Genomic DNA, 64,529 nt, shown 5'->3' with positions numbered 1-64,529 from the left:
TTTAAGTTTTTTTTTCAATAAAATGCATCAAAATAAGAAATAGTATGAATTTGAATATTTTTTCCTGATCCTGGAACTGGAACTATTAATGTAGTTCCATGTCCGTGAGCATGATTCATAAGAAAGTAGTTGTGGTTTTGGTTTGTGAATTTTTGGCGCTCAACTCGTTCGCATCCATGTAAGTTGGCTTTGGATGAGAATTCTATGACATGTGTGTGTGTATTAGAGTGACCGCAAGAAATCGATTTGCGAAATTTGGTCGGGGGAACCACATAAAATGTTCCGCCTTTGCAGATTTTTAGATAGCCAAAATTTCAGCTCGATTGGATAACTCTAAATGGTGCCGACACTCGCTCAAAGTATCAAAAATCTCTGTTTTTTCACTGTTTTTCGAAGAAAATTAGCTCTAGCTCCCAAACAGATCGGGTTATTTTCACTTTTTATATATTTAATTAAAGGTAGTGTTGCTACACATTATTCAGATGCTGAATTTGTTTAGTTTTACTAAAAAAGAAAAATTTTGTCATGAATTTAAATTTTCAGTACTTACCTCAAAAAGAGCTGAAGTGCAAACTCGATTTAAAATGAAACTTTTTTTTTAAACTGTTTTATTTAAAAAAACGAAACATTTAACAGAATTCTAATGCTGTGTTTGAATTGCGTTAAATAGTTAACACCGTGTAAAATTATTGACACTATTGAGGTGAAGAAAAAAATTTCAGCTGTATGGCTTATTGTTTAATATATTTCTCTGCCTCTTTTCTGCTATGAAACTCCTTTTTAATAAAAAAAAAAAAACAAAACCATCTGCAAAAAAAGTTTAACTCAAATTTAACCAGGTCCCAGAGCCCAATAAATGTTTAACAGCTGAAAATTTTTTATTCACCTCAATAGTGTCAAAAATTTTACACTATGTGAACTATTTTACGCAATTCACACACGGCCTAAAAAACAAAAAAAAAATAACATCGTGTTACATTTCTTATACATAATTAATGAGTAATTACTAAAAAAATTTAATCAAGAGATTTACAAAGTAGTTTTGGAAGCATCAGGATACAATTTTCGGCACTCACTGACTACTTGAAGTACATATTGTTTTTGTTCCTCATCTTTAGTTAAAAGGTTATTAAAATCGGTTATTAATTTGACTCCTCTTTCTGTCATGTCATTTACGACTTTTAGTGATTGCACTTTTTTAAAGCCTTCTTTAAAATGCGGGTTTTCGGGCCAAAGATTTGGAGGTTCTTTGAGAAAACTTGTGTCTATTTTCAATCGGCTGAAAAAGTTCAATGTTTCTTTGTTCACAATATTTTTTAACCCTGCTGTGACAAATTGTTTATCTTCATGTGTCTGTAGCTTTGGATTTACTATTCTGTTGGTTTCCGTTTCACTAGTTTTCAAAATTATGTTGGCCGTTTCTAATTTTTGGCCATCTGGTAAAGTTAGGTCAAAGAGCGCCAGACCTGCCAGCTCTGAACTCAAGTACCATAAATGGTTTGAGAATTTAGCAAGAGCCAGATAAGCTCTTGGATCATTAAACCAAGCAAAAGTTTTTTTTTGTTGAATGTAAGTTTGATGTTGAAACTACAAAGTCAATTGGATTTTGCCCTAGTGCTTCTATTGTAGCTATAATTATGCGAGAAGCATTTCTATCAGATGCCTTACATCGATCCAATAACATAGAAAGTTTCATTGTTAATAGCTCTTTCACCCCACGACTATACCTCATACTTTTGCTACCCGAGGGCCCAGAGATAGAGAAACATCCATTCTATCCCAATCCGCAGAATAAAACAGTTAAAAAAAAGTTTAATTTTAAATCGAGTTTGCACTTCAGCTCTTTTTGAGGTAAGTACTGAAAATTTAAATTGATGACAATATTTTTCGTTTTTAGTAAAACTAAACAAATTTAGCATCTGAATTATGTGTAACAACACTACCTTTAATTTAATATATAAAAAGTGAAAATAACCCGATTTGTTTGGGAGCTAGAGCTAATTTTCTTCGAAAACAGTGAAAAAACAGAGATTTTTGATACTTTGAGCGAGTGTCGGCACCATTTAGAGTTATCCAATCGAGCTAAAATTTTGGCTATCTAAAAATCTGCAAAGGCGGAACATTTTATGGGGTTCCCCCGAAAAAAATTCGACAAAAAATTTTTTCTATGGGAGTTGCGGTCACTCTAGTGTGTATTGTGTATTTCAAACAGAGACAGAGATATATTCGCATTCGTTTTGTTTCTTGTTCCTCTTCTTCTTTCTTTCTTTTGTGTGTGGCTGTGTCTGAACGATGGAACTGTTTAAATTAATTTTGGGGAACTAGTGGAACTAGTTCCGAGTGAGGAACTAGTTTCAGGAACTATTTGGCTCCGGAACTATCCATCACTAGTCTGAAACGCGTCTGAAACGCGTCCAAAACGCGTCTGAAACGCGTCCGAAACGCGTCCAAAACGCATCTGAAACGCGCCTAAAACAAGCCTTAAACGAGCCAAAAACGCGTCTGAAACGCGTCCAAAACGCGTTTGAAACGCGTCCAAAACGCATCTGAAACGCTTCCAAAACGCACCTGAAACGCGTCCAAAACGCATCTGAAACGCATCCAAAACGCGTCCGAAACTCGTCTGAAACGCGTCCACAACGCGTCCACAACGCGTCCACAACGCGTCTGAAACGCGTCCGAAAATCGTCCAAAACGCGTCTGAAATGAGCCCAAAATGCGTCCAAAACGCGTCTGAAACGCGTCTGAAACGCGTCCGAAACGCGTCTAAAACGCGTCCAAAACGCGTCCAAAACGCGTCCAAAACGCGTCCAAAACGCGCCTGAAACGCGTCCAAAACGCGTCTGAAACGTGTCCGAAACGCGTCCAAAATGCGTCTGAAACGCGTCCGAAACGCGTCTGAAACGCGTTCGAAACGCATCTGAAACGCGTCCGAAACGCGTCTGAAACGCGTCATAAAGGCGTCCAAAACGCGTCCGAAACGCGTCCAAAACGCGCTTGAAACGCGTCTAAAACGCGTCCAAAACGCGTCTAAAACGCGTCCAAAACGCGTCTGAAACGCGTCCAAAACGCGTCTGAAACGCGTCCAAAACGCGTCTGAAACGCGTCCGAAACGTGTCCGAAACGCGTCTGAAACGCGTCATAAACGCGTCCAAAACGCGTCTGAAACGCATTCAAAACGCGTCCAAAACGCGTCTGAAACGCGTCCGAAACGCATCTGAAACGCGTCTGAAACGCGTCCAAAACGCGTGTGAATCGCGTCCGAAACGCGTGTGAATCGCGTCCGAAACGCGTCTAAAACGCGTCTGAAACGCGCCTGAAACGCGTCTAAAACGCGTCCAAAACGCGTCTGAAACGCGTCCGAAACGCGTCCGAAACGCGTCCGAAACGCGTCAAAAACGCGTCCAAAACGCGTCTAAAACGCGTCCAAAACGCGTCTGAAACGCGTCCGAAACGCGTCCGAAACGCGTCCGAAACGCGTCTGAAACGCGTCTGAAACGCGTCCGAAACGCGTCCGAAACGCGTCTAAAACGCGTCCAAAACGCGTCTGAAACGCGTCCAAAACGCGTCTGAAACGCGTCCGAAACGCGTCCGAAACGCGTCTGAAACGCGTCATAAACGCGTCCAAAACGCGTCTGAAACGCATTCAAAACGCGTCCAAAACGCGTCTGAAACGCGTCCGAAACGCATCTGAAACGCGTCTGAAACGCGTCCAAAACGCGTGTGAATCGCGTCCGAAACGCGTGTGAATCGCGTCCGAAACGCGTCTAAAACGCGTCTGAAACGCGTCCAAAACGCGTCTGCAACGCGTCCAAAACGCATCTGAAACGCATTCAAAACGCGTCCGAAACGCATCTGAAACGCGTCTGAAACGCGTCCAAAACGCGTGTGAATCGCGTCCGAAACGCGTGTGAATCGCGTCCGAAACGCGTCTAAAACGCGTCTGAAACGCGTCCAAAACGCGTCTGCAACGCGTCCAAAACGCATCTGAAACGCATTCAAAACGCGTCCGAAACGCGTCCGAAACGCGTCCGAAACGCGTCTGAAACGCGTCTGAAATGCGTCCGAAACGCGTCAAAAACGCGTCCAAAACGCGTCTGAAACGCGTCCGAAACGCGTCCGAAACGCGTCTGAAACGCGTCCGAAACGCGTCTGAAACGCGTCCGAAACGCGTCCGAAACGCGTCCAAAACGCGTCCAAAACGCGTCTGAAACGCGTCCGAAACGCGTCTGAAACGCGTCCGAAACGCGTCCGAAACGCGTCTAAAACGCGTCCAAAACGCGTCTGAAACGCGTCTGAAACGCGTCCAAAACGCGTCCGAAACGCGTCTAAAACGCGTCCAAAACGCGTCTGAAACCCGTCCAAAACGCGTCTGAAACGCGTCTGAAACGCGTCCGAAACGCGTCCAAAACGCGTCCAAAACGCGTCTGAAACGCGTCCGAAACGCGTCTGAAACGCGTCCGAAACGCGTCTGAAACGCGTCTGAAACGCGTCCAAAACGCGTCTGAAACGCGTCCGAAACGCGTCTAAAACGCGTCCAAAACGCGTCTGAAACCCGTCCAAAACGCGTCTGAAACGCGTCTGAAACGCGTCCGAAACGCGTCTGAAACGCGTCTGAAACGCGTCCGAAACGCGTCCAAAACGCGTCCAAAACGCGTCCGAAACGCGTCTGAAACGCGTCCAAAACGCGTCTGAAACGCGTCCAAAACGCGTCCAAAACGCGTGTGAATCACGTCCGCGTCCAACACGCGTCTGAAACTTGTCCATAACGCGTCCAAAACTCGTCTGAAACGCGTCCACAACGCGTCTGAAACGCGTCCGAAAATCGTCCAAAACGCGTCTGAAATGAGCCCAAAACGCGTCCAAAACGCGTCTGAAACGCGCCCAAAACGTGTCTGAAACGCGTCCAAAACGCATCTGAAACGCTTCCAAAAGCTTCTGAAACACGTCCAAAACACGTCCGAAACGCGTCCAAAACGCGTCCAAAACGCGTCTGAAACGCATTCAAAACGCGTCCAAAACGCGCCTGAAACGCGTCCGAAACGCATCTGAAACGCGTCCAAAACACGCCTGAAACGCGTCTTAAACGCGTCCAAAACGCGTCTGAAACGCGTCCGAAACGCGTCCAAAACGCGTCTGAAACGCGTCCAAAACGCATCTGAAACGCGCCCAAAAACGCATTCAAAACGCGTCCAAAACGCGTCTGAAACGCGTGCGAAACGCATCTGAAACGCGTCCGAAACGCGTCCGAAACGCGTCCGAAACGCGTCTGAAACGCGTCTGAAACGCGTCCGAAACGCGTCCAAAACGCGTCCAAAACGCGTCTGAAACGCATTCAAAACGCGTCTGAAACGCATTCAAAACGCGGCCGAAACGCGCCCGAAACGCGTCCGAAACGCGTCCGAAACGCGTCTGAAACGCGTCATAAACGCGTCTAAAACGCGTCCAAAACGCGTCTGAAACGCGTCCGAAACGCGTCCAAAACGCGTCTGAAACACATCCGAAACGCGTCTGAAACGCGTCCGAAACGCGTCTGAAACGCATTCAAAACGCGTCTGAAACGCGTCTAAAACGCGTCTGAAACGCGTCCGAAACGCGTCCGAAATGCATCTGAAACGCGTCATAAACGCGTCCGAAACGCGTACGAAACGCGTCGAAAACGCGTCCGAAACGCGTCCAAAACGCGTCTGAAACTTGTCCAAAACGCGTCCAAAACTTGTCTGAAACGCGTCCACAACGCGTCTGAAACGCGTCCGAAAATCGTCCAAAACGCGTCTGAAACGCGCCCAAAACGTGTCTGAAACGCGTCCAAAACGCATCTGAAACGCTTCCAAAAGCTTCTGAAACACGTCCAAAACGCGTCTGAAACGCATTCAAAACGCGTCCAAAACGCGTCTGAAACGCGTCCGAAACGCGTCCGAAACGCATCTGAAACGCGTCCGAAACGCATCTGAAACGCGTCCAAAACACGTCCGAAACGCGTCCAAAACGCGTCCAAAACGCGTCTGAAACGCATTCAAAACGCGTCCAAAACGCGTCTGAAACGCGTCCGAAACGCGTCCAAAACGCGTCTGAAACGCATCCGAAACGCGTCTGAAACGCGTCCGAAACGCGTCTGAAACGCATTCAAAACGCGTCCAAAACGCGTCTGAAACGCGTCATAAACGCGTCCAAAACGCGTCTGAAACGCGTCTAAAACGCGTCCGAAACGCGTCCGAAACGCGTCCAAAACGCGTCCAAAACGCGTCCAAAACGCATCCGAAACGCGTCCAAAACGCGCCTGAAACGCGTCTGAAAAGCATCTTAAACGCGCCCAAAACGCGTCCAAAACGCGTGTGAATCGCGTCCGAAACGCGTCTAAAACGCGTCTGAAACGCGTCCGAAACGCATCTGAAACGCGTCCAAAACGCGCCTGAAACGCGTCATAAACGCGTCTAAAACGCGTCCAAAACGCGTCTGAAACGCATCTTAAACGCGCCCAAAACGCGTCCAAAACGCGTGTGAATCGCGTCCGAAACGCGTCTAAAACGCGTCTGAAACGCGTCCGAAACGCATCTGAAACGCGTCCAAAACGCGCCTGAAACGCGTCTAAAACGCGTCTGAAACGCGTCCGAAACGCGTCCAAAACGCGTCTGAAACTTGTCCAAAACGCGTCTGAAACGCATCCGAAACGCATCCGAAACGCGTCCAAAACGCGTCTAAAACGCGTCTGAAACGCGTCTGAAACGCGTCCAAAACGCATCTGAAACGCATCTGAAACGCGTCCAAAACGCAACTGAAACGCGTCCAAAACGCGTCCAAAACGCGTCTGAAACGCGTCTGAAACGCGTCCGAAACGCGTCCGAAACGCGTCCAAAACGCGTCTGAAACGCGTCTGAAACACGTCTGAAACGCGTCCAAAACGCGTCTGAAACGCGTTCAAAACGCATCTGAAACGCGCCCAAAATGCATCTGAAACGCGTCCAAAACGCAACTGAAACGCGTCCAAAACGCGTCTAAAACGCGTCCAAAACGCATCTGAAACGCGTCCGAAACGCGTCCGAAACGCGTCCAAAACGCGTCTGAAACGCGTCCGAAACGCTTGCAAAACACATCTGAAACGCGTCCGAAACGCTATTTGTTATTTGTGAAAACTATTTTCTCTAAACAATATCTACCACACAAATTCTTCGGCACGCCACAAAAATTTATTTCCACCATCAAAATGCACAGCCTCAGCCTTGTGCATTTAGAAAAAAAAGTAATACAAAAATGATACAAAAACAACCACCAATTGATTTGGAAAATAAAGGTATGCTGAATTGCTGATTATAAAATTGATAAATAATTAAGTTGTTGATTTTTCTGTCTTTTAGTGGCGATCAATTCCAGACATCATTGACTGAGTTTACAGCAGCTTCAGCCTTGAGTATTTAGAAAAAAAAAATCAAAACAAGATACAAAAACTACCACCAAAGTGCAGACTGTAGACGCAGAGTATTTTTTTCTTTTTCATTTTTTTCAACTGGCCAGGTCTTTTTTTGATTTTTTGATCTTTTTTTATGTATGTATTTTGTTTTCAAAAAAAAAAAAAAACTATTTTGGGTTTTTCCAATAAAATATTAAATAATAGTTTAAAAGAATTGTTTGTTTGTTTTGAAGATTTTTTTATTTTCAGATGAAATTAAAATATGGATTTTAGCAGTACGGATATAAACCCATGAAAGTGCTAAAAATAAGTACTTTAAAAGTACAAGTTTCAGTGCTTTTTCTGTAGGTAAAAAAGTACTGGAAAATGTACATCAGGACCACTTCCAGAAGTGCTTCGCTGATGCACTTTTGAAGTACATTTGTCTGTACTATTAATGGAGGGAAAATTTATTTCATCTTGCATGCAAGAAAGAGATAGCTGATTCACGTATTCTTATATACAGAAAGTATATAACTGAGTTTTTTTCCCGAGCTCCTATTTTTTTTCAGTGGAAAAGAAGTACTTCTTTTACGTACATATTTCACCGGTTTTTTCTGTAGTTCTGCGTTTGCTGGGAAAATACATCTGAAACGCGTCCGAAACGCGTCCAAAACGCATCCAAAACGCGTTCAAAACGCGTGTGCGTGGTTTAGTTTTTTTTTTAATTGATAACACTGGTCAACAAGGTTTTTGCCACAAGAACCAAAATATACTTTCCTAGTAGTGTTGGATGTGTTGAACTCGAATCTCGAACTCGAATTTTTTTTTTGGCATCCGTTTTTGAAATATTACCGTTAGAAAATGCCAAAAAACGTCATTTTGGCTGTTTTCGAAGTTATGTTTTTATTTGGGGTAATTCATTATGAATAAATTTGTAACGGTGCCTATATTAACTTCTAACTTCTCTGCATGCACAATCTCAGATTTTTCTGACATATTATCTGATTGCAACATGAAGAGCTTTAATGGCACCATCTCGTTACTAAACTCTGGTTCGATGTCGTTGGAACAATATTCGAATAGACCAGTATTTGTCTTGGTATTAAAACGTGATATATTTTGAGCTGACTGTTCTGGGTTGATTTTCCATTTTTCCCTAATCAAAAATACCGGAAAAAAACAGGAAAAAATTCCTCAATCTGGCATCGCTGGGTTGGGCCCTTCAGGATGGGATGGGAGTCATAATTCATTATAAACACATGTATATTAGGGGTACCCAAAACCCCTTTAGTGCGTGCTCATTATAAAAAAAAAAAAAAAATAGAAGATCAGTGATAGAAGTAGAAGATCATGTGGTAATTATAGTACTAGATCAACTCATGAGTAAACTACCACCTCCAATGGAACGGGGCTAATGTTTAATGATTTGCAAACGTTTTTTTATTCTTCTTTTTTCTTATTTTTACAAATACAAATGTAATGCTGTTTTTTATTGAAGGTACAACTCCAAGAAATTTTGTTTGTTCGTAGTCGGGGCGAGGGGCCCCCAGCTGAAGTGGGGCCCCTAGGCAGCTGCCTAGTTTGCCTTGAGGCTAATCCGGCACTGTATAATGTAATGTAGGTACATACATACAATTACAATACATACTTGTATATTAAGAAATGAAACCGTTTTCATAAAAAAAAAGTTTTTATAGTTTTTGCACTTTTTCCAAAGTTGTTGAAATGACAAAGCTTTTATGTTTTCTGATAAGAATATTTTTCCAATGAAATGTGTTTCTTAGAAAGAGCAAATTGCTGTGTTTGTGTAAATTTTTATTTAGCAAAATTTAACAACAAACAATCAATTCAAGAAACTTTAAACCTTATCAGTTGAGAACCGTGAAACGTAAATCGTTGTAGTTAGTTTTCCATTCAGTATTTTGATGAATGGCTTTGCAGGGGGGATCGGGACATTGGGTGTCATTTTATATAAATTCGAGCGACGCACGACGACAAGCCAAATTAAAAGATAAAAGCTAGTCCAAGGGGTCAAGTAAGCAAGCAAAATTTATTCAGTACTGATTGAAATGCGGTTACAATTGGTTCTTGTTTTGGGCCTGGAAGTTTGTTTTTGCATTGCAGAAAGTTCTTGGTCATTTTTTGGATCGACCTTCTCACTAGAGTTAAATGATGAAAATGAACTTGTCACAAATTTTATTAAAAATGATGATGATGATGATATTGATCCAAGTGTGAAAGAAGACGAACGTTTGACAACAGTAAGTACATACACATATAAAATGTAAACATATCGTTACATTAATTGGCCTTGAATTATTTGATAGACACAATTAATCACGAAATATGGATATCCAGCTGAAATACATCATGTAATCACAGATGATGGTTATATATTGGAAATGCATAGAATTCCGAAACCCGGTAAAACACCAGTGTTAATGGTACATGGACTTTTAGATTCTTCCAGTACTTGGGTTATGATGGGACCAGATAAGGGTTTTGGTGAGTTCGAATTTTTGTTTAAATAAAAAAAAAATTTTAATTATTTCCTGAGCGTGATTCATTCTAGTTGAATTTTATTTAAATTGTGTGTTTTTTTTTTAAATATACAAAAGTCTTTGTTATGGCGTTTTCGATTGGCAGTCCGGAAGAGTCCGGAATCATTCTGAAAAAATTTTATTCACACAAAACTGTCAGTTTTGTACGAATAAAACGCTTTCAGAATGATTCCGGACGCTCCCGGACTGCCAATCGAAAACGCCATTAGAAAACAAATTGACCTTTGAACTTGGTACACATTTCATAATGATTCATGTTTATTTTCGTGATAAATACGAGAACAGAAATTTGAGCAAAAATTATGAGTATTTGATTTTAAATTCTGTTGTTATATGTATCCCTTATACAAAAATTTTTTTTGTTACTTCACGCCTTTATTTATTATTTTTTCATCAATTTTTAACATTCAAAATTCACCAGTTCAATGCCAATTATTAAACTGATTCCGAAAATTATTTTTAGCATAATTATTGGGCACGTTCAGAAAATAGTAGGGAACACATTTAGTCAACGTCATTTTTCTGAACGACACGTGGTACTTCCTCAGAATATTCGCATCTGTACATTGTAGTGGTCCGAGTGGGCTATGTGAAGTTGGCACCCCCAAATGCTAATTTTTTTTCAAACCTGCATGATTCGATTGCCCAAGGTTACCGCACGATAGCACAAATTTTTTTTTGCTAACCCACCCTTAGTTCTAAAATTGTAACGCAAATATTTTTTTTCACCTCAAAAGTCACAAAAAATGATTTTTTTTATTCAGTGTAAAAATTGTTGCTTTTGCACTGTAGCTCGTTTGTCCAAGGTTAGCCTAGGATAGCCCAACTTTTTTTCGCTATCCTACGCTTAGTTTAAAAATGATAGATGCATAAGTTTCACCTCACAAAAAAATATTTCTCTTTTCTGGTTTTTAAAGTGAAATAAATGAAACAAATCAACTTAAGCTTCTTTACAGTAATGTTAAGAAGCTTAACACGAGTGGATTTACTTTATAAATTTAAAAAAGGTCACTGTGGTGTACTACTATTTTTTTGTGTGAGGGGAATAAAAACTAAAGCTTCTATAATTTTTAAAGTAATCGCAGTATAGCGAAAATAAAACTTGGACTATCCTGCGCTAACCTTGGGAAAATAAATCACGGTTTTAAACTAACACTTTTTTCATACGAAAAAAATTAAATTTTTTCGGTTTCTGATTCAAGAAAAAGTTTTTTTCTTGTATCTTTCGAAAAAGTAATGAAATGAAGAAAAAATAAGTAGATCTATTCTGGGCTAACGTTGGGCAAATGAACTATAGTGCAAAAGCAACAATTTTTACACCGAATAAAAAAAAATATTTCCTGTGATTTTTGAGGTGAAAAAAACAAATAATTCCTTCACAATTTTAGAACTAAGGGCGGGCTAGCGACAAAAATCTTGGGCTATCCTGTGCTAGTCTTGGGCAATCTAACCAGGCAGGTTTGAAAAAAAATTACCATTTAGGGTCCCCACTTCATAAAGCCGCTAGCCAGCTCAGTTCCTAGCTGTCTTCAATTCTGCAACTCATGTTGGTAGAGGTTGTTCTCCAACTGAGCGGGCCACCTAAGATGAAGACTTCTTCTTTCAAGTAAATAAGTCCCTCTGTTTTACTCGATTTTAATAAAATTTTAAAAAGTTTTAACCTTTTTTATATTTTATATTTAACTACCCTTTCACACAAAAACGTGATACATACAATAGCGCATTCGAGAGCAGATGAAATTACGTTAAATTGTTAGTTGGGTAAGAAGCTTTTTATGACTATTTGCCCGGATTCCTTTTATATTTTTTTTACTGAATTTTTTTTTCAATTTTTGTACACCCAATGATTATAACAGTTAATAATAGCTGCGTTCCTTTAAGAATTTTTATATACTGCTTAGTACTTAAAACTACTTTGAACTACTTTTGCTATACTGAAAAAGTAGTTCAAAGCAACTTTAAGTACTAAGCAGTATTTAAAACTACTTTGAACTACTTTTGCTATACTGAAAAAGTAGTTCAAAGCAACTTTAAGTACTAAGCAGTAGATAAATGTTCCCAAAGGAACGCAGCTAATATAGTTTAATATTACCTGTTTATTATTTCAGCTTACATGCTTTCTGATCTTCACTATGATGTTTGGATGGCAAATGTTCGAGGTAACACATACAGCAAAAATCATACCACTCTCAATCCGAGAAAGGCCAAATTTTGGGATTTCAGTTTTCACGAAATGGGAATTCACGATATACCAAAATCAATTGATTATGTCTTGGAAGTAACTGGCTTTACCAAATTGCAGTATATTGGACACTCACAAGTATTTATAAAATAAATAATTTTTGACTTCCTAACTTATGGACATTTACATATATACATTTTAGGGTACAACATGCTTCTGGATAATGTGCAGTTTACTTCCACAATACAATGACAAAATAATCTCGATGCAAGCTCTAGCTCCAGCCGCATTCATAGAAGATTCAAAAAGTCCAGTAATCACATTTTTATCATTTTTTCGCTCTCAAATTTCGGTAATTTCATAATTTAGTTATGCTCTGCTAACTTTGAAATTAATCATCTAAATTTTTAGTATCTCTTGAAGATAATCGGTGCTCACGAGTTTCTACCAAATGGTTCCTTTGTCAAGTATTTTAGCCAATTTGTATGTGATGATGATTCCATAGTTCAAAGCATATGTTCTCAAGTCATGTTTATAATTGTTGGATTTGACAAAGCTCAAATGAATCATGTAAGAAGAAGTGTTCTCTAATTAACATCGATTTATAAATTAATTTTTTCCAATAATAGACAATGCTACCAGTAATTCTGGGACACAGTCCAGCAGGATCGTCTACGAAACAACTTATTCATTTTGCACAACTCAAATCATCTGGGCATTTTCGACAGTTCGATCATGGTTATATAGGAAACTGGAGGAGATATGGAAGATTTTCACCACCCGATTATCCCCTTGAAAATGTGATGGCAAAAGTGGCATTACATTATGGTGCAAATGATTGGCTAACAGTTCCTAAAGATGTTGACAGACTGGATCAGGCATTGCCAAATGTTATTGGGAAATTTTTAGTCAAATTTTCTGAATTCAATCATTTGGATTTTGTTTGGGGTATAGATGCTCGTGAATTGCTATACAATAAAGTTTCTAAGCTAATGAAAGCTGTTGAAGATGATTATCTCTAAGGAATGGGATTGAACAGGACAAAATTATGTCTTAGTTGAAATTATAATGTGATATGTATGTGTAAATATTTTAAAACAAAAATGTGTTTATGTCGATTAAAAAAGAAACTTTTTTTGAAGTTATACTTCTTATGGGAGGGTGGGTATGAAAATTTACTTTTTGACAAGAATGTCAAAAGGATTATGACGCGATCACCCTGGGTAGCAGGGCTGTCGTTTCACCTTTAGAGTAGGCAGTACTTTAGTATTTAAAAATGCAGTACGCCGCAGTACGGCAAACATAAAACACACAACACGTTGCAAGTTACATGTTTCATATGGCAAGTTGTATGTGGCAAGTTGTATGTGGCAAGTTGCGTGTGGCAAGTTGCATGTGGCAAGTTGCTTGTGGCAAGTTGCATGTGGCAAGTTACATGTGGCAAGTTACATGTGGCAAGTTACATGTGGCAAGTTGCATGTGGCAAGTTGCATGTGGCAAGTTGCTTGTGGCAAGTTGCATGTGGCAAGTTACATGTGGCAAGTTACATGTGGCAAGTTACATGTGGCAAGTTGCATGTGGCAAGTTGCATGTGATAATTTCCACGTGGCAAGTTGCCAGAGTTGCAAAAAGCTCACATTTCAGCTCAACTCACAGCTCAGCTCAAATTTGAGCGGGGACTCTAACCTACATTTGGGTACAACTCTCATCCCTGTAGGTCCACGCGTTCTCAAACCGGGAGAACTTAAATGTAAAAAAAAAAATAGGCACGATTCTGAAAAAATAGGCATGATGTGGCGGTTTAACATGGAAGGCGATTTTTTAAAAATTTGACAATGTGCAAAGCGTAGTCCCATGACACAAGCTATCATTTGGCATCACTCCCGAAAATTGCTCTCAAGCGGTTTAGCTTCCAGGAGCGTTCAAAGATTCGGGGATTTTTCGAAAAAAAAATTTACCCCAACTTTCAAACGCGATTTTCTCGGAATTTTGAAAAAAATCGAAAAACCGGATTATACCACTATCGGGTAGCTGAGAATATAAGCTTTCATATGGCACCACTCCCCTGTCTCTATATCAAAGCGTTCCAACGCCTATATCGCGGAATTTTGAAGAAAATGAAAATAAAATTTTTGATGCCAAAAGGTAGCGGGGACTGTAACCTACATTTGGGTACAACTCCCATTCCTGTAGGTCCACGCGTTCTCAAACCGGGAGAACTTAAAAGTAAAAAAAAAATAGGCACGATTCTGAAAAAATAGACATGATGTGGGGGTTTAACATGGAAGGCGATTTTTTAAAAATCTGACAATGTGCAAAGCGTAGGCCCATGAGACAAGCTATCATTTGGCATCACTCCCAAAAATTTTTCTCAAGCGGTTTAGCTTCCAGGAGCGTTCAAAGATTCCGGGATTTTTCGAACAAAAATTTTACCCAAACTTTCAAACGCGATTTTCTCGGAATTTTGAAAAAAAAAATCGAAAAACCGGATTATACCACTATCGGGTAGCTGAGAATATAAGCTTTCATATGGCACCACTCCCCTGCCTCTAGATCAAAGCGTTCAGCTCCCAGAAGTTTTTTCGCGCCCCCAACTTCCAACGCCTATATTGCGGAATTTTGAAGAAAATGAAAATAAAATTTTTGATGCCAAAAGGTAGCGGGGACTCTAACCTACACTTGGGTACAACTCCCATTCCTGTAGGTCCACGCGTTCTCAAACCGGGAGAACTTAAAAGTAAAAAAAATAGGCACGATTCTGAAAAAAAAGGCATGATGTGGCGGTTTAACATTTAAGGCGATTTTTTTTAAATCTGATAATGTGCAAAGCGTAGGCCCATAACACAAGCTATCATTTGGCATCACTCCCAAAAATTGCTCTCAAGCGGTTTAGCTAGTAGGAGCGTTCAAAAATTCGGGAATTTTTCGAAATTAAAAATTTACCCCAACTTTCAAACGCGATTTTCTCGGAATTTTGAAAAAAGTCGAAAAACCGGATTGTACCGGAATTTTTTTGTATGATAAAAAAAGAAATATTTTACTAAAAAAATAGAAATATATTTACTATTGAAAAAACCAAGAGAAAAGATCACGAAAAATTATTTGTTTTATTTATAAAAATATCCATGTGTTAAAATAATTCCATTAATAACTAGAACCAAACATCTTAAGCTATGGTGTTTTATAAAAGTTTAAAATATCTTCAAATTTCATTATACTTTCCAAATAAAAATCAATGTATCGTCTCACCCATCACAGCTCAGCTCACTTTACCTTAGCTCACCCAACAGCTCAGCTCAGCTCACCGATAGCTCAGCTCACCCAACAGCTCAGCTCAACCATCAGCTCAGCTCAAATGAGCTGGAGCTATGGTACATAGCTCAAAAGTGAGCTAGCTCAAAATTTGAGCTGAGCTGTGAGTTGAGCTCAGCTCACTTTTGAGCTTTGTAGCAACCCTGCAAGTTCCATATTGCTACTACTAGTGCTGAAGCACACACAATTCTCATAAAATTACCATATCGCACATTTTATGCGCAATTCATTTACTTTCGTTAACCATATACCGTACGTTCTGAGCCGCACAACATGAGTAAATTTCACAGAATAAATTGAAAACTACATGGACGCAAGGAGGATGAAAGAATTAATTTATTGTTCACTTGATAAAAATGTAAAAAAACTAAGTGTGGATTAATTACTTCATAATAGAAATTAAAAATATCAAATGAAATTCATTTACATATACTGAATGAGAAGTATAACTTCAGTCGCGTGTACATGTGTACACACACTCTTTTTTTTTTTCAAAACAGGACAGTATTTGTTTTATAAAGTTTTTGCATTTTGCATATGATGTGACAAGAACAAGAAGATTTAGAGCCGAATTCAGAGTCGTCACTCAAGCAAAAATTTTACTCAAATAAACATTTGCTCTTGCGTTTGGCCAACTTAAGCTACTCGTTACGTTAAGAAAACCTAAGGGTTTCTTTGATTTAGCTTATGAATACCAACTGAGGAAATTTTGAAGTAAATGCGTGAGCAAACACTCAGAAAACTCATCTCATACTTGTGTTTGAAAAAAATTTTAACTTGAGTGACGACTCTGAATTTCGTTCAAAAACTAATGTCGTTTTCGATTGGTTTCACTCGAGGATTAACTCGTTCTGAAATCCAATAAAACGGTTTGAATCACTTCCACTCAATTCTGTTTTTTTTGCGTTTTTGAAAATTCTAAATGTCAAAAATTTTAATTAATTTTTTTTTCTGGCTAACGAATGACATGGTATTAAAGTTGAAAAATTGTAATAATGAGGACGACGACAAAGAAGATAATCATAATAAATAGTTCCATCGCTTTTATGCACATATTTCTATTTTTTTATTAATTTCAATTTCAGAAAACAATTAATTCTTGAATTATAGGTCGTTTCAAATCAAAAGTCCTGACTCAGAGTTTATTTTCTCCCTTCCAATAAAATTCAGAACAAATAAACAAAAAACTCAATTTTATTTGCTCATTGCGACAAATCAACTCAAAAATAACAACAAATCATGCTTGTTTGAATGAAAGAAATGCTAGAGAAAAAAATAAGCAAATGAAAAATCTGAATTTGTTTATTTATGATTTCTATGGTGACGACTCCAAAATAATTGAAAAATAAAAATAAGATATTTACTGCCCAATTATACAAATTAAAAGTTGTGAATAGAATTTTAAGTTATGAATTGCTATCATATAAACTGGACATTTCTGGTCCATATTCACCTAGTCCTATAATAATATCTTCGGCAAAGTTATCCCAACTGGCTTCAAATGATAAATATTTAAATAATTGTATGTTTTTTTGTATTGGAGTGATGCAAGCCCGGGAGACTTGCCTCTGCTTTCTTAGGCTAACCCAGTGAACCTCACAGACGGATAAATTAATTAAAATAGGGATATCAAGAACTGTTCTTCATTATTTTATCGTAATTTTAGAAAAAGTTCAGCTGCCTCATAAATGCTTCCTTCCAGTAAGGGAATGAGTTTTTTTTTATTTTTGCTCAATTTTCCATGGGACTTTTGATTTGAAACGACCTATAAAAAAAAACACACTGATTGAGTTTTTTTTTTGGCATTTGAAAATTCATGTATTAGTACTTCTTGAGTGGATTCTGATTTGAAATCGAGAAGAGAATTTCTCTTCTCAGAATCGTTCTAGCTGTACCAGTACCTACACGCAATTTTTCAATTTATTTTAGTTTTATAAAAAGAAACACCCTTTCAACAATGATATGCTTCGGTCTTTTTTTGTTCTTGATGCCAATGAAATTTAGTAATATTTTACCTAACCATTTTTCTTAATCTAAAATTTTTTTAACAGGTCCTTTGAAATTTCTAGTCGATTCCCTTAAAATTCGTATTCGAGACATATCGCTCAATTAATGAAGACTGTCATTATTCAAAAATAGTTGCCAACATTTTCGGGGCCGATTATAGTATTTTGAGAAAAAAACATAAAAAAATGTACATATGTACTACATGTTTTTCACTCCTCGCTATTTTGAGTTCACGATTTTAAAAATTTTTTGTGTGAACGCCGAAGTAGCAGGAATGATATTATCTTAAAAGTAGTTGATAGATTAGGCGCAGGCGAGTTCAGATACATATAAAAAATAGAACATTGAGGTGGAATTTGTTTTTTTTTTAAATTCATTTGGACCATAAAATAAAGTATTTTCGCGTACTTTATATTTCTTAAATAGTAATAATAGTAGATAGAGCCGAAATATAGTACAATACTTTATATTATAGTATGGGTGAGGCTCTCTAAGTGTTATGGGCTGTAGGTTATAACAGCAATCTCTATTTATAAAAAGAGACATAGAGGACAGACTTTTTGTTATTTCCATCCTTTTTGTTATTTTTGACTTTTTGAAAGAAACTAAAAGTGCTGGGCGAACAACTGCAGTATAGAGCTTTCCTTTCAGTTTAGGGGGCATTTTTCGGTCACAGAAGATGGCAGAGTTTTCGCACCACTTCATCCACCCTACACTTATTCGGTGGTTGATGTCGTCATCACAAGAAGCTTGGTTGTTGATCATAGATCCAAGATATTTGAACTTTTCGCACTTGGGAAGTGTTGTTCCATTCAGGTAAATGTCCGGAATAGGGACGTCTGGGTCAGAAAATGGACAGCAGAGATATTCTGTCTTTTTCGCGCTTATCTGGTACCCACTTCCCTCCAGAACATCTACATCAAGTGCTCGTTGCAAGGATGTTGGATCTTCACTTATGATGGCTCCATCATCAGCAAAGAATAACTGATTCACTTTCGGATCCGTGACTTTTCCTTCAAGCAGAAAGTCAAGGACTGTAATAAAGAGCAAAGGACTCAGGACGCTTCCCTGGTGCACACCGACTTTGATTGGGAACTCTTCGGTGACTCCTGCGGGGCATTTTACCTTCGTTTTTACTTCCTCGTACATGTCCTTGATCATCCGCACGTAGATTTCCGGAATCCCTCGCTGTCTCAGGGACACCCATACCAGATCTCGTGGTTGTCTATCGAATGCCTTTTCGAAATCAACTAGCACAATATGCAAATCCCTTGAGGAATCACGGTGTTTTTCCATTCGGATTCTTAAGCTCTGTATTGCATCTGTGGTTGATTTACCCGCACTGGTCATCAGAAAGCCGTATTATTTTTCGTAGTCGGCCATCCAAAATCCGTTCAACGATCTTCATGGTGTGTTACATCAGCTTAATTGATCGGTATTTATCACAGTTTCGTGTGTCCCCCTTTTCTTTGTAGATTGGGAGAAGGTAACTTTCTCTCCACTGATTTGGCATTTGGTCACCGCTAATGAGTTTGGAGATGAGAATCGTGAGCGATTCACACCTAATGTCTCCCATCTTCTTCCAGAACTCAGATGGTATTTCGTCTGGACCAATCGCTTTTCCTTTCTTGGAGTTTTTCACCGCCACGCTAACCTCTTTGACTGTAAGGTCGGGTACTTCTTCTAAATTAGGTTCGGCTGTTGGAAAGTATATCCTGGGAAATTGCTCACCAGTGAAGAATTTTGTCGTCATTCACAAGTAGTAGGCCTTGAGCATCGTTAATGAACCTTGGTGATCGAATTTCCTGGGCATTCCTTCTCCTTTGTGCGGCAATTTTGAAGATGGCTGCACCTTTGTTGAGCTTAGCATGTCGCAGTTCCTGGAGAGCCTGGTTTGCATCAGAAGCTGGATCAGATATTTCCCCAAGCTCGCGATACATGCTTTCCGTACTCTCTGCTTTATGCTGGGCGCATTTCTTCTTCGCTTCCTTCTTGTAGCGCTTGTAGTCACTGCTAGTCATTGCTACTCACTTACCCTTTTTAAATCAAAACTGAAAAAAAAAGCTGGCTGCCATTCAGCGATTTCCGTAAATGATCGTTGAAAAGATAAGTAAACAATGTAAACATACTTTATTTTTTTCTACCTAGTTAATTATAAATATAATATTTAAATTATATAACCAGATAGAATTTATATAAAACTAATTACGATAATCAAATGCATTTGAAGAAAATAAAAACAACAATGTTGCGTCATCTGTGAACTAAGATCGTATTACTAAAGTAAACACCTTAAGATTCTTAAGAGTTGAAATAGAATCAGTACAGGTTGAGATGCAGTTACAGGTGATACTAGTTCTAATAATCTCAGTGGAATTTTGCATCTCCACCTGGAATATCAATAATAATGGTAGAAGAATTAGTACAAATTTTAATCAAAAACCAAAAACCAGACAAATTTCAACGGAAGAATCAAATATTGATCGTAATGTGAGAGAAGATTCTAATTTAAAAATAGTGAGTCCTATGTTACCATAACAAAAAAAAAAAAAAAAACAAAAAAATGTGTGCAAAAATAAAAGAAATACTTAAACTAGATTTTTCGTCTCGTTAATTTGTTCGTTAGCCTCAACTAATAGCCAAGTATGGATATCCTGTTGAAATACATCATGTAACAACAAAAGATGGATTTATTTTGGAATTACATCGAATTCCATTGCCAAGGGCTGTGCCGGTGTTATTAATTCATGGACTTTTTGATTCATCTAGTACATTTGTTATAATGGGACCTGACAAAGGACTTGGTAAGTTGATCAAAGTTATAAACAAGTTTTAAAGTTAAAGTCACAACATAAACATAAGGTAACCATTATAGTGTGCTCCTTAAAATCGAAGAAAAAAAAAAAGAAGAAATTTCGGTTGAGCATTGCTACAAACTTTAGGGATTCCTTTAAATGCGATAATTGAAAAATTCTTCAACTAAGATTAAGTTTTCTACATTATTTCATTAAGTTAAATTATTTTTGAAAGCCACTACCAAAATACCTATATTTGACACAAAAATATGCAAAAAGCGCAAATCAAGTGCAACTGCACAAAAACTTAATCTACATAATTCATTTCATAAAAACATAATTAAATAGTTTCCAGTTACGTTTTTAACTGATTTAATAATAACTTTTTTCCTTAAGTTACTGTTACCGTTCTGTTTTTATCTTCTGTGACAATTAAATCGGTTTTATTTATCATTTTTTTTTTACGTTTGTTTTCTTCTATATTTTTTTATTTTCTTTATACAGGGTGTCCCAAAAGTAATGGATCAAACGAAATATGCTGATAGGCCAACCTTAGGGCTCTCAGAATTTGGTAACTTGTTAATCCCAAATCCTTACGGTTTTCGATTTAATGCAGTTTTTGTGAAATTTCGAAGAATCCCGACTTTGCAACAGTATTTTGCTTCCTCCGCTCATAATTGATTTTTGTTTTTTAAAATTTTTTAACTTAAACATTGCCAAATAATAAGAAATAATTTTTTAATCAAAATATTTTTTATTTCATACACCATTTTGCTGCAAATTAATTAACAGTTCCATGTTTTATAAAAACTCAATTTCTTGATTTTTTTCAGAGTAATACCCTGAAAAAAATTTGTATGGTGTGACACAGGTTAATTATTTTAAAAACTAGCCGTGTTATTGCACTTTTTAAAAATGTATAAAAGTTTAAAAACTTGAAGTTAGAACGAAAGATATTACAATTTAAATGCAACAAAACAGGCCTTTTCAGAGAAAAATAACAAAGAAAAATAAAAACATTTACTCGACTGTTGTTTGTTTATTTCTTTTTGAATAAAAGTCTTGATTTTTGTTTGTTATTTTGCTCTGAAAACATCTGTTTTTTTGCATTAAAATTGTAATATCTTTTGTTCTAATTTTAACTTTGGAAATTTTTATACATTTTTGAAAACTGCAATAACACGGAAAGTTTTTAAAATAATAAACCAGTATCACACCATACAATTTTTTTTCGGGATGTTCCTCTCAAATGAAAGTAAGAAATCGAGTTTTTATAAAACATGGAACTGTTACATAATTTGCAGCAAAATGCCATATGAAATAAAAAATATTTTGATTAAATAATTATTTCTTATTATTTGGCAATGCTTTAGTGAAAAAATTGTAAAAAACAAAAATCAATTATGAGCGGAGGAAGTAAAATACTGTTGCAAAGTCGGGATTCTTCGAAATTTCACAAAAACTGCATTAAATCGAAAACCGTAAGGATTTGTGATGAACAAGTTACCAAATTCTGAGAGCCCTAAGGTTGGCCTATCAGCATATTTCGTTTGATCCATTAATTTTGGGACACCCTGTATACCTACTCGTAAATATGGTAAGCGAACTTTTTTTTTAGTTTTTTCTTGTGCCTTTTTTATGACGATTGTCATGATCTGGAATGAGATCACAATTCTTTAGACCGGGCGGCCACTGCAGAAACGCTCAACTCATCGAGCTAAAGAAAATTTTAAATGGGAAGTGAAAGAGGGCTATTAGTAGTTACGAAAACCACAGGTCTTCCCGTTCGCATCCTGGCACGATTGGCGTGGTAAAGTGCATCGTGCATCTCATAGAGTTAAAAGACAATATTGATGTCAAATTAAAGGTGCTATTGTCAGCTATCAAAATTCAGAGGTCTTCCGGGCGAAAGTCTGGCAGTTTTGTCATGCAGCCCGTTTTAAGGTTAGAAGCGATAAGAGTGAGTTTTTTCATAAAGTCTTGTTTTTTGGTATTTTGGTGGATGAGTTAAGGAGTTTTTTCACTATAAAATAAAAATAAGAGTTATTAGCATTTAAATATAAAACGATGTTTTGGAAAAAGCTTGATAGTTTATTAACAATAACCCAAATTATATGCAAAACTACGAATAATTCATGAAAAAGTCTCAAATAATACGCTGCGCCCCTTACAACTTACCGAATTAAAAGTCGACTTTAATTTCAAATTAAAGCTAATAATGTCTTTTTTTGAAAACCAGAGGTCTTCCAAGCCAAAAATTGGAAGTTAAGTCACGCAGCTTGTTTTAAGGTTAGGAGCGTTTTTCACTTAAAACGTTCAAGCAGGCTGGGGAGTGAAATGTCAAGATGTCGCTTGGAAGACCTCTGGTTTTCAAAAAAAGACATTATTAGCTTTAATTTGAAATTAAATTCTCCTTTTTTTTTCGGTTAGTTGTAAGGGGCGCAGCGTATTATTTGAGACTTTTTCGCGAATTATTCGTAGTTTTGCATATACTTTGGGTCATTTTTAAGAATCTATGAAGCTTTTTCCAAAAAACCGTTTTGTATTTAAATGCTGATGACTCTTATTTTTATTTTATAGTGAAAAAGTTCCTTAAGTCATCCACCAACATACCAAAAAACCAGACTTTATTAAAAAACTCACTTTCATCGCTTCTAACCTTAAAACGGGCTGCAGGACAAAACTGTCAGACTTTCGCCCAGAAGACCTCTGAATTTTGATACCTGACAATCTCACCTTTAATTTGACACCAATATCGTCTTTTAGCTCTATGAGATGCACAATGCACTTTACCACGCCAATCGTGCCAGGATGCGAACGGGAAGACCTGTGGTTTTCGTAACTACTAATAGCCCTCTTTCACTTCCCATTTAAAATTTTCTTTAGCTCGATGAGTTGAGCGTTTCTGCAGTGGCCGCCCGCTCTATTCCTCATAACTCTCTATTGTGCCGGCAAAACTTTGTACTCAAATAAATAAAAATTGTAATTTTACCCCATCTTGCAAAACAAACCCGAACTTTGTTTGTATATCATTTTTTAGATAATTTTATTGTTAAAAAGTCTGTTCTTACTCATTTTCGGTTAAAACGCTAACGACCTCTTTTCCAAGATGGTGGCTGCTTCCGACATCCTATCATCCTAACATAATGATTTTTATGTTTAGGACAAACACCCAGAACACATTCCATGAAAAAAAATTTTGTAATTAATTAATTTTTCTGGGCTTATAATCTTTAAATATAATATAAATATAATATAAAAGCACTGTCTACAAAAAAAGAATACATTTAAAAAAAATTTTTTTTTTTCACATTATTTTAAAAAGATTCCCTTTTTTAAGATAATCTTTTAATATCAATTATAGTCTGCTTTTAGAATTCATAGGATATCTTTTCATTTTCATTTAGGTATGTAATTTTTTATTCATTTATTTTTATTATACAGTTAAGTGAAAGTCATTTTGAATTTAACAGAATTTTATGGATACCATTTATTTTATTTATTTTAATAAGAAATCTTATTGTTTTAATCAGATGCGATTTAAAGTCGGCATCGTCTTATTTTCTCTGTGTAGTTTGGAATAGTACGCGGTACAGCGTAGAGGTACGGGTAAGGGTACAAAATATATTGCAATACCGCTTGCGGTATACTTTCACGAGTATGTGTAACTATATTTACCGCTACAATATTACCTTTACCGCTACCGTATAACTTTCTGATATGCGAGTACCTTAAATTTTATATAATAATTAATATTGCGATGAAACAGATTATATAGAAACTTAGTGCGAGAATTTATCAGGAAATATAATGTCAACAAGAATTACAAAAATTATTGCAATTATGAATTCAACACTTTGTATTAATTAATTTAACACAGTACACAGAGCAAGTTCGTACCAAGGATTTTGTTTCGGAAGGGGTTTATATTTAAAAATTTTACTTGAAATTCTGTTTACTAAAAAAGAAACCAAATAAAAATCTGTTTTTTTTTTTTTAATTTAAAAACTATGATTATTTCCAAAACCATTTCGTGCCCGCAAACTAGAGTTATTGACTTCAAACAGATTCATCTTAGAAAATATAGCTAGATTCAAAAAACTATGTTAGGGTTTTGTAAATCTCAGATACAGTGTTGTTGCTCAGTAAAAATTTCATTCTCTTCTCATTAAGAAAATCCAAGAAAAATGATGATTTAAAAGTGAACTATGGTTGAGGCGATGCGAGTATTACGGACTGTATGTATAAGTTCTCTGAATTTTTGGCATTTTGTTGAACACGCTATCTAAGATCACACAGAAAATTTTGGAAGTCGAGGTATAAAAAAAAAAAACAATTGAAGTTTCCCAAATTATGTGAGGAGGCTAAATTTACACTAAATTTACACTAAATTTACACTAAATTCACACTTAATTTACACTAAATTTACATTAAATTTACACTAAACTTACACTATTTCACATCATAAATATAACTTCTTTATTCGATATTAGGACACATATAGCTGTAAGACTGTGTACTTCAGAAGTGTACATTGAGCTACCTGGGGCCCCGGGGCATGATAAAACTTCGGGGCCCCTTATTCTCATTTTTTTTTTGTATTTAATAAAATGTATGGAGATATTTTTACCTTTTGGTTTGATTTTTTTTGTATGTTATAAATTTATATTTTAAAGTTTTGAAGCCAAAGTGCTTTGTAATTGCATGAATTTTTCTCTTGAAGTTTTTGGGCACCTACGTATACGCGTAGGTATGGTAAGTATGATCCTGGCGTTCTTTATTTTGGTTACACCTCCACTTCCAAAATTTGCTCACAGTCAACAAGGAACTTACTATTATGGTGCATATGAAATTTTTTTGACTACGTGCCTGCTGCGTAGCCAAGTCTAGAAAGTGTGTAAAAAAAAGAGTGTCTTATAACCCTGCAGTTTTGCTTATCGATGAAATTATTTATTATTACTAGTGATATCATTAATTAGTTTGGCATTTTATACAATTCAGTTTAAAATCATGTGTTAGAACTTTAATCACATGTAATTAATGTAATAAAACAAACAACCTGAAGTGTGTAAAGGTTGTCGCCGTAGTAGATTCTCATTAAGAAAACAGAATTTCGAGCTTTTTAAAGATAAATGATTGCTAATGAATTAATCGCGATACACAAAGTATACTGAAGGACAAGTTTAAGATTCGTAAAAACTCTAACTCGAGATAGCGATCAAAAGTAACAGCAGGGTCTCATTGTCGCCGCCGCTAGGTGTTTTGGCTCCCGTGTGCCAAAATCGATTCCGTCGATAGCTAAAAATTTTGTTTCATTAAATCATCACCATTGTATTGTAATGTTGAACAAATGTAATGTTTAAGCACCATCTTTGTAAATTTAACCCTTAAGGTAGTATTTTTTCTAATCTGCTTGGTGTTATTTGGCTAGCTAAAAGTGGCATAGGGTAGTTAAAAGCAAGAATGTAACTACTGGATGGATACAAAATGTAAATCAGATTGATATAAAATTAAAGAAAGAATGAGTAAAAACAATTAATTTTTAAGTTTTGTGTTAGGAGTAAAGCACTTTCAGATCATAACGAACATATGAAATATTATATACATACATATGTATTTTTTAACAAAAACTTGATTATAAAGTAGCAATCTAACTTAAGTTTAATTTAAAAAAAAAATATTAAATTTCAATTTATAAAGTCCAGTATCCTGCTGAAGCGAAACGAAAATTTTTATATGTACAAAAACAGCAGAAAGAAAAATTTTGTTATGCTTTTCGTTTCAGAGCACAACAGCTTGGCAAATGCCATTTTTACCTGTACTTGAATACTTGGAGAGTTTTCAATAATTTTTCACTAATATTTCTGACTAGTATATTACAGCGAAATCAGCGAAAAACTGTTTATTTACAAACTGTTCAAAATTATGAAAAAATAATTTTTGTATCAAGTTCCTTTATATAATTTTCAGTTAACCAGTGCGATTTGTTCAGGTCAAATTTCTTGGTCCAAAAAAAATTTGCGCCTTTTGAATTTTTATTTCAATTTTTGTTCTTCAAAATTATTTTCTAGTTTTAATTTATTGACTTTATTTAATTTTGACTTTCGCTATTGACTTTGTTGACTTAGAAACATTTTCGTTTCGCTTTAGCAGCGTACTAAGTAAGCTTAAAATAAGAAAAAAACAAATTGGTGGTTTCGAACTAAAATTTGCCTTACAAAATAATTGATATTTTAATTATTTCTCGTTTCATTAAATAAAATGTATTTTTTTCGGTTGTTTGAAAAATTTAAACTTATGTAGATTAGATTACTACTAATCCAGTTTTTATGTTTAAAAAATTGCTTTAAAAAAATAGGTACATAATACAAATTCATTCATTTTTAATCTATTTTTTATTCATAAGATTTTTTTTTGTAAGTTATCAGTATTTTAAAAGACTGTTAAACAAAGTAAACGCTTTTTTTTAATTAATTAATGAGACAACAATGTAAATTAATAATTTTCTGAGTAGTAAAATAAGGATTTGGTAATTTTTGTATGTTAACCGATATTTTAGGTAAAAAAAAAATTAAAGAACTAAAAAGTTTTTGTAATTTTTTTACTGAATTCAATTCTGTGAGGTCATCAGAGGTTATATAAAAATTGATGGTCGTTAAATTATCTACAACATATGCCCAGCACATTTTTCTGTAAGATGAACCGTTTCGCGAGTAGAGCGCAGAGAAGGTGACTAGATTGCACTCACATACGAAAAAATATATATTTTTGGTTTATTTTGCTTGATTTTTGAGGTTTTTATCGAAGTAGCTTACATTTTTTTAGTTTTATTAACTTATCTTATTACGTAAATACGGATTAACTAAAAAAAAATAAAAATGTACACATTGGGATAAAGAATATTATGCAAAAGGGGGAACCACGTTTTTTGGAAATGTTGTATGTTTCCCTTATTTGTACAAAAAGTGACTTCATTATTAAGAACACACTTTTTAAACATGGTTCAATTTTATTTTCCGCAGATTGGGCTTAAAAATGACTAAAATGACTGGGCTAGAAGCAATATAGCGAAAACCGTTTTAAAATCCGTTCATTAGATCAGAAGTTACAGCCCCATGACCACTTTTTCACAGTTTCGATCCACTGTGAGGCGGTTGGCGCCGTTGTGTGCCGCACATTTCGCACATATGGTAGCGGCGGCCCTGCAGGGTCTCGTAGTCTGTGTCCATTCATTTCTTGGATATTTTAAAAACATTTCAAGTTTTTTATGTTTTAGTTCAGTTTTTAAAATTAAGTGGCATATTATGTTGGGAGGCTGTTTTATATGTATTTCTTTTCAAATTAAATTAAATTAATTCTTTCATGAATTATTCTTATATATATAAAGCTTTGTATGCTTTAATTTAAAATTTTTATTACAAGAGCAAGTATGTGCGACCTAGTGTTGCATTTTTTTTTTGTTTGCAATCGATCTGTGAGCTATTAAGTTAGGGAAGACTGGGTACGGTTGAAACACAGGACGGTTGAAACATCGCCAATATCTTGAGAACCGTTAGTGATACCAGGATGATTCCAAGGGGGTGAAAGAAGCGGTAACAGGTTCCAATGCAATCCTAAGTCTTGTTTCTATCATAGCGCTCTTCAGTTCTTTAATGGAGTTTTTTTTATATTTTGACAGCAAAAAGTAAATATTTTTGTTTGGATATTTTTCTTCGAACTGCTTATATTATTCATGTGAGAATATTAAATGTATTTTTTTCTATTTGAAGTGAAGAACGTATAATACTATAATTACGGTGACCATCCGTCCCAGTTTACCCGGGACTGCCCCGTATTTCTACAGCTTGTCCCGGGTTTTTATTAAAGAAACCCGGGACGTATAAGTGTCCTGTGTTTTGTAATTTGTCCCGTGATTGTCCCGTATTTGCACATTCTCTAATTTTGTATTCAATATTTTAAATACTTTGTACGGAAAACAAGAAAACAGTGGTTGTAAATTAAAATTTTTCTAATTTTTCGGATAAAGCATTAAGCCTAGTACGCTGCTGAAGCAAAACGAAAATTTTTCTAAGTCTCCAAAGTCAAAAAACTTTTGCTGCAAGAAAATTGTCTGGACAAATAAATGGAAGTGACAAACGATTGAAACTCTCCATATATTCTGGCACAGGTAAGAATTTCGTTACCTAAGCTGCATATTGTGCAACGAAAAGCACAATTTTCGTTTACGATTTCGTTGTGCTGGTTTTGTAAGAGAATTTTTGTTTCGCCTCTAGACTAGGCTTTCGTTTTTTTTAATGTTCGTCAATTATTTAGTTCCAGCTTCGGTTTGTCATGTTGCCACACCAGGTAAAATGTTTTCGAGTGAAGAACAACATATAGAAGAGTAAAGAGCCCAGATAAGTTTCAAAACTTTTAAGGACATGTTAAAAGTTGTGTTAAAGATCATACAATTTCAAAATCATTTAAAATAAAATTAAAATCTTAAAAAACAGCTCTCCCAATTTTTATTAAAAAATATGTTTTTAGAAGTTATTAACAGACATTATTATAAAACCATTTTCTTGATTTCTGATTTTGTAAACGACTTAAATGATTTCAACAAAAACGGTACCATAAAATCGTTTAGGAAATCTTGATATCAAAATTAGGAAAAATTGTGAAAACTCATTTCAAAAATTAAATTTTCTTTTTGAAAACTCAATATTTTCAAAACGATCCAACGAATTTTTTATCTGTCCCGGGTTTTGCTTCCAGAAATATGGTCACCGTAACTATAATAGAACGTATAATAATATAATAAAAAATGGTGTTTAGTTTTGATATTTCTTTATTAATTTGAATGATATATCCATTTTTTACTGATAGAAGGGGTTGGGGACGGTTGAAACAAGAGATTAAAAAATGTGTTATTAAATTTTTTTGCTGCATTTGCTACTCGAAATTCATCCGGAAACTATATTTTTACTGAATTATAACCTATTAAAATTGTTTAATTAAAATTTTTGTTCGTTAAGTTGTTGTTTTTTTTGTTGGTTTTGATTATTAATAAAAACAATTTTTGAAACATCGAAAAATAATAAATATTTTTAAACAATTTCATAATTATTCTTTTATATAGGTATGTATGTATGTAAAATAAATAATGCAAAAACAACGTAACAATATAATATTTTGTATTGTTTATACATGTTTCAATTGACCCCAATCACTGTTTCAACAGCCCCTGGAATGGAGACGTTCGAAAAAAAATTGATTTGTTGCCTTTAATTTGATGTACTACTCAAAATAACGCTCTAGGAACTAAATGGAATCTGCCCATTTGTAGATGAAGCCCCCCTCTTTCAATCTATATACTTTCATTATATGTAAGTCAGACGAAATCCCACAAAAAGTGTTTCAACCGTACCCAGTCTCCCCTACTTAGTTCCTCAGATTGTCTGCCTGCCACAGGTCAAAACTTAAAAGTTCAATGCATTTACATATTTATATTTAATAGAAAGATGAATATTTCTAATGACACTGCACTTTCGATTCTTGCAGAAATTATTCATAAATAAATCAATAACGACTTTCTAACCAGTTTGACACCTTATAAAAACTAGAAGTAAGATTGTAAATAAAGATTACATTGTGCTGGAACTGCTACAATTGATTTCAACTAAAAAAAAATATTAATGAAAGAAATGTTGTCTGATTGGTTTTTCAATAACCTTTTGAACCTTTTAATTTCAAAAGTTTTATTTTTTGTTTTGTATGGAGACTACATAGACTTATTACCATTTGCAATTTATTGAAGTTAGAATTACGAAAAAATCATGTTGAACTATTGAATCTTAAATTTTGAATGTTTTTAATCTAAGTTATACAGATGCAACTCACTAAGCAGTGTAATCTTAAGTTGTTAAAATAAAATGCACGATTCAGTCGTCCGTCATATTAGTACGTGGAGTTGCCGGGGCTAAACAAAATTTTTGGGCCCCTTTGATAAAAAAAAGTACATACGTATGAGCCATATTTTTTTTTTTTGGGTTAAAGGGTGTTTTTTCGAGGGGTTTTAAAACAGATTTTCTATTTATTTGTTAAACTGGGTGAAATATTTCGATGGTTATAAAAAACTAAGAATTTTAAAAGTCTTCAAAATTTTCTTACTTATTTTGTTACCACTTTTCACAAGTAGTAACATAAAAACCGAGACGAAAATGATACCCCGGTCGGTAAAAGTGCTTCATTTAAAACAGAAACTAAGAATCTTAGCAATCTATAAGAATAGTTTGCGTAGAAGGGTGTTTTTTGGCAAATAAGAAAAATTCATGAAATGTCCGATAAAATCAATGTAATAAATGTTCTTTATTGAAAATGTTGTCTTTGCCATTGAAATTACGAATAAAATTAGTCTATAGATTTTTTTCATGTGAAAGGGTGTTTCTTTGATGTGTAAAGACATTTGGGTTTATTGCAAAATCTAACTTATAATGATGATATCCTATTGAAATTTAGAAATTATGTTACATTTGAAATAAAAAGTAAGAATCTAATGTGTCTTTAAGAATATCATGGTATTTTTGGTAAGGGACACCCTTATGAAATTTGGTAAACACTTTACATTTATTATAGAAATCAGGAATAAAGAGATTTCAAAATTTGTTTGTAAGTTAAATGAGTTTTTACTATCAAATATTATCATTTATCATACAATAGATTTACGATTTTTTTTTAAAAACAATTTAACCATTTATTTTCGCTGAATTATTTTTTTTTTTTTCAAGTTTGATATTCTCTTACAGCCTATTTTCTATATGACATGGGTTATGATGTATGGATGGTTAATTGCCGAGGAAACATTTACTCAAAAAAACACATCACACTTAATCCAAGTAATCCTGAGTTCTGGAATTATACTTTTCATGAAATCGGAATTTATGATCTTCCGGCGTCGATTGATTACATTTTACCTACAACAAACTTTAAAAGATTGCATCTCATTGGACATTCTCAAGTCGTTTTGTTTATGTAAATTTATTTTTTTAACAGTAGTCTACATACAAGGTTTCTATATTTTAGGGAGGATCAGCGTTTTTAATTATGTGTAGCATACTACCGGAATACAATAGAAAAATTATATCAATGTCAGGACTCGCTCCAGCAGCATTTATTGGTGAAAACAAAAGTCCGATTGTAGACATTTTGTCATACTTTCAAGAACCAATTACAGTAAGTCTTTTAATTTTTTTTCAATTTATGCATTTCAATAAGCAACATTTTTGCAATAAGAATTTTTATAAATCAATTGGACGACATGAATTTCTGACAAATTTGGATTTTGTTAAACGTTTTGGCGCTAATATATGCAAGGAAGGAAGAACTACTCAAGCTTTATGCACTAATGGTATATTTTTATTAACTGGATTCGATGAGAACCAAATTAATAAAGTAAGATGGATGCTTTAATTATTTTGTCATTATATTTTTTATATTATATTTTAAACAGACAATGCTTCCAGTTATACTATCACATACTCCATCTGGAGGATCACTAAAAAATGTTTTGCATTTCGGTCAACTTAGAAAATCTGGACGATTTAGACAGTATGATTATGGAAAGATGGGAAATATACAAAAATATGGCAGAAAAACTCCACCAGATTATGACCTATCAAAAGTCACTGGCAAAGTGGCAATATATTATGCTAAAAATGATTATTTGACAGTACCTAGAGATATGGAAAAACTTATACAGGGTCTACCAAATGTTGTTGAGAAATATTTAGTTGAATATCCACAATTTAATCATATTGACTTTGTGTGGGGTGTTAATGCTCGCGAATTGGTTTATTATGAACTTTTAAGGGTGATGAAATTGATACAGATTGGACAGCTCTAAGTAAAAAAATTAATATATGTAAGTCTATTGAAAATATTTAAGAATAATAGCGTGTTTCTATTAATATATTTTTTGTTTGTATTCACAAAAGGCATGTCTAGAACTAGGGTTCTTTGTTTTCAAGCGTTCATCGCAAACCAACCAAAATTTAATTTTAATTTTTTGGCAAAATCATCTTGTTATGAAAAAAAAGTTACTCAAGAACTTAATCTATTCGTAAATAATATGAAGGAGAGCACTTTCTCGCATAATAGTATATTATTAGCTGCTAAAAAATTGTTTAAACCCAAAAATTTGTAACAAAAAATAAAATTAGTATAAATATGCAACTTATAAATCATTTCAGTTTGGTTCTGCGATTTTTGTAACTTACACGCAAATAAGTTGAACAACCAGTTGCAATCATTATTTAAAAATTTTAAAGATGATCATATAAAAACAATTGATGAAATTGTTTGATCAGCGATAGCAATTGTGTATTATTAAATTTTTCTATAGAAAAAAATGTTACTCATACACCACAGTGACCCGTGTTTTATTCGTCTTTGGAATGGTCAAAAAGCTAGAGCGAGCAGGTTAAGTCGAAACAAGAAAAACAAAATTTATGATAGGGGAGTGTAGGTATTCGCCCCGTTTAGCTGGGAGATGCAATTTTCTAAGAAATTGACTCAATTTAGAAAAAAAATTATTAAAAATCAACGGTTTCGCTCACAATAACGTGATATACCTTTTTGTAAAGCAAAAAACCTTATATTTTCTTTGGTTCTTAAATTAAGCTGATTCAACATTTATTGATTCAACAAGCTTATAAGTCTGTGGGTTTGAATATAATAAACAAAGTATTGTTTTTCCATTCCTAATGATATCAAAATTATAAATTATGAAATTTCAAACGTTTACATTCGCCTACAATATGCATTCAAATTCTACTGATTTTTCACATTTCAATAGTATTTTTCATAGCAAGTTGAACAAATAAGCTCACTTGAACCAAATGTATTAGTTTCAGGTACTGATAAACTGTTGAAGTACCAAAACATTTTGTTGATTCCAGGAACATATAAAAAATTGCATTGTTATAAATAGCACTTTTCTTAGAATCGGCGCCAATACAAGCCGACGACTTACATTTTTGTTATAGTTATAATTTTAATCTGTTAAGTTTCATTCCGAAAAAAATCTAGGTTAAAAAAAATTATATTTTCTTGAAATTTTTGTTTTGAAAACTTGAATAATTTTTATTCTTAAAAATTTGATAATATATATCGGCCTGTTAATTTTGAAAAAAATTGGTTCAAACTTTTATAAAATATACGAGATTAACTAAAATAAATGTAAATTTTCGAACAAAACGGCTACGCTTTATTTCCGCTATCCAATTTTGTTTTGAAAAAAAAAACTAGTTCTTTTATAATCGCTAAGACCATTACATACTAAAAAATTTAATCAAAATAGAACCGTTTTGAGAAAAATTGTAAAACGCCAGAGATGCACTTTTTCATTACAACGATACTCTTGGAGACTTTGTTAATTCCTCGCAAATGGCAATACCCCCGAACATTTTTTTGGCTCCCGGAAATTAAGCCAGAGTTTTTTTTTGGAAAAAAAACGCAAGAATGGCTCTTTTTCCAATTTTTTTTTTGTCTGGCTGTTTTTCCATTTTATGAGATGGAAAAAGAACCAAACATTTTTTTGGAAATTATGTCAGAACTTATGGAAATATTTTCAGAAAAGTATTACACTTTTTGCCTAGGAAAAAAAGGTTTTATATGAAAAATTTGTTGGCATTTTTTTCTAAAAAAAATCTGGCTTAATTTCCTATGGCGTAATTTCCGGGAGCCAGCATTTCTCGTTGTTACGAGTAGTTACAAAGCTCGAATACTTTTAAGGTTTCAAGTGTTGATAATTTGAGGCTAAGCATACCTAGCCATTTTTGTTAGACTTTGAAAAATAAATTATTTGGTACAAAATTAAACATTTTCGATGAACAAAATCATGAATGCATCAGAATGTTTTGTTTTCCAACTCTATTTTAACCATTTTTAATTTAAAAATCCATCTTTATATATATTCAAAACAGAGGTCAACGATCCCTTTTTCAGATTTTCAACCCACAATGGGAGGTCGTTACAGATCTAATATTAGGATATAGCCTTTAAATATATTTTTTTGTTTAGCCTTAATAAAACAATTTTGTATCATTTCTTTTCACGTTTTAGGTTTCCCTAATCTTTATTTTTATCACAAACTCCCATCATTAGTTTATCGTTTATGTATATGTTTTGTAACTAGTCTTCCCTAAGTAACTTAATCGTGACCCAAAATAACATTCTATCCACGTTAATTTTGATTGACTTTGAGGGGTTGAATCGATTTAAGCTTAAGACAAAGAAGAAGAGCACCACTCTTATAGTTTACTTCGCACAAAGCTTTCATTCCAAAAGCAAACATTCCTCTGGCACATTTACTAAGTTTCGCACGTTAGCTTCATTTCCAGGAGTAAACGAATATCTCCTTTGCTTTCAGATACATATATATAGGTAAAGTATAAGGAAGGTACATATTTACTAAAACTGACTGATAAATAATGGAATTCACGGAAGAAAAGCAGACACAACAGCTATTTGTTTGTCCTACTTCTAAGAAGTCGTGAGCATGATGACGATGACGGGGACGAACAAGCACGAAGCAACCAGCAGCTCGTTTTGCAAACAAATCCTGTGCCAATGAGAAAAACACAAAGACATGAACCCAATATTGATATCTGGAATAGTAATCTGGGAAATGGTGTTGCATATTAGCTCCTATCAATTGTTAAATAAATTTTTAATATACCTCTGTTTGAATTTATTAGATTTTCATGTTGAAAATAATAAATTTCACAACTCAAAACAAAAGACCATGTTGCAAGCTGTTTTGTACAAACTTGAAAACTATGAATTTTCAGCTTTAATGTTATTACGACGAAAGTTCTAGTCCAAAAAATTTAAGGACAAATAAAGAAATTAGTGGAACAGCTTAGATTTTGATGATCTTTTTTTTCAAACGTCGGTAATTAAAAATACTTTAAAGTCTATAGATTAAAAATTGCCGGTGTTGCCGTTTTGATTTTTTAAATTTAATTGAAGATTTTTGTGAACAAAAACAAAAAAATTTTTTCAAAAATTTTTCTTAAATTTCATAAATTAATTGATACCAAAAGATTGTCTAGGAAATTCAAGGAAAAAAAATATATGGGAGTGAGGGACAATCTTCCATAGTTCAAGCGATAAATGCAATTTTCTTATTAATTGACTTCAAACACAAAAAAAAATATTTGAACACAACGGCAACACCTACAATATTCAAATATACATTTTTTAAAAGCTAGAAGCTTAGTCATATATGTAAAATTAAAATTAAGTTAATTGAATGAACGGCTTTTGAAAGAATGGTAATTGAACTAAGATTTTTTGAAAAAAAAAAATTATTGAAAAAATTTTAACATGTCGTTTTTTAAACTTGGTCGTAATATAAAATGCATTTATTTTCAAATTTTTTTGGCCGCATTTATTATGATTTCAAATTATAAAAGGAAACGTCAATATGTATTACGGTTTATGAAAAAAATTAAAAAGTATTTCATTTTCGAAGAACTTTTTTTAATAAAAGTTTTGAAAAAAAATGTAACTTATTTTTTTTTAAAGTTCAACATCTAAACATAAAATTATTTTTTATTCATTTAATAACCCTTACTGTTGAAAGTTAAATAGCAACAATTTAAAGTTCCTATTTACCACAATCTTTGAGAAAATTTATTATTTCAATCCAAAAATTCAGTTTTAATAAAAAAAAACCATTGAAATTGAAGTAATTTTTCATTTTTTTTTCTCAAAAGTGTGATATATTTTACCTTTTTTGCTTCGAAATTCAACTGATAATATTTATGGCCAAAAATTTTTTGTAAATAAATTCATATTTTGTTAGAAAAAGTTTGGAAAAAAGTCATTTTAAATTTTTCTAATAACATTTTTTTTTTAATTCTGAGTTTGAGGGCCATTTTTTCAAAAAGTCTTGATTAAATTTAGTGGATTTAAATTTAAGAGATAAGAATGAGCTTCTGGCTTTTTTAAAATGTATTTTAAAATATTGTAGGTGTTGCCGTTGTTTTCAAAATATTTTTTTTGTGTTTGAGGTCAAAATGTTAGAAAATTGCATTTATAGCTTAAACGATGGAAGATTGTCCCTTACTGTCTTTTATATATTTTCCTTAAACTACCTAGAGAATCTTTGGCTATCATTTGTTTTATGAAATTTAAGCAAAAAAAATGGTTTTGTAAAAAAAAAAAAATAATTTTAATTTTAAAAAACAATACGGCAACACCGGCAATTTTTAATCTATAGACTTTAAAGTATTTTTAATTACCTACGTTTGAAAAAAAAATCGTAAAAATCAGAGCTGTTCGGCCGGGTTCCCTAATAATTTGCTTTAGTTACTCCACTAAATCGCGATATAATGATAAAACAAAAAGCATGAGAATGCTTCATTTTTAAGTTTTAGATTTTAGTAGAAAATAATTTTTTACAAAAGACGTAATCGCGCAATCTTTAGAAATATCCCAAAACCAAAATTAAAAAAAAAATTTATTCTCCTTCAAAAGAAAGTGGAACATTTTTTTTTTCTGGTAAAATGATTATTATTTTAAAAAAACACTATTCATTAAGCTTTACGTTTCATTTTGTTTGACTTTTAACAACTTTTTTTTAGACGGCATTATGAGTCATTAAACCAAAAACCATACCCTTGACTTTAACTATCAATACCTCAATAACGGATTACTTTACAGAGTGTTCATTTGAGCACTTCATTAAGATCGTTTATATTTTAGATAAACCAAGGAAAAGTAAAAATGAAAGTAAAATGAAAAGTATTCAAAAATGTTGGAAATTTTTTTTTTTTTTTTTTCAAAATTTAAGCTACCCTTACTTTAGCAGAGACTTTATGGAGAAATCAAAAATGAAAATTTCACTTATTATACACGGAGAAAAAAAGCCACCTTAAAACAAGCGGATTCCACATTTAATTAAGCGGTTTTCTGCATTGTTTTTTGCCTACATGACTTCCATCTTAAATTAACTTAATTTCGTGCTATCTCACTGTTGGAAATATTATTAACTGCTACTAAAGTTAAAGTCTACTTAAAACTTTCAAATGTTTTATTTTTTTGTCACATTAGCCCGTATGCATAAAAAATAGTAAATACTAGCAATATAAAATTAATAAGTATAAACTAGGTTTTTGCACTTAACTATTTTTCAAGTAAAAGCATTTACTATTTTTTATGCATATGATCCATTAAAATGAAATGAAGTTCACCCTTTATTTAATAGAGTTTATGTGGAATCCACTTATTTTAAGCGGACATCGTATTGTTTGAAGGTGGTGGGATTTAGAGTGGGCATCATCTTAGTTTGAGGTGCTCTTTTTTTTCTCCGTGTAGCTAATTTAATGCTTATTTGTTACACAAACCAAAAATTTGTAGCTCGCATGTTTTTTAAGTTATTGAATTTTCCACCAAAATATATCTGAAGTTAGCGGACAAAATGAAATGATTAAAAACAATAAGTTTTGCATACAACCAAATTTGTAGCCTTTTAAATGCCTTTCAACTCCACAAGCTTCGTTTTTATTGATTTAATTTTTTTTTGTTTTTCAAAATTCCGCTAAAATAGAATGAAGTTAGGTAGTTGACGAAAATAGGCAAATTATTATTTTTTGGATGTAAAAAATTGTAGCTATTTAATGCTACTTTGTATCTTCACCCAGTCATTTTATATTTTAACTTAAAGTTTCAGACACATTTAAGCATATTCAAAGGTTTTGATTAAGAAGGTTAGCTCAAAAGTAGAAGTAACATAGACGCGAAAATCTCGATGTTGTAGCTCGATTAGTTTTCTTGTTATTCAAGATTCCTCTAAAATAAGACGAGACCTCATTTTTTTTTTCTTTTCTCGAAATTGGAACTTTGCAAAACAACATTTTTAGCTCCCCTCATTCATTTTATATTTCAAAATTTAAAGTTTAACAACAGTAAAAACTATGTTTTGTGTATTTGCGATTTGGACAGTATTCGGAAAACATCTTTAGCCCGAAAAAAAAATAATAAAAAGAAGCAATGGTATTGCTCTTATATGTAGACCATGCATCCAAATCATCTTCTGAGGAATTCTTCAAACTTGTTTATTACTAAATAATTTGTTGTGATAAATATTTTATTATGTGAAGATATTTTGATATTAATTTTATTTTTTATTTCACAAAACAAGAATCTAATTCGGCGTGAGCTGTGAATTTTTTTTTTTTCATTTCACAATATCACAGAACAAGAATCGGCCTTGTGTAAAATATTTCACTATCGATTGTTAAATTACCTTTTTTTTTAATTTTTAACCTGTTTCTATAGTTAGGTAATATTTCTACACGATTATTATCAACTTCCCCGACTAGACTATAAATATAGTTTATATGGGATTGAATTAAAACTATGCAGACATCTATGCATTCTCTTTAACGTATTCAATGCTTTAATAAGCCTCAAGGACCTTTCGGATTAAGGTAGTCATATTCGGCTTCATATTGGCAAAAATTGTATTTGCACCAATACACCAGGGTATATGTACCTACCTTACCTTAGCTCTCGGTATCGGTACCTGGTACCAAAAGGACCTGCCTGCCTACCATACTTGATTTTGTATTTTGCCTTCCTTGTGGAACAATGGCATAACTTCTGGACGAGCAGTGTGAGTTTACCTTTTGCATGGCCTACGATAAGACCAGGATTAAGAGGATTTTCCTTTATATTTTTTGTTTTATTATTTTTATAAATTTTTGTTTTGTGTTCAATGTTAAGGAATCTTAGGAGTTAAATTGAAATTATTAGTAATAAATTTATAGAGATAAAATTTTCAAAACTATTTCTAAGAAGAAAAATTTTGTTGTTGTTGTTGTTGGTGCAATAATAGTTTTTAAGTTTTTCGTTGTTGAAAGTTATCCTTGGGAAACGGACGGTTCTATTTCTTTCAAGGATAAAATATCGAAGTGCTAAGAATTAAATTCTTCGAAAACCCAAAAAATAAAGAAAGATAGAAGAAATATGGGGACATTTTGCTATGATCATTACGAGCATCCACTTTTGTGGTGCGAGGAGAAGAAAAGATTAATGGAACGAAAAAATGCCGAAGAAAGTATGCGTATGTGGCGACGCAAAAAGGCCGAAGAAATGGCAAGAACCGAAAAGGACAAACAGGAGGTGAGTATGAAAGTGTGATATTCTGTAATATTATTTTTTTTTTTAAATTAAAAAAAAAAAAGAAAGAACCAACACAAAATGTTGACAAGGCGAATATCAATTGAAAGAGAGAAACGATGAAAGTTCTGAAAGGAAAAATGACATTTTTGCAAATTCATGTGTGACATTGACACGAGGGATTTTTGTGTTTTCTAAGTTTTGGTGTAACATGCGGGTTATTGATTTATAAGAATGTTGATTGGATTATAGAAAACAAAAAAAAAACAAAAGAAATCAGTTGTTGGTTTGAATAGAATGATTGTTTTCTGGGAAAATTCAAAATAGAATAAAGAAAATACATATATTTTTTAAACGACCAAGGTGCTTTTGTTTATCTTTTGGAAACTCATAAAGTTAAATGGAATATGTTGTTTGTTTTCAACTTGAAGTTTTACGTATTTCCCTTCTGATAAATTTGGAAAAAAAGTTACCAACTGACTGTTAACAATTGAAATAATATATTATTTAACTTTTAACTTGAGCATTAGCTTTAGGTTCTTGTCATGTTAAAATCATAGGTAGTTACCGAGTGTCAGAAAGCCCTAGGATTATTGGAAAAATAAGGGATCATCATAATTGTGATACAAGATAGTTGTCAGGAAGAAAAAATATACTTGTCTTTCAACCTTAAATTGCTGGCAAGACAAAATAACTAAATTTGCCTAAACCAAACGAAAAAAAAAAATTACAAACAAAGGTATACTTCTGTTTCCTTTTTTTTTTATTTATTTTTCTTTTATTTATTCTTCTTTTTATGATTCCCTGTATAGTTTTTAAACGACGATTCGTAGTAAAATTTTCAAACATAAAAATGTTTAACATTTGTTTTTGATTGCAACTTCTTTAGTGGAACGAGAACGAACAGGTCCGATTTTAATGGTTTTTTTCAAACATCACTCATTTAAAATACCTTTTTTGGATGAAAAATTAGAGCTGTTCCCGTATTGTTTTTGTTGATTTAAAAAATGGTTAAATTTCATAAAATACTTAAATATCAACTGGTCTCCTAGGCTGATTGAAGAAAGTGGAATTTTCCATGGCTTAAGTATAAGTAGTAGGTAGGTGCAATTTTCTCAAAAAATTACTTCAAATATAAAAAAAAATCTTTCTCTGAAAGACCCTGTTTTGTTGCTTTTAAATTGTAATATCTTTAGTTCTAACTTCAACTTTGGAAACTTTTATACATTTTTGAAAACTGCAATAACACGACATGTTTTCAAAATAATAAACCAGGGTCACACCATAAAAATTTTGTTCAGGGTGTTGCTCTGAAATAAAAGTGAGAAATTGAGTTTTCATACAAGATTGAACTGTTAATTCATTTGCAGTAAAATGGCGAATGAAATAAAAAATATTTTGATTAATTAATTATTTCTTATTTTTAGGCAATGTTTTAGTGAAAGAATTGTAAAAAACAAAAATCAATTATGAGCAAAATACTGTTGCAAAGTCCGGATTTATCGAAATTTCACAAAAACTGCATTAAATCGAAAACCGTAAAGATTTGGGATGAACAAGTTACCAAATTCTGAGAGCCCTAAAGTTGGCCTATCAGCATATTTCGTTTGATCCATTACTTTTGGGACACCCTGTATATAAAAAGAAAGTGAAAAATAGAAAGTTAGTAAAAAGTATTATCAATTTTTTTTAGTGAAGGCAAAACACTATTTCAAAGATTTTCTTCTACGGAAATAATACCTCTACAAAAACAATTTCTAAACAAAAATATAACCTTCCAAGGAAGGATACAAAAATGTTATCGATAAGACAATATATGCATATGATCAAATTTATCTATTTCTATTTCCATATCTATCTTAAATTCTCGTTATTATTGTATTTTCGTAAATAAAAACAAAAAATCCAACATAAGGCATCTATATCGATTGTTTATTACCTGTCAGCTGTCAGAATACTAAAACTCTTTTTCCATTTTCCAATAAATTCTCTATCGTAGACAAAATTTAAGAAAACATCCACAACCTTTGCAATGTGGAATAAATTAACTTCTTATACAGTGTATAAATCAATAAATGTTTGTGGGTGTCAGCAGGTGAAAAAGGTTTGTAAACAAAAACATGGAATAACAAAATATTGGAAAAACTTTGTTTTTTGAAATAAAAACAAAAATTAAATTCAAGACTAGGTCGCACGCACTAGAGTCAATGGTTCAATGTCAAAAAGTGGTTTAGTAAATGTACATGAAGAAGTTGAATAAAATTCACTTATTTTAGCTCTAGCTACTATTAGCACATAAAATTTCTGGATAAGTCCCATATAAATGTACATTTGTAAGGATTTAATAAAATAAAATGATTTTCTCTGCAGAATAAAAATAAAAATAAAACTATAAACATCCGTAGAAATTTAAACCAAAAGCCAATTTTTTATGATGTTTTTTAAGGAAATCAAAAGCTGGAGGTTGCCGATTAAAACAGACATGCAATGTGGGCTTGATTGCAAATACCTTTAATAATTCCTACCTACCTTTATTAAACTTTAATTTTTAAGAAGAAGCTAATTCTTGAGTGAACAACTTAAGCATTTTTAGACTTCAGACCCCGAACTTCTTAAATGATATAATGGCCAAGTTTTTAGTTTTACAGACTCCTTAGAGTTTTGGTTGACGACTTTACATAAATATTGAACAGTTTGACTGCGCAAATGATCTTAGAGTGTTGACGGGAATCACCTTCTAAGTCACCTATAAGACTGTTTATAAGAGAAAAAAACTGAACAACAGAAGTGCAAACTAGGATACTGTAATCTATTTTTGATAGAATTCCGCAAGTACAAATAAAACTTATTTAGCTTTTATAGGACGAAAATCTATATTGACTGGACTAATAAATCAATAACATTTTTTGTTTATTACTTTTTTGATTACCAAAATAGGTACCTATATAAAAATAGTTCAGACTTTTCTCTAAAAATAGTCTCTGGTTCAGACCCATACAATAAAACAAAAATAAAAGCTTACTGACAACCTATAAGTGGGTTGTTTGTGAACAAAAATTGTATCGAAACTCACAAGAGTCACGCTAGTTGTAACTGCCTTCTTCTTTGGGAAGTAAAAATATTCAAAGTTTCAATCAAGTGGTTTCTATTTTTGTAATTATTTTGTATTATTTTAAGAAACAATTTCATGTTTTGCATATTGTTATTTAGGTTAGGTTATTTTGGAAGAATGCGATTATGGGTTTATGTTTTATACAATTTAATATCTATTTATTTTTAGCAAAGAATGCTAAATGTCAGTGTGCAAAGGTATAGGTTAGGTATAAATGTTTTTAATTTTTATATGTGGCAATAAAGTAAATGTACCTACAAAGCCTTTATTTGAATTTTTTAGTTGGGAAGTATTTGACCGTTAGTAAAATATGCTAAGATATTACGTGACTTAGTTGTCAAACCATTGTTGACTTTAAGCTAAAAGTTTTTCCGTCTTTCTGATATTTGAATAAAAATGTTTTTTTTAATATGAGAAAAAAGAAAACAAAAAACTAAAATTACGAAAATATATTCATAAATGTTTTCATATGTTTTAGAATTCAATAAACTAAAATCTTGAAATTCAAGTTTAATTTTATACATATGTATATTTAGTTTTTGAAATTTTGAAAACATTAAAAATCCAACAATTTTCTTACATTAATAGTCGATGTTGATTATTATCAACTATCGACTATACACTAATACCATTCGTCGATTTGCAAACCAGCCTGAACATAACTTTAAGAAACCTCTTACAGTTAACTTTTTGAACACTTCACTCCTGAAAAAGGTTGTGACCACATGCGACTTCACTCCACATGCGAAATTGATGTAAATATAAAACTATAAAGAAGACATATGAAGTCTTGAGAGAAATAGTGGCCTGGCCTTACTGATTTTTGAACATTTTTACAATTGAACAGCGGTTGAAACTAGTAGGTACTAATTACACTGGTCTGCAAAATTTAACTTTTTTTTCTCCTTCAAATAATTTTATGATATTATTAAAGATTAGACTTTCCTGAATCTAAATCTGGTTTCAGAAAAATTCTATCAGGTACCATTTTTGTAAAAATGATTTTTGAAAAATGTGGGTAGTTTCTAAAAAAATCAACCTTTTAGATTTATTTGAACTCGTGCAAACTTAAAACTATTTGTAGAATTGAGCTCAAATTTGGAGGACTTATTCCTCTTAATATGGCTTATTGATTGACATATGTCCTTTTACATTAATGTTTACTCATATTTTAAAATACTGATTTATAAAAAAAGCAGAAATATCGAAATCCTTTACTTTTTAGTAAATCCAACATGAACAAAAACACCTTAATTAAGGAAAATGTAAAATATCAACGACCATTATATTTAAAAAGTCAAATATGTAAAGAAAACCATAATAAAATACATTAAACAAAATTTGTACGTGTTTTGTAATTTTATATACTATTTATCTATTTAGAAATATCTTATTTGTAATAAACCATTCGATAAACTGCCTTGTAAAGCTTCAGATTTGTTTCTCCTAGAAACAAAAGTATACTTTTCTTATAGTTTTTTTGATGTGCTGAGTTAGAATCCGAAGTCAAAAAAATTCTATCACGTGAGGATTTTCAGATGTTCGCATTAAAGTATCACAAAATCAAGTTTTTTCTTAGAAAATCTAAAAAAAAAACTACTACACATATCTCACAAACCAGAGCTGAACGAAATTTTTTGAGTTCGGATTTAAAATCAGCACACTAAAGTCCATTAGAAAAGTATATTTTTGTTCTAGGGAGAAAGATTTTTTAGAGATCAGTTTTTTTTATGATAAGATATGCCAAACCTTACTTAAATTAAGATATCTCGGAGAAGAAAAGAGATATTGAGAAGATTGAAACTGAATTTAAAGAAAAAAAAAAGTTCATAAACCGTATCAATTTTAATTGAAAAATATTACATTATGCCAAAATATTTCTTCGAAAACAGCAAAAAAATGGGTTTTTGAGATTTTCTAACCAGAATATCCAAAAAATGTGATGTGCTAGATCAATTCTGACTTCGGATTCGGAATCAGCATACAAAAATCCTTTAGAAAAGTATAGCTTTATTTAAAGGAGGATTTCCTTGCAGACCAGTGTTATTTTACTATTAAAAGGTTGTAAAATTTTCGTACAAGTTGCCACCATATCGTTGTACACAAAGCCAAAACCACGAATATTTAGACATTTTCACTGCTATGCCCCATTTTACTTGTTATCATTCACTGCGTTGATCCCAATCCTCAATTTCCGTTGCACGAGTTTCCATAATATTGCATGAGTTTTCAAAACTTTGAAGCCGTTTTTCTCAAAACTACAATTTTGAAGATTCGTGGTTTTGTCTTTGTGCCCTCAATATACTTGTGGTTATACCTCCGACATCAAAAACTGATGTGTGTATGTCATTTTCGTTTTGTAGCGAATAAAAAGTCAGGGACCAACTTTTTGAAAAAAAAATTCATTTTCCAACTCCCTAAAACGACAGAATGCTGTCAAATAAATCTACCAAGCTTTTGAATTTTTTGCCAGGGCACTGTTACATGTATAAAAACAAGACGATTTTGTATTAAATAAAGAAGATTTCTTCATGATTTTTAGTAAGAAGACCTCCGTCTTTAAGTGTATACATTTTCTTGAATGTATGTAGGGTAGAAGGGGGAGGATTTGCCAGGATTTAGGAAAATTGACTTAACGCAAAGTTTTTACGTTTCTTTTAATTTTTTTATATCTGATATTATTATTGACTTTATTATCTTCACAAAAATATTTTTTTCATTTTGCTATATTAATTATTTCTATTTTTAATAATTTATTCAAAAAAACGAAAAGTGATGTGGCAAAGCCTCCCCAGGTGGGAGGCTTTGCCACGGGGGTGGGGAGGGATTGCCAGTTACCTAAATATCAAAGTTAATACAAATAAAACCAATAATCATAAACAAAACTTCTTTTTAGCTGAAAATACGAAGAAGGGACTGATTTTTAAGGATTCTGCCATCCTCTTTTGAGGAAGCTCGCTTCTGGCAAATGTACCCCATGGGGTGCATTTGCCAGAGCAAAACCTACCCAAAAACAAATGGCAAATGCACCCCACAAGCTAATCTTTCAAAAATTTACTTATAACTTTTTTATAAGTTAAACAGTAAAAAATCGCTTCTACACAGCATAGTACACATAATTTTGAAAAGATATTTGTATCAAAAAGTAATTTAACACGACAAATACCTACAATTTACGACGGTTATGTACCTTCATATTTTGGTTCTCAACATTAAAAAACTAACACAAGCGTCTAATTTATTTCGTGTCCAGCCAAAAGCTGTCAAACTTTGTGCAAAGTTTTCAATCATAAATGTGCAACAGAAAATGATTTTTCGGTATTTAATATTCTGTTGGTTTGGAAAAAAACCTGGACTGGCAAAGGTACCCCACTGGCAAATGCTCCCCCTTCTACCCTACTAATTTAAAAGAATCCATTTAATTTATGTAAAGACATTTGAAATAAATTGCACGACTGGGGTCGCACGTACTTGCTCTTATGGTAAAAGTTACTCTAATATTAAAACAAGGAAAAATTTTAAATTTGATATTTTCACGGAATTTCATAAGTGGTGCAAAAAAAATACAATCTGTTTTAATAAATAATTAAATACCGTTTTAAATGATCTTTTACAAAAAACTAAGTATGCCATTTTATTTCTTGTATAAAAAGGAATTTTTAGAAAAAATTTTTCGAAAATCGTTAGAGCCGTTTTTTAAAAAAATAATTTTTTAGATATAAAAATTTTCTAACATTTTTAAAAATAAAAGTTGGTATGCCATTTTAAAGAAATAATTAATTTACACATAAAAACGGAATTTAAAAATTTTTTACCAACCCGTTTCCAAAAAATTGATTTTTCAAAAAAAAATTTTGAAATATTTTTTAGAAATCCAAAAATGTGTTTTTTGAAGCTCGAGGTACACACAGACGGACAGACAGAGAGACAGACAGACAGACAGACAGAATTGCCGGACCCACTTTTTTGGCATTCTCCATCATCGTAATATCATGTAAAATTATGCGATTAATCTATCACCACTAACTAATTTGTCTAGTTTCACTGACCTTGGGATAGTATTGGACTCAAAATTAACTTTTACTGACCATTTTGACTACATTATTAAAAAAGCTAACATGACTCTTGGTTTTATCAAAAGATTTGCTCGGGAATTTCGTGACCCTTACGTTTTAAAAACTCTTTATGTCTCATTCGTAAGATCCATTTTAGAATATGGTTGCGTTATATGGGCGCCATATTATGCGGTTCATATAAATAGATTGGAGTCCGTTCAAAGAAGATTTATGAGATTTTGCTTAAGATTTCTACACTGAGCCAAAAAACAACGTAAAATCAATCGAAACCACTTTGAATCAATGGAAAATCACTACATTTTTAGCCTAAAGTGGAAAATGATTGAATCAAAGTAGCACACTTTAAATCTAAGTTGTTCACACATTAAAAAAAATAAAAAAAAGTAAAACTGGCATCCGCTGGGGATCGAACCTGCTACACCTGGGTTGACAAGCTTGTGCTTTACCACTGTGCCATCTCACTTATAAAAATTTATGTGACAAACTGTAAGTTAACCATAGGACGATTTTTAGAAAATTATTGAATATATTTTTCACCATTGATTCAATGTAGAACGGATTAAAAATTACTATGCGTTTTTTCTCTGGGTGTACCATGGTCAAATCGAATTAACTTGCCACCTTACGCTCAACGTATTAATCTAATAAATCTTCCATTTCTTACCAGTCACAGAGCGTATCTACAATTTTGTTTTATGGTCGGGATAATAAATGGATCGATTTCAGCTCCATCGATCCTCTGTCGATTAAATTTCATTGCTAGTCAGTATAGCTTGAGAAGGCAGTTGCCAATTTCTAACATTTTCAGTAGATCAAACTACGGTGCTAATAGCCCTTTAAATCTTTTAATCAATATTTACAATAAAAATTCAAATATAAATAACTCCAGCATTGAAAATATAAAATCACTTAACTTTAAAAAAATATTCTTTATTCAAAATAACCCATAATGTACATTATATGTAAGTTTTTCTTTTAGTTTTGTAATAATATAATACCTATATATATGTAATTTTAATTTTAAGAAAATGTACTTATGTATATCGTTAGTATTTAACGAATAAACTTTGATTGTTTCTTAAATATGTACCTACCCTTTAAAAAAAAATTTAAAATTAAAATATTGTAAAAAACTAATTGTTATCTCGAGTTCGACTTTTTTTACGAATCCTAAACTTGCCCTGTAGTACCTATATCGATCGCAAGTAAAAATAAGTGGCAGCCACTGCGGATCGATCCTACAACTTTTGGGTCACTAGGCGAGTGTTTTACCATCAGGCTATCTCTCAGTAAAAAAAAGTATGATAAACCACTACTCACTGTAGCACTCAAAAACGAAGCATCTGACGCAAAAACATATTTACCAAACATTTAGAAGATTTCCACAATCTTTCAGAAATAATAAGTATGCAAATAGTGTGGTCCACGATATAAGGCAAAAAAATAAACCATATAATTCATTAGTTCCCCACCCATTATTTTGCTACAGACATCAATACCAACAAATGCTGAAAGTTTTAGCCTTCAAAACTAAAAGGAAGAGGGCGCTCATCACCTTTGGAATATTAGACTTTGTTACCCTTACCTTACCCTTAATATCTGATTATATCGTATTAGGACTTGGCTTGAGGTTGCAATTTGGATTAAACATGATAAGCACGCATGTTCCCGACAACCAAGTAAATGATTTTCATGTTTCTTTGGTTTTGAGTCACTAGCTCGTATTTCATTGATTAACTCTGTTTTGATAACTTTAAGCAAAAAATACTTACATAAATGAACAAAAATTATTATCTGTGAAAATTTCACTTAACTATTGGTTTTTTATGAAAAACTTTACCACATCATAACTTAATTCACTTGATAAATCAAAACAAGAGTTAATTACTAGGCATGAGCACCCAGCTATACCAGCATCTGAGCAAAAACTTTGAGCCTGTTGAGCGCCCACTTACACTTCACCTAAAAGCTGAAATTTCACGTGTGTAATACAAAACACATATGCAACCAATTTTTGAGTGGGGAACAACGGAAATGTAAAAACCAAAAAATTGGACCACCCTAATGCACATAGATTTAATAAGAATCTTTTTAAGTCGAATATAATTCTTATTAAAATGAAATGAAGTTCACTTTAATTTTGACAGAGTTTATTTTAATAAGATTTTATTATTATTTTAAGAAGATTGGTTTTAAAGTCGGCATCATCTTATTTTAAAGTACCAAGGTTTAATTATAATGAAATGAAAATTTACGTATTAGTTAACCAAACATTTAGCACCTTTTAATTGAATAATATAAATAATAATTGTATAAGTAACAATGCTTTTTTTCATATAAATGAGAATTAGATATGTAAGGCTGACGATTAACAACTTTATCCAGTTTATGAAATTTAATGTAAACCATGTCTATACCTATAACCTCATACCAATACAATATTACTTTAACTCTTTAAAAAAATATATCCTATTTTATTATATTTTCAGTACTATGATATGTTTGTCAAACATTGTCCTTGGGGTCGACCCGGTGGTGGAGCACCCAACGTTGATGTACGCAGAAGGGACATTTCCTCAATCGGATTGCATTCAACTCCATCTATTGTAAATTGTTAATCACTCACTCACCCTCACATTATTATTATACCAATTACATATGTGTACACACACCACACACATAATTATTAATGCAATCGCACATCCTACTTCTGTCTTTTATTTGTATAGAGCGCAATGCACCTCAACCGAAGCTCTTCTGTATTGCTGCCCTGCCGTCGCTATAGCAATTACTTTTCGCCAGGAAAACGAAGAAAATGTCACGGTATGACCGTGACCGAAATTCCTGACATCTCCATCGCCAATTGTGAGGCGGCAAAAAAATACGCAATTATTGAGCATACACCCTTGTCGTTGTCGGTGGCGGGGGCAGATGAAAAGGTTCATAGAACGCCAGATGGCTTGCAAATAACATTGAAGGATCATCCAGCGATGACATTTCGAAATAAAGGTCATGTGGACATTGAAGTGTGTTATAAATCTCTTCCCAAGGGAAAGCAAACCTTAGACAAGATAGTTGTTAGCAAAAAGGATGAAGAGTGTCCTTTGTCGTCGTCGTTGGTCGGAAGAACAAGTAAAAAACTTCGAAACAAACCGGTAGGATTAGCAGCAAAGAGTGCTTTCTTTTGTTTATTTTTTGACCTTCATTCGTTTTTTTTATGCTATCTGTGCATGAGCTATTAACTAGTGATTTATTTGTTTTAGAATGCTGCACAAAACTGGACAAAACCTGCACCAGGTGGCGGCAAGTCTTGTCGAAGTCCAAAGGCATTGGGGAGTACTTTTATGAGGTCCTTGGTATAAATGAGAAAAAAAAAATTACTATTTTCACATTTAAACTCCATTTTATTTTTATGTTACTTTTTTTAGGGCTGGACCAATAAAGAAATGCTCAAGGAACTGGATCAGGATAATCCAGTGACACCAGCTGAAAAACTTACTTTCAAAAAGCGACCATCGAAGAAAACTGACAAATGTTGTACTCTTTGTACTTGTAAGTGTCCCGGAAAAGGAGGTAGCCCAATAAAGTTGTCTCCATCCGAACAAAGTCCGAACAAAGACGATATAAAAACTCGTATAAATCGAAAAGGAAATAAAAACGATTCGAAAGTAACGATATGCCCTCGTTTTTCCCGCCATTGTACAGTGGCTGCAGGTCCTCATGATGGGGGTGGTGTGGAACTTGTTCCACTTCTGGCACGTCGACGAGCTGAAATCCGTCCAATTAGCCTATCTAGTACGGATGTTACGAAACGGACATCATCCGATAATAGGTACGCTTCAAATAGTAAATGTTGCTTAAAAAAATTCACCTTGCATATCCGATAAGAGCATTTCATCCGATACTTAAAAAAAAAACAATAGCAAACAGACAAAAACGCACTTCTTGTCATATAAAAAAAAAAATAATCTTAAACAAAAAAACTAAAAAAATTAAAAATATTTTATAAATGCACCCACCTCAACCTAACCCCCAACCCACCTTCTGTGCAGATGGACGGACAGTACTGATCTACAATATTTGAGTGATTTGAATAAACAAATGTCACAAAAACGTCGCACCGTTTCAATGTCTCAACAGCTCGAAAAAGATTTGTGCAGCAAACATTTTGAAACATTTGATACATTTTGGGGAAGGCCAGGACATGGTGCTCCAACTAATATAAGGGCTAAGTTAAAATTGGACGATTTGCTTTATGGTGTGCAAAGTTGTACTGAGTAAAGCAAATTCGGTGCAATTCTAGGAGAATCATCAAAACGATATAATATTGCAACTACAGTGGTACAATGGCGAAAATTAAGTATAAAATTAATGTATTTTTCAAAGAAAGGGTAAAAAATCCTTGAAAACTTATTTTTTATTAATTTCGGTATATTTAATATTTTTAGTTGTGGTGGTAGATTGAAACAACGATTTTTGTCAAAAAAGATGAACATTTTATTTTTCATAAACTTGATTCCAACCTACATTATATGTCTTCTACCACCACCAGTAGAGTATGAGACTTTTTCAAGTCCTGAAATTATGCCAGGGGTTTTATAAGAACGTTAAGTGTTTAGTACCTTACAAAAGTTTTTACAAAAAAGTTTGTAACTTCTACTTTATTTTATTTTAAGTCTTCAAGTCAGAGAATTTTAAATACAAATTTTAAATATTCTTCAATTATATAAAGTAATTTCAGATTGAGACAAATTAAGGCAAAAAGATGAACTTGCACTTTGAAACTGGGCCCTGAAAATTTAAAACATAACAGGATAGAGTATTTTTTTAATTTTGAGAAAGATAAGTTTTATTAGAAATATGTCAGGCCTTAGGTTAACTTAAAACTTACGTCATTGTACCACCGCAGATGCTATATAAAAAATAAAAAAATTGTAATTTATTTATTTGAGAAAAAATAATTATATTTATATTAAGTAACAAGATCCTGCTGCAAAATTAAAATACTCTCTTCGTCAGCTTATTCGGTTAAAAATATCAAATTTAAGAGGGCTACACCAGCTACAATGAAGCTAAATATTTGACTTTAAAAATCAATTTATAAAATGTCCAGAACCCGCAGGTAAACTTTTTCAGTGACTTTCAATTCTAGGACGACTGTTCTAAATTTTTCTTATATAGAGAAGAATATCAAACCTTCAGTTTTGGAGAATATTCGTAAGAAACATTCAGAGCTTAGTTTTTTCTTTGGTTCTTTTCGAGAAAAAAATTATCCAATCTCAATTTCAGATAGATATTTTTATTTTGTAAAAAAAGTATGCTATCGGAAAGTTTACAACTTCAAAGTACAGATATAATGATTCTACATGTATATCTTTCTACTGTAACACTAATTTATTATGAATTAAATTAAACAAATAGTAAAAAGTTTACTACTGCGGTCGTTTTTTTTTGGCCTCCCTGAGACTTTTTTTTTCTGTTAGTCCCCGTCTCATAATATTTGATTAACACATCGAGTGGCCACGTGCAAGTAAAATAAAGTGCGCGACTGGGTCGCACGAACTTGCTCTTAGAGTTCAAGTTACATGTTTAAGACTTTTTATATAGAAATTTGGGAAATGTAGGTACTATACAGGCAATAAAAAATAAAAAAAAAAACACAAAGTTCGTTTTTTAAAAAAACAAAATAAAATCTGAAATCAAATTGCCCTCCACAACAAGTATGCAGTTTTGATTGATATATTAAGATGCATTTTTAGAAAGAAAATTTTCAAAATCGTTAGAGCGGTTTTTTAAAAACTAATTTTTTATAAATAATTTTTTGGAAAAAAGTTTTAAAATAAAATTAGTATGCCATTTTGTAGAAATCACTAATCAACATCTAAAACCAAAATTTCAAAAAAATTCAATGTCCCGTTTTCGAAAATTTGATTTTTCAAAAAAAATTTTTCAAAATTTTTTTAAAAATCCAAAAATTATTTTTTTTTTAATTTTATGTTTGGCTTATATTAAAATTGTATAAATGCTTCTTCACAAAAAGTTTCGTTGAAATCGAATAAGCAGTTTCAGATATAATCGGATTAAAAAAAAAATGGTTCTATGGCAGGAACCGTTAATAATGATTTTCAAAAAAAAAATTTTTTTTCATTGGAAGATAGACCTCGTTTTAAAACTTACATTTGAATTTTTTAAGCAAAATCGTTGGAGCCGTTTTTGAGCAATTTCAACTTTACCAAAATCGGTATATGACTAGTACCGTCATATACTTCCGGGACCCACTTTTTTGGCATTCTCTACCATCGTAATGTCATGGAAAAATGTTATCTCAACTTTTTTTTTTGTACGAATGCATAACTTGATATTTAGTACCTATATCGCAAGTAAAAATATTGCAAAAGTGCCTGTATTTTTTTTAGTAATGTATGTCTATGTTTTATGTGCACCTTGGTGCCCAAAATAATATAATACTTTTGAGCCATTGAAATAATGTCGGAACATAAACCTAATATAGCGCCTGACCGACCTGTGCACAGTGGGTACCCTCCCATACAAAGTGTGGTCAAAAATAAAATGCTTTCATTATTTTAAAGAAAATGCACAAAAAACTCCAAAATATTTGAGGTTTTTAATAGTTTTTATGCATTTTTTTGAAAATGAGATTTTTCAAGAAAATAGATTTCTTATATTTTTTTAGAACAACAATGAAAAATTTAGTAAATCGAATTGTGCATCAAATTGGGTAATGTTAATTTTTTTTTTTTACTAAATGTCATTCATTTTACATTTTCATATAAACTTTTCTTGAAAAAAAAAACATTTATTTTATTTTTTTAATAAAATGTTAGTCAAACCAAATAAGGACATTATATCTGGCTACAAAGCTCGAAAAAAGAAAAAAAACGGGAAAAAAATTTACTGGCTATTTTAAAAGTTCATTATTCTACGTTTCAGTGTCACTTTTGTAGTGGGAAAGCGTGGGAAAACCAACTGAATTCCTAATTTACTTCAAACTTATGTAAAAAAGTAATAGAAATAGCTTCGATTAATAATTCTACTACAATAAACATCAATATTATATTATTTAGCAAGAAAATTAGTGTTTTTATATAGTATTAACTTTCTTGTTCCACATCCAAAATAATGTATTAATGTTTAAACTTTTTTAACACAAGTTACCTGTATTACAAGATTGCATGTAAAAACCTGAATCCGTAAACGAAATAATGATTTTTTATATGTTAACTTTGAATGGCTACAAAACAGTGAACAAACAGTTTTTTTTTACTTTTGGTTTAAAAGAGAACGTTATTTGCTAAATGATTTTTAGGTTATTGACAATTAATTTTTTGAATTATGACCTATTATTATGACCTCATGTATGTTGATATTGACACGAGTATTGTTAATATAAAAAAAAAGCATGTCCCCTTTAATAAATGTCGACTCCGAATATCATACTTTTGAGCCGACGATATATTAATAAACCAATATCGTCTATAAACGTTTAATGAAAGTGTTATAATCTTGTAATCCAGTTCCAAAATTGTATTTATTTTGAAGAACAACTACACATCTAATGCACCTTCCAACATATTTGTAAAGTTTAAATACCTGTGAACGTACTCCAGATAAAAGATTTTTTCAAGTGTAGTTATTAGAAAGTGATGTATCGCCAAATGTTTGCCTGAACTTAAATAAAAAGCTATTCTAAATCAACTACATTCTCCATTTCAATTAAATACAGTTTAAGTTTTTCAACTTGGCAGTATATGACATAAAAACATAAAAACCCTTCTCATACCTTAACTTCACTTTCCCTTATAGTTGGCACTGAAACATCAACTTGTGGATCAAGATTTTTTGTCATATTCTTTTGAACCAAACCTGGCCACTACTTGGCATATTTCTTAACTATACATTTTTACAAGTTGCACATTGTTGCATCTTATAAAGAAATAAAAATGTATATTTAGAAATTGAGAGTGTTAATTTTACAGTGGGTTGTTATTTTCAGATTTATATTTAATTTTTTTTTTGTTTTTTGTTAAATGAAAGACATCAGAGTTGATATTTTGCCTACTTGCCTTGGATGTAAGTTGAACAAAGTAGAATAGAACAATTCACAGAAAAAAAAATTTTTAGATTTAGATAATAAGTTGAAATGTATTTATAATGAATTATAATGTTAATGTGACAGTAATAAATGTAAATGTAAAATTAATATTTAAGAAACTTGGATTTTAATTGTAAATAAATGGAAATCAAAACCGATTTTTGTGACAAGCATTTTCTTTTCGAAGAAGACAAAGCAAATAAAGTCTTTACCAGAATACGTTATAAATAGTATTTTACTTGATTTTAAAACAAAAATATTATTTGAAACCATATGAATGGAGCAACTAAAGCTAAAAAATTCTTATATTAGGGGACTTGGCCGAACAGCTCGGATTTTGATGATCTTTTTTTTCAAACGTCGGTAATTAAAAATACTTTAAAGTCTATAGATTAAAAATTGCCGATGTTGCCGTTTTGATTTTTTTAAATTTAATTGAAGATTTTTGAGAACAAAAAATTTTTTTTTCAAAAATTTTGCTTAAATTTCATAAATTTACTAATGACTGTCTAGGCAACCAGAGGAAAACAACTATAAGGGAGTGAAGGACAATCTTCCATCGTTTTGGGCGATAAATGCAATTTTCTCCCAAATTGACTTCAAACACAAAAAAAAAATATTCGAACACAACGGCAACACCTACAATATTTTAATATACATTTTTAAAAAGCTAGAAGCTTATTCATATTTGTAAAATTAGAATTAAGTAAATTGAGGAAAGGGTTTTTGAAAAAATGGTAATTAAACTCAGATTTTTGAAAAAAAAAATTATTGAAAAAATTTCAACATTTTCTCTTTAAAAATTTTTACTATTTATTTATTTTTCAATTTTTTTTGGTAACATTTATTATGATTTGAAATTATAAAAGGAAATCTCAATATGTATTACAGTTTAAGAAAGTTAATATTGTATTTTTTTTTTAAATTTAAAATTGCTGTCGATAGAGTTAATTTATTAACAAAACAGAAACGAAATCGAATAACCGTTATTTTTGTGTGATACTTCTATTCGAAGAGAGATCAATTTGTTGACATCCAAGGACTTAAATCATTATTGAAGTAGATAATGAATGATTAGTCATATAAAGCTACATATTCAACAAATACATTTTCGAAAAATCCAGTAAAATCTTGAATGCGTTTAAAAATTTACGTTAATATTCTTCAAGGTAAAATATTTACCTCATTTTCATAGTAATTTCAATCATTGAAATTTTTTTTTTTTTAATTAATTTTTTTTTCACAATAGCCATTCTGTACCATTAAATTCTAAAGGCTGCTTGTAAGGCGCAGGGACATAAGTCCCCGGGACACAAGTCCCGAATTTTTTTTTCGGGACTAATGTCCCACTTTACTGGGTCATAAGTCCCGAATCCAATTCGGGAATTGTGTCCCACCCTACTGAGACAGAAGTCCTGAATTTTTTAGTCGAAAATGGGACATAAGTCCCGAATAAAGTAAAAACAATTTTATATACATATTTTTACTATAAATGTTCATATACATAAGTACTAAGTAATCCATAAGATTATTTTTGGTGCCAAGAAATACGCCCAAGTGAAATAAGGAAAACTTTCGAGAATTGGCATAATTTTAATTTTCAAAAGAGAAATAAATCTTTTTTCAATATTTGGCTTTATTTCTCTTTCACGTCAATTTATTTTCAGAAAAAAAAATATAAAAAAAAGGTGCCTCGTTTCGGTTTATTATAAAGCGAAATAATACCATTATGATTTTTATATCATTCCAACTTTTCAAAGAATAAGTTTTATATAAAATTTGTCTTACTTCAGTTTGTCAAGGAAAAAAAATAGAACTCAAACTTTAAAGAGAATTATTTTGCCAGTTTAATGTTTGTTCCAAAGATATACTAGTGTTATAACTCGATAAACGCGAAGCGGAAACAAATTTCTCAGAATCGAATCTCTTTAATTTGCACAACCCAAACGCGAAGCGGAAAAAAATTTTGCCCACGGGAGAATCCATTTTGAGGTGTGGAAATAAAAATTCGCGCGAATAAGAGATTCGATTCTGAGAAATTTGTTTCCGCTCCACCCTGGTGAGTACTCATATCGGTTATAACAAATTTCAATTATTAAACTTTCACTTAATACATTTGTTTATATTTTGTCACGATGCAATTTCGACTAACCAATAAATTTGCAAACTTTGCTTTTGTTTTCCAACAGCTTGTAACCGTACCTTACATCGGAGTTGGTACTACGAAAAAAAAAAAAATCGTGAGAACAATATCGGTTCTATTATTTCGTCAGCTGTAGTCTCTAATAGTCTCTATAGATATATTTATGCAAAAAAAGAAAAAATACGTGGGACATATGTAAGTCCCGAAAATTTTTTTCGGGACTAATGTCTCAGTAAGGTGGGACATAATTCCCGAATTTGATTCGGGACTTATGACCCAGTAAAGTGGGACATTAGTCCCGAAAAAAAAATTCGGGACTTGTGTCCCGGGGACTTATGTCCCTGCGCCGCTTGTAATTTCTTTGAGACACGTTCTCCTAAGAAAACTCGCCGAGAATAAATATAAAATGAAATTTTACTTAGAAAAAAAATCTATTCAACTCTTTTCACATTTTCTGGGAATATTTCAAGAAAATTTCTTAAATAATAAATCAAGCTATTGAAAAAGAAAAATAGTGAGTTGAGTTCTGGTTTAGTGAGATCGGGGCAGTTAAATAATGCAGTCACTGTTTTAATTAAGTCAGCAAAATTGTATTAATTTTTAATTCAATATTTCAAACGATTTAATAACTATTCTCGCGAAATTGGCACTTAACTTATTTTAAATTACTGATATAAACATGGCAGATATTCACTCAATTATTAAAGTACTACCTCACATATTTAATTTTCAAGACAGGTACTTGTTAAATCCCTAAAAACATCAGCCAGGCAGCGTCATGAGCAATTTAAATGCACATATCAATGAAAGAACACTTCTTACGCTTCTTTGAAAACAATTTCATCCAACAATATCATCACACTGATGTGAATATGGGTGGGATAGGAAATCTATCTAAATAATGTATGATTTGATGTTTGCGTAACTACATACAAACAAACTATATGACGTGCTAAAGTTGTCCTCGCAAGGACCTCACAACAAAACAAAAAAAAAACATATTCAATTTTAAACCTGAATCAACACAACTAAGTGAACGTGAAGTGCTTGCCTTCTGTGTATGTTCCGTGTGAAAAAGGCATGATAGGGTACTTGAAATTCAGTTCTCGTAAACGCAAAATACAAATACGACGATATATGTATTGCTTGTCCTCATCACTTCGTCCTTTTCAAAATTTGGTCGTCGTTCCCCCAGATATGTGTTTCTTTTCTCATATTACAACATCGCACAAGGATTACTTATAGAGATGTTTAAATATTAAAGCTGAACAAAAAAAAATCTCAGTTACTATAAAACATGACCCACAAAGTACATAAATATAAAATTGAAAAGAAATATAATTTGTATTCCACCATCCTTAAAAAAAACTAAAAAAAAAACCATCTCCATGAAAAAAAAATTGACAACAAAACTTAAGGGAAAAGAAAAACTTATGAAACTTACATACACACATAGTTCCAACCGAAAAATATGGCAAAACGTCAGAAACTTGGCTGTTGGCCAAACTAAGGCCATCAGGTATACAACAAAACCAAAAAAAAAAGAAAAATTACAAAATATATTTATCTATCCACAACACATAGAGAGATACGCCATGTCCTGTGTTACTTTTATTACACCAAACGAAAGTTCCTTTTTTGTATACAACAAGGTGTACAATAGTGCCATCTGGTGGTGGATGGGTCTGGAGAGCTGTGAAAGCTGATGAAGATGAATATTGTCCACCCTACAACACTATTTTCTGCCGGATTTCAATTGCATTGCATCAAGCAGATTGGATGACATTGGCATATCTGTAAAGTTTTGGCCACCACCACCACGTCGCTGGCACAAAAATTTTGATACAAAAGGTAAAATGCGCTGAATATTTTATTTCCGATGCAAAAAGAGCATTGGCTCACATGGTTGCCAAATAAAACCCTTATGAGGTCCGAATTTTTCAACCAGGCAGGTAGTTTCAAATTACTATTACGTAGTTCCTTTGCTCCCAAATAAAAATTTACTGCTTAGTTTTTTATGGTCAAATCAAATGCTAATTTTTTCGAAAGTTTTTTTTAAATCAATATTCAATATTTTCAAAAAAGTTTCAATTTTAAATTTTTATTTTTTTCTCAAAAATTTAGCCCTTTTAAAAAAAATTTGTTGGGCAAAAAATTATTTTGTAGCCCCTCTAAGTCATTTTCTATTTCAGTTTGAAACCAAAAAAAAGGCAAACTTTTTTTTGAAAATTTTGACCGTTTCATATGAGGTTGAGTCTTATTTTAGCGGAGTATTTAATAACAGAAAACTGAGCTGGATTTTGAGAGCTTCGTTTTGAGCTGAATATTTTAAACAAAATCTTGAATATTTTTAAAAGTGTTGGAGTTTGCATCAAACATTTTGTTTTCAAAAGTTTCAATTTTATTGGCAAAAGAAAAAACTTGAAAAAGTTATTTTTCAAAAATGGTTCTACTGGCTAGACCAGAGCCAATAAATTTTTGAAAAAAAAAAATTATTAGCAGCATATGGGTGGTTGGAAAATTTAGGATAAATGGCATATGAAAAGGGAAAAATAAATTGCCCACAAACAAATTGGGTGAAAAAGTGGGATGGGTGTCAAAAATCACTTTGTTATATTTTCTATCTATAAATGTTTTTTTGAGCAAAAAGTTAGTTTTTGGATTTTTGACGAATTTAATTTGAAAAAATAGCCTATTTTTTAATCAAAAAATGTAGCGAAAACATTTTTAATTTTTGAAAAGTTTGGAATGTAGTTATTTAGATTAAAACCTTTTATTTAAGATTATGTGGAAAAACTATTCTTTTGTTCTAGAAAATATTGAGAAAAATTGAAAAAAAACAAAAAAAAAAAAACGATTGTTAAGATCGATTTTTCCGTAAATGACAGTAATAATGGTGAGAAATATTTTTCCATAGGAACTAAATTATACTTTTCTTATGGCCTTGGACCATCTCAATTGTAATTTTGCATTAGAATAGCTCTAACGTGCAAAGTGTTTGAGATATTGAATTTTGAACTTCCAAAACACTAATTTTGTGATGTTTTGTTATGATAATATTTCAATAACGTGATGTGATAGGATTTGTCTGACTTCGGATTCGAGATCAGCGCACAAAAAACCGCTAGAAAAATATACTTTGATTTCTATACAATTCATTGGGTCCTAATTTCATAATAAAATTTTGCAAACAAAATAAAATAGGGCCCCAAAAAATATGAGAAATTTCGTTTTTTGTTTTGTTTGTATTCTTTTGGGGCTTTATTTAATTTTTCTATTGGGGCCTTATTTCCTGGGGTCTAATTTCGCGGAGCCTTAATTTTTTCTAATGGACGGAACTATTAAATTTCCTTTTAATTTGCTATAACCTATAATACATAATATAAATCTGTTTTATAGAAGATTGTTTGCGACCTTTAATGGCAACAGTGGTGTAGAAAAATTCTATTGCATATTGCATTTTCCTCACAAAATAACACACGTAAATATTTTTTTGCCTATGCTTATAAATATTTTGATGTATAAACAAACACATAGGTATGGTTTGTTTTTGGTGTTTTGCTTGGAAGAGGGATGTAGTCTTCGTCGAGGTTCTTTTATTTTTTGGTACTATGTAAAATTATTCCAACGTGTTTTACTGGACGGTCTTTATTTATTTTTTTTTTTTCTTTCGAAATTAAGAGAAGAAACGAAAAAAAATTGCATTGTTGTCTGTATATATTTTTTTTATGAATTTTTATGTTACATTTGGTAATCTTTCAGAATGAAATGTTGATTAGCTTAAAAGAAAACCACTGAAAAGAAAAAATTAAAAAGGCTAAGTTGAGTCGAATATATGTATCTATGTGGTGCTTGGTTGTTGTGCATAAAAATTTATAATTTTTGTTGGTTTTGTTTCTCTTTATAATAATATACAAGTCTGAAAGAAAACTGATGCAAGTTACCGGAAAAATTAATTTAATGGAAAAGCATAACAATAAATATAGGAAATTTTACTTTTAACTTATTTTCTCTAGATGTTAGGAATTAACTTTACGAAATAAGTCCAAAGGAAATAAGACAACAAAAAAGGCGCTCAAGAAGCTTACATCAATCTATTGTGAATTTCTAGAATGGATCACGAATTGAATATTGACTTAATCCATTCAATTGTTTAATAAATACAAAAAAGTTACGCATACACCACAGTGACCCTCTAAATTTAAGTTTGGTTAAAAGTTCAAATTGCAAAACAAAAAATGAAATAAATCACCAAAAATATTCTTTTCTTTTGTGCAACATACATATTGAGATATATTTCAAAGTGAATATCTTCAGCTTACCATAACCGCATCAAATAGACTGCAATTCACATTTTTTTCCATGGACCGACTTAAAGTGATAAATATGCCTTTCTCGTGATATCGTCTGTTTATCTTAAGGGCTACGAAATAATTGGATGTGTTTAATTGTCCTGCCCGTGACATTAACAACTTTTTTTTTTTTATGTAAAGACAACCATTTAATTCTTTTTGTATTATTATGAATATATTTATAAAGTAAACTTAAGAATTTAAATAAAAATTTGACATAATTCACAGAGATTCTGTATTAATATACTCTACCTCCACTCTGTTTATTTAAAAAATAATTAAGCAAGTTGATATATTTTTCTAAGCAGATTTTAAAATGTAAAAATAAATTAATTGCACATGTGGCCCACCCGTGACGATGGAATGACTATGCTATTTAATTACGATAAATTTAATTATTTTTTATTTTGAACTTTCTTTCAGGTTTTTTACTTGCGATATAGGTACTATAGGACAAGTTTAGGATTCGTAAAATAAATCGAACTCGAGATAACAATTTTACATGACATTACGATGATGGAGAATGCCATAAAAGTGGGTCCGACAATTCTGTCTGTCTGTCCGTCTGTTTGTCTGTCTGTCTGTCTGTCTGTGTGTGTGTGTGTGTGTGTCTGTCTGTCTGTCTGTCTGTCTGTCTGTCTGTCTGTCTGTCTGTCTGTCTGTCTGTCTGTCTGTCTGTACCTCGAGCTACAGCCTAAACTATTCGAGTGATTTTGTTCAAACTTGGTAGTTAACAGTTTTGGGTGATTCCCTAGAGGACAAATTCAAATTTCTTTTTTAGGACCAAAACTAACGGTACCTGTCATATAACGGAAATAGAAAAGTTAATTTTTTTCAAAAACGCCTCTAACGATTTTGATTAAAATTCTTGAGTGTAGTATTACATATAAGAGCCAACTTTCGAAATAAAAAAAATATTTTTTTTACCTTTATTAACGGTACCTGTCATAGAACGGTTTTTTTGATTTATGAATATCTCGTTCAAGACCACCCCGATTTCAACGAAAATTTTTATACAAAAGCGTTTAGGTGAAGGTGATATTAAAATTTTAGAAAGTTTTCAAAAAACAATGGGCTCATCAGTTAGATCTGTCGTACCCTTACTAAGACACTGTTGTACCTGGGCGAAACGCTTTATAAATTTTTGGAGTTGAGGTCACTTGAACTTATATTGAATTATATTCAATCACTCCACTTAAAATAAAAATAATTTTAATAATTTTTTATTATTTTTGTTATTTTTTTTTTCTTCGTTATTATATAAGCCTGACCACGGGCATACATTTTCTAAGTGTCTGAATTTAAACAAATTCCCTTAGAATATTATAATTCACAGTATATTCATGCTGTGAGTTTTATATAGTGTCGGTAAACATCGACCAAAATAAGGCGTTTTCAAAAAACTCATATTTGGATTTTTAAAAAATATTTCAAATTTTTTTTTTTGAAAAATCAATTTTTTGAAAACGGGCTTATGAAAAATTTTGAAATTTCGTTTTTATGCGTAAATAAATTATTTCTTCAAAATGGAGTACCAACTTTTTTTTGGAAAAATGTTAGAAAATTTTTATAAATACAAAATTATTTTTTTTTAAAACGGCTCTAACGATTTTCGAAAATTTTTTTCTAAAAATTCCTTTAGAAAGTTAACATACTTGGTTTTTTGTGAAAGGTCATTTAAAACGGTATTTAATTAATTATAAAAACAGATTTTATTTTTTTAATTTCTTGAAAATATCAAATTTTAAATTTTCTTAATTTTCTTGAATAAAAAGCTTTAACATTAGATTAACTTTAAGCATAAGAGCAAGTACGTGCGACCCCAGTCGTGCATTTTATTTTAGTTTGAATTCCCTTATGTGGGACCGAAGCACTCAATATCCAAACATAAATGCTTTGATTGTACTTCAAAGCACAATTATTAAGATAGTCCTATTAACGACATAAATGAAGCTAATGCGATCCTATTCTTAAAACTTGATTAAATTGTTTGTGTTATTGTATTTAACTTAAAAATATTTGTTCCCTTTGAAGCTGAGCTCATTTTGTTTTAAATTTTATAAGAATTGAAATCCAATTGAATTAATTGTACTATTGAGATGAGTCTTCTATGCATGCCATTTTGGCCAATGATTTTTCTGATTAGGTTTTCATCAAAAAGTCAAAGGCAGTCCAAAAACCACATTTTGAATGTTATACAAGTATATACAATACTTGTACCGTCATTTATCTTTTTTCTTATCCAGTTATTTTTACTTTTTCAGTTCTTGTTAACTGATATAACTTTAGTAGTATATCTGCTTCAAGGAGTGCCTCTAACTATTATGTAGGTAGGTATGTATCGAATATGTTATATGGATGTATGTCCAAAAGTTTCATTGCAAAATGTCTTCTTGCGGAATTCGAAACGACGACGACGACTCTTAATGCTACATAAATGTTCATTGGCAATGGAATGGCAAATGTAGAGGCCATTGGAAAACACTATTTAATGTTACCATCTTATGTAAAAATTGTTGTTTGAAACATGTTAATTTAATTTCCTGAAAAGAAGTCGATGCAACAATATCTATACCAACATTTTTTTTAACTTTAAAAATAGTCCGAAAAGTAATTTTCTGGGATGGCCTTTAATTCCATATTCGATTAAGTTTGAATGTGTTCTTCGGTAATGGTGCCGTGCAAGAGCCTCATAAGCTTAGCGAATATAGCCAGAATTAACAAAAGTTCTAAGTCAGGCTAGGTTGTTGGCAAAGAAAAAATAAAAAAATAAAAGTGACACAGTTTTTCGAAAAAAATTTCGAAAAACCAATAACTTGATAGTCTTTGGAAATTTTCTAGATCAGTATTTTTTGAGTTCACGAACTTTTTCGCGACTAAATCTATAAGATTATCTTTCATTTCTTGTAAAATCGAATTACTTAAAAAGGATATAAAATCCATTTTTGTCCATTTTCACTTACGGAATTCATTTCTGGAAAGTAATTTTCATTGCCAAATTAAATAAACTCTGTACCATGAGAGGAATATGGGAGCTAAAAAATATCGATTCGTCTGATGAGAGTTCTTCAAGAATCTTACGCAGGGAAAAGAATCAAAATTGTTTGCTTGTAGAAACACTGACCATAATCGAAGTTTTCCAAGGAATCCTCTGATTTTGTCTTTCTGGGAGGCTCTTATTCAAGGTGTTTAAGTGGTCAAAATTATAAACGAAAAACGATAAAGTGGCTCAGAATATAATGATTCGTAGTGTTATTTTTTTGACATTGTTATCCGTATAAACAGTTGGCGTTTACATTTATTACAAAAAACAACACTG

At 32.3% G+C, this 64,529-nt stretch overlaps 3 protein-coding genes across 5 annotated transcripts; all 3 read left to right on the top strand.

Moving 5' to 3' along the window:
* The first annotated feature begins 9,294 nt into the window (after positions 1 to 9,294).
* LOC129916143 (lipase 1-like) lies at positions 9,295 to 13,271 on the top strand. The gene is made up of 6 exons (XM_055995939.1): positions 9,295 to 9,651; positions 9,718 to 9,895; positions 12,060 to 12,271; positions 12,336 to 12,485; positions 12,545 to 12,703; positions 12,763 to 13,271. Exons 1-6 carry the CDS (start codon positions 9,460 to 9,462, stop codon positions 13,153 to 13,155), a joined length of 1,284 nt encoding a protein of 427 aa, XP_055851914.1. The 5' UTR covers positions 9,295 to 9,459; the 3' UTR covers positions 13,156 to 13,271.
* Positions 13,272 to 19,757: 6,486 nt separating this feature from the next.
* On the top strand, positions 19,758 to 34,951 carry LOC129914339 (lipase 1-like). 3 transcript variants are annotated; one of them, XM_055993537.1, is made up of 7 exons: positions 19,758 to 19,969; positions 20,079 to 20,256; positions 31,032 to 31,243; positions 31,309 to 31,458; positions 31,519 to 31,677; positions 31,736 to 32,146; positions 34,655 to 34,951. In XM_055993537.1, the coding sequence occupies exons 1-6, from the start codon at positions 19,787 to 19,789 to the stop codon at positions 32,126 to 32,128; spliced, it is 1,275 nt and encodes a 424-aa protein (XP_055849512.1). In that variant the 5' UTR covers positions 19,758 to 19,786; the 3' UTR covers positions 32,129 to 32,146; positions 34,655 to 34,951. The 3 variants fall into 3 exon arrangements, with proteins under 3 accessions (XP_055849512.1, XP_055849511.1, XP_055849510.1); XM_055993536.1 differs by lacking the exon at positions 34,655 to 34,951 and adding an exon at positions 32,220 to 32,392; XM_055993535.1 differs by lacking the exon at positions 34,655 to 34,951 and having other exon boundaries at positions 31,736 to 32,393.
* Positions 34,952 to 39,059: 4,108 nt separating this feature from the next.
* LOC129914340 (uncharacterized) lies at positions 39,060 to 50,948 on the top strand. The gene is made up of 6 exons (XM_055993538.1): positions 39,060 to 39,417; positions 49,092 to 49,208; positions 49,332 to 49,757; positions 49,866 to 49,958; positions 50,031 to 50,434; positions 50,655 to 50,948. Exons 1-6 carry the CDS (start codon positions 39,262 to 39,264, stop codon positions 50,881 to 50,883), a joined length of 1,425 nt encoding a protein of 474 aa, XP_055849513.1. The 5' UTR covers positions 39,060 to 39,261; the 3' UTR covers positions 50,884 to 50,948.
* The last annotated feature ends 13,581 nt before the right edge of the window (positions 50,949 to 64,529 follow it).

Source organism: Episyrphus balteatus, chromosome 3 (assembly GCF_945859705.1).
Source record: "Episyrphus balteatus chromosome 3, idEpiBalt1.1, whole genome shotgun sequence".
NCBI lineage: Eukaryota > Metazoa > Arthropoda > Insecta > Diptera > Syrphidae > Episyrphus > Episyrphus balteatus.
The sequence above is the reverse complement of the archived record's forward strand: the minus strand, read 5'-3'. Positions and strand labels throughout refer to the sequence as shown.

What these genes read in the sequence shown, in the direction of transcription:
- LOC129914340 (XM_055993538.1), top strand. Translation starts at nt 39,262, where the DNA reads ATGGGGACATTTTGCTATGATCATTACGAGCATCCACTTTTGTGGTGC. An exon ending in AAAAACTTCGAAACAAACCG is followed by an intron (nt 49,758 to 49,865) that starts GTAGGATTAGCA and finishes TATTTGTTTTAG; the next exon opens with AATGCTGCACAAAACTGGAC. An exon ending in GTACTTTTATGAGGTCCTTG is followed by an intron (nt 49,959 to 50,030) that starts GTATAAATGAGA and finishes TACTTTTTTTAG; the next exon opens with GGCTGGACCAATAAAGAAAT.
- LOC129916143 (XM_055995939.1), top strand. Translation starts at nt 9,460, where the DNA reads ATGCGGTTACAATTGGTTCTTGTTTTGGGCCTGGAAGTTTGTTTTTGC. An exon ending in AAGACGAACGTTTGACAACA is followed by an intron (nt 9,652 to 9,717) that starts GTAAGTACATAC and finishes ATTATTTGATAG; the next exon opens with ACACAATTAATCACGAAATA. An exon ending in AGTATATTGGACACTCACAA is followed by an intron (nt 12,272 to 12,335) that starts GTATTTATAAAA and finishes TATACATTTTAG; the next exon opens with GGTACAACATGCTTCTGGAT.
- LOC129914339 (XM_055993537.1), top strand. Translation starts at nt 19,787, where the DNA reads ATGCAGTTACAGGTGATACTAGTTCTAATAATCTCAGTGGAATTTTGC. An exon ending in AAGATTCTAATTTAAAAATA is followed by an intron (nt 19,970 to 20,078) that starts GTGAGTCCTATG and finishes TTTGTTCGTTAG; the next exon opens with CCTCAACTAATAGCCAAGTA. An exon ending in GGGACCTGACAAAGGACTTG is followed by an intron (nt 20,257 to 31,031) that starts GTAAGTTGATCA and finishes ATTCTCTTACAG; the next exon opens with CCTATTTTCTATATGACATG.